The 72,089-nt window shown below is 44.4% G+C and overlaps 1 protein-coding gene and 1 pseudogene across 2 annotated transcripts; both read right to left on the minus strand.

Annotated features, from left to right (window-relative positions):
* Positions 1-11,446: 11,446 nt before the first annotated feature.
* PBDC1 (polysaccharide biosynthesis domain containing 1) lies at positions 11,447-48,291 on the minus strand. Of its 2 annotated transcripts, XM_059678588.1 has the most exons (7): positions 48,155-48,197; positions 47,999-48,064; positions 38,635-38,671; positions 38,100-38,159; positions 37,458-37,598; positions 13,260-13,371; positions 11,447-11,921 (listed from the first exon to the last, which is right to left on the minus strand). In XM_059678588.1, exons 4-7 carry the CDS (start codon positions 38,145-38,147, stop codon positions 11,737-11,739), a joined length of 486 nt encoding a protein of 161 aa, XP_059534571.1. In that variant the 5' UTR covers positions 38,148-38,159; positions 38,635-38,671; positions 47,999-48,064; positions 48,155-48,197; the 3' UTR covers positions 11,447-11,736. The 2 variants fall into 2 exon arrangements, with proteins under 2 accessions (XP_059534571.1, XP_059534570.1); XM_059678587.1 differs by lacking the exon at positions 38,635-38,671 and having other exon boundaries at positions 48,155-48,291.
* An 8,716-nt stretch (positions 48,292-57,007) lies between these two features.
* On the minus strand, positions 57,008-60,003 carry LOC132224351 (low molecular weight phosphotyrosine protein phosphatase-like; annotated as a pseudogene).
* Positions 60,004-72,089: the final 12,086 nt, after the last annotated feature.

Consider the following 72,089-nt stretch of genomic DNA (forward strand, 5'->3'; position numbering starts at 1 on the left):
TTAACTCCTAAGAGAAGTCTATGGAGTGGTGTGCCTCGGAGACCTGTGCACTGGAGACGCACGAATGCGGATGTGTGCCGATGGGGAGGGGGAGGCTGCACTTACTGCTGCAGGCGCAATACACCTTCGGAGGTAGAGATCTCAGGGTCTGCGAGTCTGCGGGTGTGGCAGGAGGATTTTGGCTGGAGTGGCTGCCGGGTCACGGGCAGTGTCCCAGGCCTGTCTGGGTGGTGGTGTTGATGAGTTCCTAGAAGAGGCCACTCTCCCCTTTAAGATGGCGTGGGCTCTGTGCCCAAGTCCTGCAGACCAGGGAGTGCCCACCGCGGTGGTAGTCTCTCCCTGTCCCAGAGAGCCTGGTCTGCCAGCATCTGCTGTTCCTGCTGGATTTAACTGTCTCTTACTCACTCACACACACAACACACACATCCACTCATTCTTTCATCCCCTCACTCACTCACTTCCTATCCCTCGCCTCCGTCCTGCCAGCCACCAATTTTTTTCCTGAATTTTTGTTGGCATTTTTATAGAGCAATAAAAAATTCTTAGAAAGAGAAATTAGAAAAATAACAGAGGCAGAGCTGCCTCAAACTGATTGTCAAACTGCAGCGGGAAGGCCAGGGAGGGTTGGGGGGCAGGAGGGAGGGGGTAAGAGATCAACCGAAGGACTTGTATGCATGCATATAAGCATAACCAATGGACATAAGACACTGGAGGGTAGGGGAGGCCAGGGGATTGTCAAGGGCGGGGGGAAAAAAAGGCCACATATGTAATACCCTTTATAATACTTTAAGCAATAAAACAATAAAGAAAAAGAAAAAAGAAAAATAATGCCATTTACCACATCAAAAAATTAAGATACTCAGGAACAAACTTAACCAAAAAGGTAAAAGACCTGTACTCGGAAAACTATAGAACATTGAAAAATTGAGCTAGAAGAAGATATAAACATGTGGAAAAATATACCCTGTTCATGGATTGGTAGAATCTACATCATTAGAATGTCCATACTATGCAAACAATATATAGATTCAATACAATCTCTATTAAAATGCCAGTGGCATTCTTCATACACCTAGAACAAACACTCCAAAAATTCATATGCAACCAAAAAAAGACCCCATATAGCTGTAGCAACCTGAGAAAGAAGAACTAAATTGGATGGATCACAAGACCAGATATCAAAACATACTACAAAGCCACTATAAGCAAAACAGCCTGGTACTGGCACAATAACAGACAAATAGATCAATGGAACACAGCAGGGAACCCAGAAATCAACTCAAGCCATTATGCTCAATTAATCTTTAATAAAGGAGGCAGAGCATACAATGGAGTGAAGACAGTCTCTTCAATAAATGGTGTTGGAATAATTGGACAGCTGCATGTAAAAAAAAAAAAAAACTAAAACTAATTCCGACGTTCTCCCAGGACCAAACTAGAGTAACAGCTAAAATACAAAAAAAACTATCCTGAATAATCAACGGAAGACTAGCTGGAGAGAACCCTGATAACCAAGGACTGAAAGAACATCCGCATAGAGACTGGTAGGAGGGATGGAGGCATGAAAGGGCTGACCAGGCTTCCACAGACAGCAACTAAAGTTCCAGAGAGATAGCTCAGCTGTGGGCGGATGCCACTGAGAACTCTGAGGTCTAATCCCCAAGCTGGGCTGCCCCACAGAGGGCACCAAAACTGAGAAGGGTACCCATATAACATCTGGCTTTGAAAAGCAGCAGGGTTGCTGTCATCCAGAGAGAAACAGTTGGAAATGCAGACCCCGTTTAAAAAGGCCAATGCACAAATTTCCTGTGGGGACACTCACCTGTGCTGCGGCAGAGGGAAGGCAGAGTGGACTGGAGCTGTGTAAGCAGAAGTCAGGATAGGGGGCTCTGAGGTTAGATCTCAGAAAGCAGACACCCCAGTTTCCTGTGCTAAGTCACTCACTCATGCTGCGGGGGTCATCTTTCTCACCCATACAATTGCTATACCAGGGGCTCGGCCTGGGGGGAAGACAGTTACTACTCATATTGGAAAACACCTTGCTCCAAAGTGCAGAGTTTCTGAGAACCATTAAGAGACTGAGAGTAACAATTAGCCTCCAGGCAGAAGCAACTGCTCCACCCTGTTGAAAACAACTCTTGCCACACTGTGGACAATTGCCTGAGGGCAATTCAGAATGAATCCTAACAGTCTATTGGCAGAGGTGCTCTCTGGAAGATTTTAGCCTTTGCCTAATCTAATTAGCCAGAAACAGCATTTGACACTGTCCTGCACCAGAGATTGAGAGGCATAGTAGATATACCTCATAGAGTCACAAACCAAAAAAGGCAGTCAAAAGGAGGAAACAAAGAAACAACCCACAAATGAAAGAACAAGAAAATTCTCCAGAAGAGATAAATAAAATGGAGGTAAGAAACTTATCTGATATAGAGTTCAGAATAATAATGGTAAAGATGCTCAACATCATGAGAAAAGGTATAGTAACTATGAAAAAAGAAGAGTCAGAAATAAAGAATGATATAGCACAAATAAAGAAAACATTGGAAGGAATACACAGCAGATTAGAGGAAGCTGAGGATCGAATCAGTGAATTAGAAGACAGAATTGAAAAAATAATTCAATCAGAGAACCAAAAAGAAAAAAAACAATTAAAAAACAGGAGGAGAGCTTAAAGGAGCTGTGGTAAGCCATGAAATGTAATAGTATTCACATTTTAAGTATCCAGAAGAGGCAGAAAGGGATAAATAGATAGAGAAATAAAATAATGGTAGAAAACTTTTCTAACTTGGTAAAGGAAAAAATTATACAAGTTCAGGAGGCACAGAGAATCCCAAGCAAGAAGAACGTAAACAGGCCCACACCCAGACACATCATCATTTAAATGCCAAGACTAAAGACAAAGAGAATCTTAAAAGCAGCAAGAGAAAAGCAAATTGTTACCTACAAAGGAGCTACATAAGGCTGACACCTGATTTATCATCAGAAATTCTATAGGCCAGAAGGAAATGGCATGAAGTACCCAAGGTAATGGAAAGCAAGGATTTGAAGGGAGAGATAGACAACAATATAGTCATTTTGGGGGAATTTAACAAGCTGCTGACTTCACTGGATAGATCTGCCAGACAAAAACTTAACAAAAGTGACTCTAAAGGACACACTGATCAGAGGGATTGAATTGACACTTATAAAACATTTGACCCCAAATCTGCAGAATATACATTCTTCTCAAGTGGACATGGGTCATTCACAAAGATAGACCACATGTTAGGACACAAAACAGGTCTCTAAAAGTTCAAGAAGACTGAAATCATATCAAGCATCATCTCAGATCACAGTGGAATGAAATTAGAAATCAACAACAGTAAAAAAAAACTAAAAACATTCAAACACATGGAGCCTAAATGGCATGTTATTGAACAATGAATGGGTTGCCAACAAGATCAAGTAAGAAATAAAAAAATTCCTGGGGAAAAAAATGAAAATAAACATACAACAACCCAAAATCTCTGGGACACAGCTAAAGTAGTCCCAAGAGGGAAATTCAGAGATCTATAAGCCTTCCTCAGAAAACAAGAAATATTAATAATAAAGTATTTAACCCTAAAACTTAAAGAACTAGAAAAAGAACAACAAGAAAAGCCCAAAGTAGAACAAAGGGGGGGGAAAAGATTAGAGCAGAAATAAATGACATGGAGGTTTTTTTAAAAAACCAATACAAATAATCAATGAAATGAAGAGCTGGTTCTTCAAAAGGATAAACAAGATTGATGAACCATTAGAAAGAATCATCAAGAAACAAATGGGGGAAAAGGAGACAAATGTAATACTTTAAACAATAAAGAATTTAAATTAAAAAAAAAAAAAAGACTCATCAAGAAACAAAGAGGACCCAAACAAATAAAATCAGACACAAAAGCAGAGAAGTAACTACTGACACCACAGAAACACAAAGGATTGTAAGAAAATTCTATAAACAACTATATGCCAACAAGCTGAACAATGTGGATGAAATGGAAAAATTCTCACAAAAATACAATCTCCTGCAATTCTCCAGAGGGTAATCTCAATCTGTTGAAAGATTCTCATTCCTACAAACAACCCAATTAAAAAATTGGCAAAGGACCTAAATAGACACTTCTCCAAAGTGGATACACAGAGGGCCAAGAGACATGAAAAAATGCTCAAAGTCACCAATCATCAGAGAGATGCAAATTAAAATGACAATGAGGTATCACCTCACACCTATCAGAATGGCTACCATCAACAAATCAACAAATGAGAAGTAATGGAGAGGATGTGGAGAAAAGGGAACCCTAGTGCAGTGGTGGTGGGACTGCAGACTGGTGCAGCTAGTATGGAGTTTTCTCAAAAAATTAAATATGGAACTGCCATTTGACCCAGTGATCCCACTTCTAGGAATATATCCTAAGAAACCCAAAACACTAATCAGAAAGAATATATGCACCTCTATGTACATAGCAGCACAATCACAATAGCTAAGATCTGGAAACAGCCCAAGTGCGCATCAGTAGATGAGTGGATAAAAAAGCTATGGTACATCGATACCGTGGAATACTATGCATCAGTAAAAAAGAAGAATTTCTTACCCTTTGAGAGCATGGAAGGACTTGTAGAAGAGCATGGTAAGTGAAATAAGTCAGTCAGAGAAAAACAAGTATCACATGATCTCACTCATAGGTGGAATCTAAGTAACAAACTGATGAATGGAAGTGGATCCAGAGATATGGAAGCATGGAACAGAGTGCAAAGTCTTGAAGGAAAGGTGGGGAAGGGTGGGTGCATCAGAGGTAACCAACCAATCACCTTGTAGGCATATATGCATTGCATATGGACACAGACAATGGGGTGGTGAGGGCCTGAGCAGGGGGCGGAGGTGGGCTGGAGGGGATCAAAGGAGGGGGGGAAGGGGAACATATGTAACACTTTCAACAATAAAGAATTATTTTAAAAATTAAAAATAAATAATTTTTTAAAATTTAAAAAAGAATTTTAAAAAGATCAAAAGAGGATAAATATATTAATAATAAAACAGCAAAATGTTCACACCTATCAGCAATTACTTTAAATGTAAATGGATTAAATGCTTCAATCAAACGATATAGGATAGTGACTGGATGCAAAACAAGACCTATATATATGCTGTCTACAAGAGACCCACTTCAGATTGAAAGTCACACACAGACTGAAAGTGGAGGAATAAAAAAGATATTTCATATAAACAGAAACAAAAAAACCTTGGGCAGCAACATTTATATGGGAGAAAATACCCTATAAAACAAAGGCTATAACAAGAGACAAGAACCCAGAAATTCCACTTCTGAGTATTTATCCAAAGAAACACAAAAGACTAAATAAAAAAAAAAAAAACATATATGTATCCGTATGTTCATTGCAGCATTATTTCCCATAGTGAAGATATGGAAGTAACCCAAGTGTCCATCAATAGATGAATGAATAGCCCTGGCTGGTGTTGCTCAGTTGTTGCACACTGAAGGGTCTCAGGTTCGATTTCCGGACAAGGGCAGGCACCTGGGTTTCAGGTACTCACATCGACATTTCTCTCTCTCTCTCGCTCCTTCTTTCTCTCCCTCCCTCCCTCCCTTCCACTCTCTATGAAAAGTAATAGACAAACCATCCTAAAGTGAATATAAACAAAATTTGTCCGCCCAGCTGGCATGGTTCAGTGATTGAGCATCGACCTATGAATCAGGAGTTCACTGTTCAATTCCCACTCAGGGCACATGCCCAGGTTGGATGATCAATCCCCAGTGTGGAGCATGCAGGAGTCAGCCAACCAATGATTCTCTCTTACCATTGATGTGTCTACCTCTCTCTCCCTCTCCCTTCCTCCCTGAAGTAAAAAAATACATATTAAAAGTAGATGAATAAAGAAGCGTCACATCTTATCTAATAAAGGAATATGCTAATTGACCCTCACACTGTCACAAAGATTGTGGTGACCACAGCCAATAAGGAGGAAATATGCTAATTATCGCCCCACCCTCAAAGATGGTGGTGCCCACAGCCACAAGATGGCTGGCAGGGGAGGGCAGTTGTGGGCAACCAGGCCAGCAGAGGGCAGTTGTGGGCAACCAGGCCAGCAGGGGAGGGCAGTTGGGGGAAACTGGGTCGGCAGAGGGCAGTTGTGGGCAACCAGGCCTGCAGGGGAGAGCAGTTGGGGGCAACAGGGCCGGCAGAGGAGGGCAGTTGGGGACAACCAGGCCGGAAGGGGAGGGCAGTGGGGGCAACCAGGCCAGCAGGGGTGGGCAATTGGGGGTTTTCAGGCCAGCAGGAGAGGACAGTTGGGGGCAATCGGGCCAGCAAGGGAGCAGTTAGGCGTTGATCAGGCTGGCAGGGGAGTAGTTAGGGGTGATCAGGCTGGCAGGCAGAAGCAGTTAGGGGCAAGCCTGTGGGATCGGGCCTAAACTGGCAGTCAGACATCACCTGAGGGGTCCCATATTGGAGAGGGCACAGGCTGGGCTGAGTGCACAAATTTCATGCACCGGGCCTCTAGTATTATATATAATGGAATATTACTCAGCCATAAAAAATTAAACATTGCTACTTACAATAAGTACGGATCTAGGGGTTATTGTGCTAACAAAATAAGTCACACAGAAAAAAACAAATACCATATGATTTCACGTATATGTGGGATCTAAAGAAAAAAATTGATGAACAGGAGAAACCAAGATGGCGGCATAGGTTAACGCCAGAGATTGCTGCCCTAGAACAACCACTTCAGAGATATAACTAAAGGACAGAACGGACATCATCCAGAACGACAGGAAGGCTGGCTGAGTGGAAATTCTACAACTAGGAGGAAAGAGAATATCATACCCAGACTCAGAGGATGCGCAGTGCTGAAGTGAAATACTCAGGTGCGGAGTGCGCGCGTGGAGCGGGCTGGCGGCGGAGGGCGCGGTTGTTGTTTTCAATCGGGAGGGAGTTTCATACTCTGAGCTCCAGATCCGGGCGAGTCTCTGGAGACCAAGACTCAAACGGGAGAAGCTGGACTGTCTGGCTTCGGTCGGAACTCGAAGGCAGCTTTCTCTCCAAGGTTTGCAGCCATTGCTGGGACTCTGAGAGGCAGAGCCCATGGGGAAGGAACTGAGAGCAGCCATAACTGCTTCCTCCGACTGCCCTTTAGATCCCCAGGGACCCGCCCCGCCCAAGCCCTGCGCAGAACCATTTGCCGGATAGCCTCAGGCAAACACTAGATTAGCACCGCCCTAGAGATCCAGCACAGAAGCCCTCCCAGTGCAGACACAGTGGACTCTCATAGCCAGTTAGCCTGGAGGTCAAATCACCCCCGGTATTGCCGACATCAATCAAGGCTTAAAGGCAACAAGACTGCGCACAAAGACCACTAGGGGGTGTACCAAAAAGCATAAAAAATGTGGAGACAAAGAAACAGGACAAAACTGTCAATGGAGGATATTGAGTTCAGAACCACACTTTTAAGGTCTCTTAAGAACTGTCTAGAAGCTGCCGATAAACTTAGTAAGGCCCTCGAAAAGACTGGTGAGACCGCCGATAAATGTAGTGAGATCCTCAAGAAATCTAATGAGACCCTCGATGTTGTGATAAAGAACCAACTAGAAATTAAGCATACACTGACTGAAATAAAGAATATTATACAGACACCCAACAGCAGACCAGAGGAGCGCAAGAATCAAGTCAAAGATTCGAAATGCGAAGAAGCAAAAAACACCCAACCAGAAAAGCAAAATGAAAAAAGAATCCGAAAATATGAAGATAGTGTAAGGAGCCTCTGGGACAGCTTCAAACGCACCAACATCAGAATTATAGGGGTGCCAGAAGATGAGAGAGAGCAAGATATTGAAAACCTATTTGAAGAAATAATGACAGAAAACTTCCCCCACCTGGTGAAAGAAATAAACCTACAGGTCCAGGAAGCGCAGAGAACCCCAAACAAAAGGAATCCAAAGAGGACCACACCAAGACACATCATCATTAAAATGCCAAGAGCAAAAGACAAAGAGAGAATCTTAAAAGCAGCAAGAGAAAGAAACTCAGTTACCTACAAGGGAATACCCATACGACTGTCAGCTGATTTCTCAACAGAAACTTTGCAGGCCAGAAGGGAATGGCAAGAAATATTCAAAGTGATGACTACCAAGAACCTATAACCAAGATTGCTTTATCCAGCAAAGCTATCATTCAGAACTGAAGGTCAGATAAAGAGCTTCACAGATAAGGAAAAGCTAAAGGAGTTCATCACCACCAAACCAGTATTATATGAAATGCTGAAAGGTATCCTTTAAGAAGAGGAAGAAGAAGAAAAAGGTAAAGATACAAATTATGAACAACAAATATGCATCTATCAACAAGTGAATCTAAGAATCAAGTGAATAAATAATCTGGTGATCATAATAGAATCAGGGACATAGAAAGGGAATGGACTGACTATTCTTGGGGGGGAAAGGGGTGTGGGAGATGCGGGAAGAGACTGGATAAAAATCGTGTACCTATGGATGAGGACAGTGGGTGGGGAGTGAGGGCAGAGGGTGGGGCGGGAGCTGGGAGGAGGGGAGTTATGGGGGGGAAAAAAAAGAGGAACAAATGTAATAATCTGAACAATAAAGATTTAATTAAAAAAAATAAAAACAGCATATTCCCATAACAAAACAAAAAAAATTAATGAACAAACAAAACATACACAAACTCAGGTACAGAGAACATTTTGATGGTTGCTAGATGGCAGCGGGGCTAGGAGAATGGGTGAAAAAGTGGAAGAGATTAAGAAGTACAAATTGGTAGCTACAAAAATCATGGGGATGTGGGATACAGCACATGGAATCTATCCTATCTAATAAAAAAGAAACATGGAAACTAGCGTATACCCGCTACCCTTCCCATTGGCTAATCAGCGAGATATGCAAATTAACTGCCAGCCAAGATGGCGGCCAGCACCCAGGCAGCTTGAAACTAACATGAGGCTTGCTTGCTTCAGTGACGAGGACTCCAACGTTCCCCGCCTGCCGCTGCTGGGCTCTGAGCTGCTAAGAAACATTGTTATAAATACAGAAGCTAAACAAAACCCCAGAAACCTCTTTTCAGTCAGCTGGGATCTCAGAGCTGGAGTCGCAACAAAGTTTCAAATACAGAAAGTAAACAAAGCCAGAAGCCTGCTTTCAGCAGCGAGGTCCCACAGCTAAAGCCGGCTCTCAGCTCCAGTGACAGCCATAAATCCAAGAATAAAAAAAAAAAAAAAAGGAAAAAAGGAGCGGTTGGGAGCTTCAGTCACCTGCCAGCCTGAAAACGGCCCTCAGCCCCTCACACAGAATGGCCAGGCACCCCAGTGGGGACCCCCACCCTGAAGGGGGTGTGACCAGATGCAAACAGCCATCATCCCCTCATCCAGGCTGGCCAGGCACCCAAGCGGGACCCCCACCCTGATCCAGGACACCCTTCAGAGATAACCAGCCAGCCCCTACCCGTGCACAAGGCCTCTATCCTATATAGTAAAAGGGTAATATGCCTCCCAGCACTGGGATCAGCAGAGCCGCGAGGCCTCCGGGCACCGGGATCAGTGTGACAGGGGGCGGCGCCCAAACCCCCTGATTGCCCTGTGGCTCTGTGTATTACAGGGGGCAGGGCCACAACCTCCCTATCTGCCCTGCTCTGTTCGTGACAGGGTGTGGCGCCCCAACCCCCTGATCGGCCCTGCTCTGTGCCTGATAGGGGGGAGCTCCCCAACCCCCTGATCGCCCTGCGGCTCTGTGTGTGACAGGGTACGGTGCCCAAACCCCCTGATCAGCCCTGCTCTGTGTGTGACAGGGTGCGGCACCCCAACCCCCCCCACCCCCAACGGGCCCTGCTCTGCATGTGACAGGGTAGGGCCATAACCTCCCCATCGGCCCTGCACTGAGTGTGACAGGGTACGGCGCCCCAACCCCCTGATCCGCCCTGCTCTGTGTGTGACATGGTACAGAGCCCCAACCCCCCGATGGGCCCTGCTTTGTTAGTGACAAGGGGCAGTGCCCCAACCCCCTGATTGGCCCTGCTCTGTGCGTGACAGGGGGTGGTGCCACAACCTCCCCATCAACCCTGCCTTGAGTGTGACAGGGGGCAGTGCCCCAACCCTCACATCAGCCCTACCCTGAGCGTGACTGAGGGTGCCATCGCAACCTCCCGATCCCCCCTGCTCTGTGCATGACAGGGGGCGGCGCTCCAAATCCCCAATCAGCCCTGCTCTGAGCCCGACCAGGGACTGCACCTAGGGATTGGGCCTGCCCTCTGCCACCCAGGAGCAGGCCTAAGCCAGCAGGTTGTTATCTCCCAAGGGGTCCCAGACTGCAAGAGGGCACAAGCCAGGCTGAGGGACCCCCCTGCCCCCGAGTGCACAAATTTTTGTGCACTGGGCCTCTAGTATATATAAAAGCCTAAGCGACCATCAAAACCAAAACAACTGAAAGGACGACCAAACAGGCTATGTGGGGCAACCAGGCCTGCAGGGGGGTTAGTGAGGACCGATCAAATGACTGAGCAGCAGACAGCATGGGGCGACCAGGTCGGCAGGAGGGTTAGTGAGGGATGACCAAACGACCGAGCAGCAGGCTGCGTGGGGCGACCAGGCCAGCAGGGGGGGTTAGTGAGGGACGACCAAACGACTGAGCAGTAAGCTGTGTGGGGCGAACAGGCTGGTGGGGGGGAGGGGACAGTGAGGGGCGACCAGGCCAGCAGAGGGGGGCAGAGAAGGGCAACCAAGCTGACAGGGGGGCAGTTTGGGGGCAACCAGGCTGGCATGGGGGCCAGTAAGAGGCAACCAGGCCAGCAGCAGAGGCAGTTAAGGGAGACCAGACTGGCGAGGGGGGAGGCAGTTGGGGGCGACCAGGCTGGCAGGGGGGGCATTTGGGGGTGACCAGGCCAGCAACGGGGGCAGTTAGGGACAATCAGATAGGCAGGCAGGTGAGCAGTTAGGAGCCAGTAGTCCCAGATTGTGAGAGGGATATCTGACTGCCAGTTTAGGGCCAATCTCCAGGATCAGGCCTAAGCCGGCAGTCGGACCAGTCAATCCCCAGAATCAGGCCTAAACTGGCATTCAGACATCCCCCAAGGTGTCCTGGATTGGAGAGGGTGCAGGCTGGGCTGAGGGGACCACCCCCCCCCACACACGAATTTCATGCACTGGGCCTCTAGTATAGTCAATAATAATGTAATGGTTATGTATGGTAACAGATGAGTGCTGGACTTGTCTGAGTGATTGCTACGTAAATTATATGACTGTCTGATCATTGTGTTGTGCACCTGAAACTAATATGGTATTGTATGTTGACTGTAATTAAAAAAAATTTAAATAGAAACAAGCATAGATCATTTTATATATGCTATGGCATAGAGATTAAGATGTCAAAAATTTTTAAATACCTTTTAAAATTTAATCAGCTATAGACAGTCATAAGAACCAAAATAAATTTATTTACAAAATTTCGTACTTGACCAGTGAAGAATCAAGAAAAAATATACCAAGAAACAATGAACCATGACCCCACAAATAGTCTTTAAGCCAGTTCATACAACACAACAACCAGAGCAGCTCCTGATAATTAGGCTTAAAAAAAATATCCTTCTGCATGTCCTTGAATTGAACAAGAACATACATTTGACCACAGGATCTGTTTAAGTAACATAGAATCAGTTGAGTCACAGTCTCTAGAGTATTATTCCCTTTCTACCTTACATAGATGTTTAATCATGTTTGTTGATGCCTTTGTTGGCTTCTTTTTCTTTTTCTCCTCCTTTGTTGGTTTTCTCTTTTTCTCCTCTGTTGGCTCCTTTCTCTTCTTCTTTGTCTTGAACACCGGTGTAAACTACTTTGTTATGGCCTTCCCGGTTCCGAGCAATTTCAATGGCAAAAAATTGTATCCTGGGGGCTGGGAAGTAAATAGAATTTATTATTGTCCTGGTCACAGTTTCTCTAAACATACTAGAAATCGATTGAGAAAACTGAACTAACATGCAAAGTATTCAAATATAATCATAATTTTCAGAGATGTGAAATTCTAATCCTATAAAAAATAAGGCTAAAAATACTTAACTATCTTATCTCACAGTTATACAAGAATTAACCACATGATCTTTTTAAAAAATATGTTTTATTGATTTCACAGAGGAAAGGAGAAGAGATAGAAACATCGATGATGAAAGAGAATCATTGATTGGCTGCCTGCTGCACGCCCACCCCTCACCCCTACCAAGGATCGAGCCTGAAACTTGGCCATGTACCCTAACCAGGAATCAAACCATTATCTCCTGGTTCATAGGTCATTGCTCAACACCTGAGTCACAGCAGCCAGAGAGTAACATAATCTTTAAAGATATCTATACATATAAAAACCTACCATGCTAAGTGTCCTTCCCTACATCTGGGCAATGACGTCACATAGCAATGCCGGCTTCCTCTCCCTAGCTACGACTAGCCTCCTTACAGTTTCTTCAGCCCAGGAACATGACTTGCTTTATAACCAGGTGAAAACACTTTACACTGTAACCAAATGTCTGTGAAGCATTTTCCTGTGCCTCATCTCATTTGATCCACACAGAAGTCCTGGAGTAGGCAGATAGGAGATTCAGCGGAGTCCTATTTTCCTTTCATTAGCCGCAAAATGGAGATTTAGAAAGCTTAGAAACTTAACCCGACTGAAAAGAAGAAATGGTGAACCTTGAAAATGACTTCAGGTTTTCTCACTGTGCAGAATATAGTCAAACACTGCTGCAGTAAAATATTTTACCCTTTGTTCTCCCTGAGTGATCTACAATGATAATCTGCTTCATGTTGATACTTACTGCTGTGTTGCTGACAATGACCTGAAAGAGAAGTTGGGGTGCTTCACTGGGCTGGAAAAAGTTTAGCTAAATCAGAAAGCAGGTCTAATTTAGCAAGTTTGTTCTACATCTATAAAAGGCTAAGTTGACTTGCGCATGCATGACACATATAAAGCTCTCACTGGCACCAATCCACCACGTGTGATTCCATCTGTCATTGTCAATCGTAAATTTGGTTGACACTTCTATTAAAGAGAAAGGGTGAATAGCGATAATAAAATACTTATTCTCATTAATTTCCATTCCATGTGCACGAATTTGTGCACTGGGCCACTAGTAACAAATAAGATGACCCCCAAATTAACCATCTCTATAAACTATTCATCAGTAAAATCAGATCTTCTATTCACCTTATACAGAAACAATTCCAGAGGCAATAAACTCACCAAAGATAGTGTTTTCCTCAGTGTAGCCTTGAGAACAATCCAGTCGCAGCAAAGTACCATAGTTGAAGTCTTCTATAACCCCATCAAACTTCAAACAAAATGGCCTCCACTTCTAAAAAAGGCAAAAAAGATGCCTCACCTGAATAATCCACCACAGACAGGCTGGACAGGTCCCTGATAAACAAGGAAGGACAGTGGAAACTGCAAGAGCGGAGGCAAGAATGGGCTCTCCAAGCTCCCACAAACAGTAATTGAAGTGACAGAGAGATATCTCATCTATTTGGAGTTGCCACTAAAAACTCTGAGGTCTAGAATGTGCTGTGTGGAGAGAAACCAAGATGGCAGCATAGGTAAAAACCTGAAATTGCTGCCTCACACAACCACTTCAAAAATACAAATAAAAGACAAAACGAACATCATCCAAAACTACAGGAAGGCTGGCTGAGTGAAAATTCTACAACTAGAAGGAAAGAGAAAAGCACACTGAGACTCAGAGGAGGTGCAGAAGTAAAGTGCAGAGGTATGGAGGCACACGTGGAAAGGGCTGCCAACTGAGGAGGCGGTTGTCTTTTTCAATTGGGGGGGAGTCACAAGCTCCTGACTGCTCTAAACTCCAGTTCCGGGCGAGTCAATGAAGACCCAGACTCATACGGGGAGAAACTGATTTGTCTGGCAGCGGGCAGAACTCGAGGGTGGCTTTCTCTCAAAGGTGCTTGCAGCGATTACCACAGAACACTGAGACCCGGGGTCTCTTAGGGCAGGGCTGAGGATCAGCCATAGCTGTTTGCTCCACCCTGTTGATTCCCTAAGACCCCGCCCCACCCAAGTTGTGCACAGAGGCTTTTGCTTATGAATGCCCTGGCCATTTGCAATCTGAAAATTACCTAACAAACTGCAGCTGGGTCAGAGAGACCTAGAACATCCAAAAGAAGGCCCAAGGCCCCACAGAAGCTTGTATTGCTTCACAACTGGGCCTCATCTGGGCACCTCCAAACCCCAAACAAGAAAGGGGAATCTGCAGATCTCTTCGTAGCTCCTGCTGGGTAGCCTCAGGCAGAGGCTAAATTAGCACCTCCTTAGATCCAAGAGCCAGTGTACCCAGTGGTCAGAGTGAGACCATCCAGATTACAACTCCTCAGATCCATAAGGGACACACTCAGGGGGCAGACTCAGTGACCACCAAAGCCCCACTGAAGCAAGTCTTGCCCCATAATGCTGTCTCCAGCACAGAAGCTCTCCCACAGCCAATTGGACTGGAGGTCAATTCCTCCCAGTGATACCTACAACAACAAAGGCTTAACTACAACAAGACTGTGCACACAGCCCACAAGGGGGTGCACCAAGAGTGTCCACCTCAGGCAATTGCGGAGGCTGAGCAGCTGGGCCCTATAGGACACCTAGCACACAAAGCCACTCTATCAACACAGGGAAGCATAAAAAATGCAGAGACAAAGAAACAGGTCACAAATGACAGAAATGGAGGAAAGAAAACTACTGGGTATAGAGTTCAAAACCACACATAAGGTTTTTCAAGAATTTTCTAGAAACCACCAATAAATTTAGTGAGACCTTCAATAAATCTAGTGAGACACTCAAGGATATGAAAAAGGACTAGAAATTAAGCATACACTGACTGAAATAAAGAATATTATACAGAGATCCAACAGCAGACCAGAGGATTGCAAGAATCAAGTCAAAGATTTGAAATATGAAGAAGCAAAAAACACCCAACTGGAAAAACAAAAAGAAAAAATAATCCATAAATATGAAGATAGTGTAAGATGCCTCTGGGACAACTTCAAGTGTACCAACATCCGAATTATGGGGGTGCCAGAAGAAGAGAGAGAGCAAGATATTGAAAACCTACTTGAAGAAATAGTGACAGAAAACTTCCCCTACCTGGTGAAAGAAATAGACTTACAAGTCCAAGAAGCGCAGAGAAGCCCAAACAAAAGGAATCCAAAGAGGACCACACCAAGACACATCATAATTAAAATGCCAAGAGCAAAAGACAAAGAGAGAATCTTAAAAGCAGCAAGAGAAAAACAGTCAGTTACCTACAAGGGAGTACCCATAAGATTGTCAGATGATTTCTCAAATAGAAACTATGCAGGCCAGAAGGGAGTGGCAAGAAATATTCAAAGTGATGAATAGCAAGAACCTACAACCAAGATTACTTCACCCAGCAAAGCTATCATTTAGAATTAAAGGTCAGATAAAGAGCTTCACAGATAAGGCAGAGGGTGGAGTGGGAAGTGGGTGGAAGGGAACTATAGGGGGGAAAAAAGAGGAACAACTGTAATAATCTGAACAATAAAGATTTAATTTAAAAAAAATTCTGAGGTCTAAAACCCAAGCTGCATCCCCCAGCAGAGAGCACCAGCACTGAGAAAAGTGCCCACATAACATTAGGCTGTGAAAAACAGTAGGGTTGCTGTCTGCCAAGGAGAGTCAGGCACCCTCTTAAAGGGCCAAAGCCCAAAATTTTGTGTGCAGCCAATACAGCAGTGGTTCTCAACCTGTGGGTCGCGACCCCTTTGGCGGTTGAACGACCCTTTCACAGGGGTCGCCTAAGACCATCCTGCATATCATATATTTACATTACAATTCATAACAGTAGCAACATTACAGTTATGAAGTAGCAACGAAAAGAATTTTATGGTTGGGTCACAACATGAGGAACTGTATTTAAAGGGCCAGAAAGTTGAGAACCACTGCAGTAGAGGGAGGACAGAGTGGACAGGAGCTGTGTGATCAGAAGCCAGGGATGGGGCACACATCTCAGTTTCCTATGCTGATTCATTTTCTCACACTGTGGAGGACATCTTTCTCAGGCAGACCTTTGCCATCCAGGAAGTTTTTGCCTTGGGGGGGGAATACAGTTACTGCACCCTATTGAAAAACCTCTTGCTCCACACTGTGGAGTTTATGAGGACCATTAAGAGACTAAGAATAACAATTAGCTCCTGGCAGAAGCAATTAACACATCCTGTTGGAAAACTTCTCACCCCACTTGTGGACCATTGCCTGAGGCTACTTGACTGAATCCCATCAGTCTGCAGGCAGAGGCAGGTCTCTGGAGGCTTTGAGTCTTTTGCCTAATCTAATGAGTCATAAACAGTTTGACACTGTCCTGCACTAGAGATTGGGAGGCGTAGCATATCTACCTAATACACAGTCACAAATCCAAACAGAGAGCCAAAATAGGGAGATAAAAAAAACAACCCCCAAAAAGAAAGAATTCTTCAGAAGAGCTAAATGAAATGGAGATAAGAAATTTATTAGACATAGAGCTCAGAATAATGATGGCAAAGATGATCAATGGCATAATAAAAGATATAATAACTGTGCGGAATGATATAGCACTAGTAAAGAACATAATGGAATGGAAACACAGCAGAATAGGGGAAGCCGAGGATCAGGTAAATGAAATGGAAGATAGGGTAGAAAAAAATCATGCAGAGAACTAAAAAGAAAAAACAATTAAACAAGAGTACATCTTAAGGGAGCAGTGGTTAACCATGAAACTTAACAGTACTTGGATAATAACTTGCCAGAAGGAATGAAAGTGAGCAAGGAATAGAGAACATATTAGATGAAATAAAGGCAGAAAACTTCATTAATCTGGTGAAGGAAAAAGAAACACAAGTTCAGAAGGCAGAGAGAGTCCCAAGTAAGACAAATTCTAACCCACCCATGCCCAGGCACATCATCAATTAAATGCCAAAAATTAAAGACAAAGAGAGAATCTTAGAGACAGCGAGAGAAAAGCAATAGGATACCTATAAAGGAGCTCCCATAAGACTGACACCTGATTTCTCATAAGAAACTCTACAGGCCGCTCTCAGCCAGTTGGCCTGGAGGTCAAATCTCCCCCAGTATTACCTACAACAATCAAGGCTTAAATACAACAAGACTGCGCACAAAGACCACAAGGGGGTGCACCAAGAAAGCATAAAAAATGCGGAGATGCCGAAACCGGTTTGGCTCAGTGGATAGAGCATCGGCCTGCAGACTGAAAGGTCCCAGGTTCGATTCCGGTCGAGGGCATGTACCTGGGTTGCAGGCACATCCCCAGTGGGAGTGTGCAGGAGGCAGCTGATCGATGTTTCTCTCTCATCGATGTTTCTAACTCTCTATCTCTCTCCCTTCTTCTCTGTGAAAAATCAATAAAATATATTTTTAAAAAAAATGCGGAGACAAAGAAACAGGACACAAATGACAGAAATGGAGGATATAGAGTTCAAAACCACACTTATAAGGTCTCTCAAGAACTGTCTAGAAGTCGCCGATAAACTTAGTAAGGCCCTCGAAAAGACTGGTGAGACCGCCGATAAATATAGTGAGATCCTCAAGAAATCTAATGAGACCTTCAATGCTGCGATAAAGAACCAACCAGAAATTAAGCATACATTGACTGAAATAAAGAATATTATACAGACTCCCAACAGCAGACCAGAGGAGTGCAAGAATCAAGTCAAAGATTTGAAATGCGAAGAAGCAAAAAACACCCAACCAGAAAAGCAAAATGAAAAAAGAATCCGAAAATACGAAGATAGTGTAAGGAGCCTCTGGGACAGCCTCAAGCGTACCAACATCAGAATTATAGGGGTGCCAGAAGAAGAGAGAGAGCAAGATATTGAAAACCTATTTGAAGAAATAATGACAGAAAACTTCCCCTACCTGGTGAAAGAAATAGACTTACAAGTCCAGGAAGCACAGAGAACCCCAAACAAAAGGAATCCAAAGAGGACCACACTAAGATACATCATAATTAAAATTCCAAGAGCAAAAGACAAAGAGAATCTTAAAAGCAGCAAGAGAAAGAAACTCAGTTACCTACAAGGGAATAACCATACAACTGTCAGCTGATTTCTCAACAGAAACTTTGAAAGCCAGAAGGGAGTGGCAAGAAATATTCAAAGTGATGACTACCAAGAAACTACAACCAAGATTACTTTATGCAGCAAAGCTATCATTCAGAATTGAAGGTCAGATAAAGAGCTTCACAGATAAGGAAAAGCTAAAGGAGTTCATCACCACCAAACCAGGATTATATGAAATGCTGAAAGGTTTCCTTTAAGAGGAAGAAGAAGAAAAAGGTAAAGATACAAATTATGAACAACAAATCCATATCTATCAACAAGTGAATCTAAGAATCAAGTGAATAAATAATCTGATGAACAGAATGAACTGGTGATTAAAATAGAATCAGGGACATAGAAAGGGAATGGACTGACTATTCTTGCGGGGGGAAGGGGTGTGGGAGATGCGGGAAGAGACTGGACAAAAATCGTGCACCTATGGATAAGGACAGTGGGTGGGGAGTGAGGGCGGAGGGTGGGGTGGGAACTGGGAGGAGGGGAGTTATGGGGGGAAAAAAGAGGAACAAATGTAATAATCTGAACAATAAAGATTTAATTAAAAAAAGAAAAAACAAGCACCAAAAAAAAAGAGAAAAAAGAAACTCTACAAGCCAGAAGGGAATGGCATAACGTACTCAAGGTAATGGAAAGCAAGGATCTGAAACAAAGATTACTATGTCCAGGAAGGCTATCATTCAAAATAGATGGTGACATAAAAAGCTTCCCAGACAAAAAAGGCTAAACGAGTTCATCACCATCAAGTCAGCATTAAAAGAATTGCTAACGGGACTCCTATATTGAGAAGAAATAGAGAGAGAAACCTAGGTATACAGAGTTAAAATGGCAATAAATCAGTACCTACCAATAATAACTTTAAATGTAAATGGATCAAATGCTCCAATCAAAACACATAGGGTAGCTGAATGGTTAAAAAATATAACCCAATATATGCAGTCTACAAGAGACCCACCTCAAAAGAAGACACATAAAGGATGAAAGTGAAGGGATAGAAAAATTTTTTCCATTCAAATGGAAAATAAAAAATAGCTGGGATAGCAATACACTTACGTGACAAAATAGACTTCAAAACAAAGGCCATCACAAGAGACAACAAAGGTCACTATATAAAACTGAAAGGATTGATCCAACAAGAGGATATAATCCTGTTAAACATATACGCACCCAATGTAGAATCACCCAAATATATAAAACTAGAGGCCCGGTGCACAAAAATTTGTGCACTCAGGGTTGGGAGAGGAGGTCCCTCAGCCTGGCCTGTGCCCTCTCACAGTCTGGGACCCATCAGGAGATAATGACCTGCTGGCTTAGGCCTGCTCCCGGGTGGCAGAGGGCAAGCCCAATCCCTAGGTGCAGCCCCTGGTCGGGCTCAGAGCAGGGCCAATTGGGGAGTTGGGGCACCGCCCCCTGTCATGCACAGAGCAGGGCGGATTGGGAGGTTGGGATGCCACCCTCAGTCACGCTCAGGGTAGGGCCGATTGGGGGGTTGGGGCACCGCCCCCTGTCACACTCAAGGCAGGGTCCATAGGGAGGTTGCAGCGCCACTCCTGTCATGCACAGAGCAGGGCCCATCAGGGGGGATGGGGCTCTGTACCCTGTCACACACAGAGCAGGGCCGATCAGAGAGTTGGGGCTCTGCACCCTGTCACACTGATCCCAGTGCTGGGAGGCCTCGCTGCTCTGCTGATCCCAGGGCCAGGACGCCTCTCGGCTCCCCTGATCCCTGGCCTGGAGGCCTCTCGGCTGCTGAGAACCATGGCCTGTAGGCCTCTCGGCTCCGCTGATAACTGGGGCCTGGAGGCCTCTCGGCTCCGCTGATCTCTAGCCAGGAAGACTCTCGGCTGCTGATAACCTGGCTGGGAGGCCTCTCGGCTCTGCTGATCATGGGTCCGGGATGCCTCTGGGCTCCGCTGATCACCGGGGCTGGGAGGCCTCTCGGCTTCGCTGATCGCGGGGCCTCCAACTCCGCTGATCACCGGGGCTGGGAGGCCTCTCGGCTCCGCTGATCACCGGGGCTGGGAGGCCTCTTGGCTCCGCTGATCGCAGGGCCTCCGACTCCGCTGATCGCGGGGCCTCCAACTCCGCCGATCGCGGGGCGGGGAGGCCTCTTGGCTCCGCTGATCGCGGGGCCTCCGACTCCGCTGATCACGGGGCCAGGAGCGGGCCGGGAGGCCTCTCGGCTGATCACCAGGGCCGGGAGGCCTCTGGACTCCGCTGATCACCGGGGCTGGGAGTCCTCTTGACTCCGCTGATCACCGGGGCTGGGAGGCCTCTCGGCTCCGCTGATCACCTGGACTCCGCTGATCACCTGGGCTGGGAGGCCTCTTGACTCTGCTGATCATCTGGGCTGGGAGGCCTCTCGGCTCCGCTGATCACCTGGACTCCGCTGATCACCTGGGCTGGGAGGCCTCTCGACTCTGCTGATCACCTGGGCTGGGAGGCCTCTCGGCTCCGCTGATCACTGGGGCCGGGAGGCCTCTCGGCTCCGCTGATCGCGGGGCCTCCGACTCTGCTGATCACGGGCCTGGAGCGGGCCGGGAGGCCTCTTGGCTGATCACCGGGGCCGGGAGGCCTCTGGACTCCGCTGATCACCTGGGTTGGGAGGCCTCTCGGCTCCGCTGATCACCTGGGCTGGGAGGCCTCTCGGCTCCGCTGATCACCGGGGCCGGGAGGCCTCTCGGCTCCGCTGATCGCGGGGCCTCCGACTCTGCTGATCACGGGCCTGGAGCGGGCTGGGAGGCCTCTTGGCTGATCACCGGGGCCGGGAGGTCTCTGGACTCCGCTGATCACCTGGGCTGGGAGGCCTCTCGGCTCCACTGATCACCTGGGCTGGGAGGCCTCTCGGCTCCGCTGATCACCTGGGCTGGGAGGCCTCTCGGCTCCGCTATCACTGGGGCCGGGAGGCCTCTCGGCTCCGCTGATCGCGGGGCCTCCGACTCTGCTGATCACGGGCCTGGAGCGGGCCGGGAGGCCTCTTGGCTGATCACCGGGGCCGGGAGGCCTCTCGGCTCCGCTGATCACCTGGGCCAGGAGGCCTCTCGGCTCCGCTGATCACCGGGGCCGGGAGGCCTCTGGACTCCGCTGATCACCTGGGCTGGGAGGCCTCTCGGCTCCGCTGATCACCGGGGCCGGGAGGCCTCTCGGCTCCGCTGATCACCTGGGCCAGGAGGCCTCTCGGCTCCGCTGATCACCGGGGCCGGGAGGCCTCTGGACTCCGCTGATCACCTGGGCTGGGAGGCCTCTGGACTCCACTGATCACCTGGGCTGGGAGGCCTCTCGGCTCCGCTGATCACCTGGGCCGGGAGGCCTCTCGGCTCCGCTGATCACTGGGGCCGGGAGGCCTCTCGACAGCTGCGGGGATCCTTGACTTTCTCCATCGCTGGGGCAACCAAGCCTCCTATTCTCAGCTGCCTGGCTGCCAGCCGCCATCTTGGCTAACAGTTAATTTGCATATCTCACTGATTAGCCAATGAAAAAGGTATCGGTCGTATGCCAATTACCATTTTTCTCTTTTATTAGTATAGGATAACTTCTACAGAACTTTAATGGAGAAATTGACAACAATAAGGTCATAATAGGGGACTTTTAAACCCCGTTGACTTTACTGGATAGACCTTCCAGACAAAAAATTAACAAGAAACAGTGACTCTAAAGGACACACTGGATAAGATGGATTTAATTGACATTTATAGAACATTTCACCCCAAAGCTGCAGAATACACATTCTTCTCAAGTGCACATGGATCATTCACAAAGATAGACCATATGTCAGGACTCAAAACAAGTTTCTGCAAGTTAAAGAAGATTGAAATCATATCAAGCATCTTCTCAGATCACAGTGGAATGAAATGAGAATTTAACTAGAGTAAAAAAATACCCAGAAACATTCATACACAAGGTGGCTAAATAGTATGTTATTAAACAATGAGTGGTTTACCAATGAGATCAAGAAAGAAATCAAAAACTTCCTGGAAACAAATGAAAATGAACATACAACAACCCAAAATCTCTGGAACACAGCAAAAACAGTATTAAGAGGGAAATTCATAGCACTACAGGCCTGCATCAAAAAAAAAAAAAGGAGAGAAATTAATATTAAAGTATTTAACCCTATAACTTAAATAACTAGAAAGAGGACAACAAGAAAAGCCCAGAGTAAGTAGCAGGAAGAAAATTATAAAGATTAGAGCAGAACCCTGCCCGTGTGGCTCAGCAGTTGAGCTTCGAGCCAGGAACCAAGAAGTTGCCAGTTTGATTCCCGGTCAGGGAAGATGCCTGGGTAGCGGGCTTGATCCCCAGTGGGGGACATACAGGAAGCAGCCGATTGATGATGTTTCTCTCTCATCGATGTTTCTATCTCTCTACCCCTCTCCCTTCTCATCTCTCTATCTCTCTGTCTCTCTCTGTCTCTCTCTGTCTCTCTCTCTCTCTCAAAATCAATTTAAAAATTTTTAAATATGTATTTAAAAAAGATTAGAGCACAGATAAATGACATAGAGACTAAAAAAAACAATGCCCCCAAAAAATCAATGAAACCAAGAACTGGTTCTTTGAAAGGATAAGCAAGATTGATAAACTGTTAGCCAGACTGATCAAGAAACAAAGAGAGCCATAGCTAATCTAGCTCAGTGAATAGAGCATTGGCCTGTGAACTGAAGGGTCCCAGGTTCGATTCTTGTCAAGGGCACATGCCTGGGTTGGGGTTTGATCCCCATTAGTGGGCATGCAGGTGACAACCAATCGATGATTTTCTTTCATCATTGATGTTTCTATATCTCTCCTTCCCTCCTCTCTCTGAAATCAATAAAAATATTTTTTAAATAGCCAAAACCGGTTTGGCTCAGTGGATAGAGCATCGGCCTGCGGACTGAGGGGTCCCGGGTTCGGTTCCGGTCAAGGGCATGTGTCTGAGTTGCGGGCACATCTCCAGTGGGAGATGTGCAGGAGGTGGCTGATCGATGTTTCTCTCTCATCAATGTTTCTAACTCTCTATCTCTCTCCCTTCCTCTCTGTAAAAAATCAATAAAAATATATTTTAAAAAATATATTTTTTTAAACAATTTTTTTAAAGATACAAAGAGAGAGGACCCAAATAAGTAAAATCAGAAATGAAAGTTGTGAAATAACAACTGACATCACAGAAATACAAAGGACTGTAAGAAAATACTATGAACAACTATATGCCAACAAGCTGGACAATGTGGATGAGATGGACAAATTCCTAGAAAAATACAATCTCCCAAAACTGAATCAGGAAGAATCAGAAAACCTGAATGGGCCAGTAACAACTGATGAAATAGAAGCAGTAATCAAAAAACTCCCAGCAAGCAAAAGCTCTGGTCCTGATGGCTTCACAGGGCAGTTTTACCAAACATTCAAAGAAGAACTAACACCTGTACTCCTCAAACTATTCCAAAAAATTCAAGAGGAAGGAACACTTTGAAGCTCTTTTTATGAGGGAGGCCAGCATTATCCTAATTCCAGAACCAGATAAAGACACTACAAAGAGAATTACAGGCTAACATCCCTGATGAACATAGATGCTAAAATCCTCAACAAGCCTGGCCGGCGTGGCTCACTGGTTGAGCACTGACCTATGAACCAGGAGGTCATGGTTCGATTCTGGGGCAGGGCACATGCAAGAGTTGTGGGTTTGATCCCCGGAGTGTGCAGAAGGAAGCTGAACAATGATTCTCATTTTGTTGTTGCTGTTGTTGTTGTTAATCTTCACCCAAGGATATTTTTCCTTTAATTTTTAGGGAGATTAGAAGAGAGACAAACCAATCAATGTGTCAAGAGCATGAGCCCTTCACAAGAGAGAAAATCAATGTGAGAGAAACACATCGACTGACTGTCTCCTGCAAGAGCCTCGACCAGGGCCTGGACCAGGGAGGAGCCTGCAACCAAGATACATTCCCTTGACCAGAATCGAACCCAGGACCCTTTGGTCTGCAGTCTGACACTCTATCCACTGAGTGAAACAGGCTGGTGCCAATAATTCTCTTTCACCATTGATGGTCCTATCATTCTCTCCTCCCCCGCTTCCTCTCTGAAATCAATAAAAATATTTAAATAATAAAAAAATAAAATCCTCAACAAACTATTAGCAAATCAAATCCATCAATATATTAAAAAGATCATATACCATGACCAAGTGGGGTTTAGTCCATAGATGTAGGCTCGTATAATATTTACAAATCAATAAACATGATACATCATATAAACAAAGATGCCTTACCTAACTAATGCAGGAGGCTGGTGAAGTCAGACCCAGAGAGGGTCTTCTACTTTCTCAGTAAGGAAAATAACCATAGTAAAAAAAACTAGGTTTGTTTTTCTTTTTTAATATATTTTTATTGATTTCAGATAAGAAAAGAGAAGGAGAGATAGAAACATCAATGATGAGAGAGAATCATTGATCGGCTGCCTCCTGCATGCCCCCTCCTGGGGATCAAGCCCACAACCCAGGCATGTGCCCTTCACTGGAATCAAACCCTCAGTCTGCAGGCTGATGCTCTATCCACTGAACCAAACCAGCTAGGACTGATTGCTTGTTTCATTAGCAATAAGTTTGCATTCTACCTATTGTGTCTTTGGACTGATATTTCCCAACATGAACAATACTTTTACGTGACAAAGTACTTAAAACCTTTACTACAGAACCAAACTTGATTTCTTATCCTATCTAATAAAAGAGAAACATGGTAGCCATACCTCTGCTACCCTTCCCATTGGCTAATCAGGGCTATATACAAATTAACTGCCAGCCAAGATGGTGGCCGGCAGCCAGGCAGCAGGAAGCAAACATGAGACTTGCTTGCTTCAGTGACGGAAGACTCCAACGTTCCCCGACAGCCTTGCCAGCCTCTGAGCTTGCAGTTTGAAACATTGTAACAAATATAGAAGCTAAACAAAACCCCAGAAACCTGCTTTCAGCTGGCTGGGATCTCAGAGCTAGAGTTGATACTGTGTTTCGATTATAGAACCCAAACAAACCAGATACCTGCTTTCAGCAGCTGAGGCCTCAGAGCTGGAGCCAGAGCTAAAGCTGGCCCAGAATAAAAAAAGTAAAAAGAAAAAAAGGAGCGGTTGGGAGCTTCAGTCACCCACCAGCCTAAAAACAGCCCTCAGCCCCCCACCCAGACTGGCCAGGCACCCCAGTGGGGACCCCCACCCTGCAGGGGGTGTGACCAGCTGCAAACAGCCATCATCCCCTCATCCAGGCTGGCCAGGCACCCCAGTGGGAACCCCCACCCTGATCCAGGACACCCTTCAGGGCAAACCAGCCAGCCCCCACCCATGCACCAGGCCTCTATCCTATATAGTAAAAGGGTAAAATGCCTCCCAGCACCAGGATCAGCGGAGCCGCGAGGCCTCCCGGCACCGGGATCAGCGTGACAGGGGGCAGCGCCCAAACCCCCTGATCGCCCTGCGGCTCTGTGTGTGACAGGGTGTGGCGCTCCAACCCCCTGATCGGCCCTGCTCTGTGTGTGACAGGGTGTGGCGCCCCAAACCCACCCCCCACGGGCCCTGATCTGTGTGTGACGGGGTAGAGCTATAACCTCCCCATCGGCTCTGCCCTGAGTGTGAGAGTGGTGGCGCCCCAACCCCCTGATCGGCCCTGCTCTGTGGGTGACAGGGGGCAGTGCCCCAATTCCCCGATCAGCCCTACTCTGCGAGTGACAGGGGGGAGCTCCTCAACCCCCTGAGGGGCCCTGCTCTGTGTGTGACAGGAGGGAGCTCCCCAACCCCCTGATGGGCCCTGCTCTGTGCGAGACAGGGGGGAGCTCCCCAACCCCCTGATCGACCCTGCTCTGTGCATGACAGGGTACGGAGCCCCAACCCCCCTGATGGGCCCTGCTCTGTGCGTACCAGGGGCAGCGCCCCAACCCCGGTTGGCCCTGCTTTGAGTGTGACAGGGGGCAGTGCCCCAACCCCCCAATCAGCCCTACCCTGAGCGTGACTGACTGTGGCATCGCAACCTCCCAATCAGCCCTGCTCTGTGAATGACAGGGGGCGGCGCCCCAACTCTCCAATCGGCTCTGCTCTGAGCCCGACCAGGGGTGCACCTAGGGATTGGGCATGCCCTCTGCCACCCGGGAGCAGGCCTAAGCCAGCAGGTCGTTATCTCCCGAGGGGTCCCAGACCACGAGAGGGCACAGGCCAGGCTGAGGGACTCCCCTTTCCCCCCCCCCCCCCGAGTGCACAAATTTTTGTGCACCGGGCCTCTAGTTTTTAATAAACCTCAACTTAGGATATTTTTTCCATTGATTTTTTTTTTTTTTTTTTTTTTTTTTAGAGCGTGAAATGAAGGGGGAGAGAGACAGAGAAAAACATCGACATGAGAGAGACATATTGATTGGTTGCCTCCCGCATGAGCCTCAACTAGGAACCAGGGATTGAACCTGCAACCGAGATACGTGTGCTTGACTGGAATCGAACCTGGGACCCTTTAGTCTGCAGGCCATCCACTGAGCCAAACCAGTAAAATGGAGTTTTTGTTTTGTTTTCAGTTATTGGCTAAATGACTATTCATCCCCACTGAAGCACAAATAAGACAAAGAAGTCAAGAATTTGGCTGAGGGAGACATCCAAAATGGCGACCAGCAGGAAGGTAGGGAGGGAGAGAGTGTGAGAGCGCAAGGAAGTGATAGAGGAGTGTGTGGATGTGTGTGGTGTGTGTGTATGAGCTAGGGACAGTTAGATTCTGCAGGTTTTCTAAGGGGCTGCTAAACCGGGCAGTCTTAAGCGGCGGAGTCCCGCTCCCTGTGCGGACACTCCTGGGCAGGCAGCACAGGCACGGCGACCACGCCATCTTGGGAAACAGAGCTGCTTGAGACTAGGATCCTGGCCTCAGCACCACCCAGTCTGATCTCAGACGCATACCAGGACCCTGCAGCCACTAGGGACAGAGACCTGTGACCATAGCTACAGACCTGCGGACACCAAAAGTTCAGAAATCCCCACGGCAGATCTGTGAGTAACAGAGCCCATCCCCCCTTCCCGCAGGCTTGCAGGCAGCGCCAGAGTAACTAACTGATAGACCCACCCCTTGCCAAGGCCTCAGCGCTCCAGGAATTTTAGCCTGGAAGTGCGCGAGCACCTTGGACCTGATCCTACGCGCACTGCCAGATTCTGAGCCCTGGGCTGGGAGCAAATGCACGAACCCCAGGAAGTGAGCCTATGCCCACTGCCAGCTTCTGAGCCCTGGGCTGGGAGCAAACGCGCGAACCCCAGGAACTGAGCCTACGCGCACTGCAGGCTTCGGAACCCTGGGCTGGGAGCAATTGCGCGAATTCCGGGAATTTGTCCTGCGTATTACAGGCCAGGGACCACGATTCTCTGGGCAGGAGGCAGCACCAAGCACCAGTGACTTGACTGTGTTTCTTTTCACCTGTGCCTGAGATCCTGATTTCCTGTGCATTCATACTAAGAGCCAGTGACTCCAATTCCTGGTGCAAGGGCACACAGGGACCCTGATTCTCAAGGCAAGGTTGCGCGAAGCAACAGAGTCTCTGATACTGGATTCTGGAGAACTCTGACTCTTGGCACACGCTAGGGGGCTCTGGTTTTCAACACGCTTCGGGGGGGGGGGGGGGTCTCTGTTTCAGCATAGTGCAGGCAGGGTCCCTCTAAGGGCGCGTAGGAGGCCACATTGAGTGCTGACAACACTGACTCTGAGCAAGCTTGGTTCCCACCAACCCACAACAACCACACATCTTAGTGTCAGAGCTCTTCAGTGACACTAGGGTGGTGGGAGGCTCCCACTTCACAAGGCCCAGGCCCATGCAACTCGACGTTTGAACCACCGGGAGATAATCAGAATGAAGACACGAAACAACACCCAGAGGAAAGACAAGGAGGAGTCACCAAGAAAGGACATTAATGAAGTTGAAGCATGCAACATGACAGAAAAAGAATTCAGAATAATGGTTGTACAATTCATTCACCGGATGGATGAGAAAATCAAGAACCTATGCAAGAATCAGGAAGAAATGAAAAGTGATATAGCTACAATCAAAAACACCATGGAGGAGAAACTAAGATGGCGGCATAGATAAACACCGAGAAATTGCTGCTTCCCACAACAATTGATAAATGCATCAAAAACACAAGCCGGACTCATCCAGAACTACAGGAGAGCTGGCTGAGTGTAAATTCTACAACTAGAAGGAAAGAAAAGCACACTGAGAGCCAGAGGAGCTGCAGAGGTGGAGTGCAGAGGTACGGGGGCTCGCGCACGCGGAAAGGGTCTGGCACCTGAGGATGCGGCTGTCTTTTTGAATCCGGAGGGAGACACAAGCTCCCCACGGCTCTGAAATCCGGTTCCGGGAAGTCTCTGGGGATCCAGGACTCATACCGGGAGAAACTGTTCTCTCTGGCAGCGGGCGAGCTTGAGGGCAGCTTTCCCTCAGAGGTGCTTGCAGCCATTGCCAGGACACTGGGACTCGCGACTCCTTAGGGCGGGGCTGAGGCTCCGCCATAGCTGCTTCCTCCGCCCTTTGATTCCTTGAGACCCCGCCCCGCCCAGGCTGCAGCAGAGGCTTTTGCATATGAATGCCCCGGCCATTTGCAACCTGTAACTACCTAACCCCAGCCAGGCCAGATAGACCCAGAGCTTCCAAGAGAAGGCCCAAGGCCCCACAGCAGCTTGCATTGCTACACAGCTGAGCCTCATCAGGGCGCTTCCAAACTCCAAAAAAAGGAAGGGGAATCTGCAGTTCTCTTCATAGTTCCTGCTGTGTAACCTCAGGCAGAGGCTAAATTAGCACATCCTTAGATCCAAGAGCCACTGTACCCAGTGGTCAGAGGGGGACCATCCAGATCACAACTCCTCAGATCCATAAGGGACACACTCAGGGTGCAGTCTCAGTGAGCACCAAAGCCCCACTGAAGCAAGTCTTGCCCCAGAAGGGTGTCTTCAGCACAGAAGTTCTCCCACCATAGACACAGCTGATTCTCACTGCCAAGTGGCCTGGAGGTCAATTCCTCCCAGTGAGCCTACAACAACCAAGGCATAGCTACAACAAGACTGTGCACAAAGCCCACAAGAGGGTGCACCAAGAGTGTCCACCTCAGGTAACTGGGGAGGCTGAGCCACTGGGCCCTACAGGACACCTAGCACACAAAGCCATTCTATCAACACAGGGAAGCAGCCAAAATGGGGAGACAAAGAAACAGGTCACAAATGGCAGAAACGGAGGAAAGCAAACGACTGGATATAGAGTTCCAGGCCACGTTTATAAGGTTTTTCAAGAATTTTATGGAAACCGCGGATAAATTTAATGAGTCCCTCAATAAGTATAGTGAGACCATGGAGGACATGAAAAAGGACCAACTAGAAATTAAGCATACACTGACTGAAATAAAGAATAATTTACAGAGATCCAACAGCAGACAAGAGGATCCCAAGAATCAAATCAAAGATTTGAAATACAAAGAAACAAAAAATACCCAACTGAAAAAGAAAAAAGAAAAGAGATTCCAAAAATATGAAGATAGTGTAAGGAGCCTCTGGGACAACTTCAAGCAAACCAACATCAGAATTATAGGGGTACAAGAAGAAGAGAGAGGGCAAGAGATTGAAAACCTATTTCAAGAAATAATGACAGAAAATTTCACCCACCTGGTGAAAGAAATAGACTTACAAGTCCAGGAAGCGCAGAGAACCCCAAACAAAAGGAATCCAAAGAGGACCACACCAAGACACATCATAATTAAAATGCCAAGGGCAAAAGACAAAGAGAGAATCTTAAAAGCAGCAAGAGAAAGACAGTCAGTTACCTACAAGGGAGTACCCATACGACTGTCAGCTGATTTCTCAACAGGAACCATGCAGGCCAGAAGAGAGTGGCAAGATATATTCAAAGTGATGAATAGCAAGAACCTGCAACCAAGATTACTTTATCCAGCAAAGTTATCATTCAGAATAGAAGGTCAGATAAAGAGCTTCACGGATAAGAAAAAGCTAAAGGAGTTCATCACCACCAAACCAGCATTATATGAAATGCTGAAAGGTATTCTTTAAGAAGAGGAAGAAGAAAAAGGAACTCTTACCATTTGCCACAGCATGGATGGAACTGGAGAGCGGATAAATACCACATGATCTCACTCACTTGTGGAATATAATGAACAACATAAACTGATGAACCAGGACTGATCCAGAGACGGAGAGGCATTGATTGGACTGTCGGGCTTTGGAGGGAGGGTAGGGGAGGGTGGTGGAAAGGGGGAAAGATCAACCAAAGGACTTACATGCAGGCATATAGGCCTAACCAATGGACATGGACAACGGGGGGGGGGGGGTGAGGGCACGAGCGGGGGGGGGGTGTAGAGGGTAACGTGGGGACAAGGACACATATGTAATATCTTAATCAATAAAAATATATTTTAAAAAAAGTAAAAAAAAAAAAAAAACACCATGGAAAGTTTCAACAGCAGACTAGAAGAAGCAGAGGACCGAATTAGTGAATTAGAAGATAAGGCAGAGAAACAAGCTCAATCTGAACAGCAACTGGAGAAAAGAATTAAAAAGCAGGAGGAGAGCCTAAGGGAGCTTCGGGAAAACATGAAACGAAGTAACATACGCATAATAGGGCTGCAAGAAGGACAAGAAGAGCAGCAAGGATTAGAAAATCTATTTGAAGAAATAATGTCAGAAAACTTCCCAGATATGGGGAAGAAAAAAGTTACACAAGTACAAAGAGTCCCAGGCAAGATGAACACCAAAAGACCCACACCAAGACACATCATAATAACGATGGCAAATGTACAAGACAAAGACGGAATCTTAAAGGCTGCAAGAGAGAAACAGAGAGTTACCTACAAATGATCCCCCATAAGATTATCAAATGATTTCTCAACAGAAACACATCAGGCCAGAAAAGAATGGACAGAAATTTACAAAGTGATGCAAAGCAAAGGACTGAATCCAAGAATACTCTATCCAGCAAGGCTATCATTCAAAATTGAAGGGGAAATAAGAAGCTTCACAGACAAAAAAAGGCTAAGGGAGTTTATCACCACCAAGCCAGCAATGCAAGAAATGCTAAAGGGACTGGTGTAAAAAGAAGAACTAAAAAGCCAAGAAAGAAAACAGCCACACACAAAAAATAGAAATGGCTACAAACAAGTACCTTTCAATAATAACTTTAAACATAAATGGACTAAATGTTCCAATCAAAAGACATCGAGTGGCTGAATGGATAAAAAGACATGACCCATATATTTGCTGTCTACAAGAGACCCACCTCATTAGAAGGGACTCACACAGACTGAAAGTGAAGGGATGGAAAAATATCTTTCAGGCAAATGGAAAGGAAAAAAAAGCTGGGGTAGCAATACTTATATCGGACAAAATAGACCTCAAAGTGAAGGCCATAAGAAAAGATAAGGAAGGCCACTTCATAATACTAAAGGGATCAATACAACAAGAAGATATAACCCTGATAAACATATATGCACCCAATGCAGGAGCACCCATATACATAAGAAAACTACTGGCAAATATCAGGGGAGAGATCGACAACAATACAATCATAGTAGGGGACTTTAATACACCACTGACATCACTGGATAAATCCGCTAGACAAAAACTCAGCAAAGAAACAGCAATCCTAAATGACTCACTAGACCAGATGGACTTAATTGACATCTTCAGAACACTTCACCCCAAAAACACAAAATATACGTTCTTCTCAAGTGCTCATGGGAAAGATTCAAAAATAGACCACATATTGGGTCACAAACAAAGTCTCCCCAAATTCAAGAAGACTGAAATCATACAAAGCATCTTCTCAGACCACGATGGCATAATATGAGAAATAAACTACAATAAAAACAACTCAAAATAGTCAAACACTTGGAAGCTGAATAGCACGTTATTAAATATTGATTGGATTACCAATGAGATCAAAGAAGAAATTAAAAACATCCTGAAAACTAATGACAATGAAAACACAAAAATCCAAAACTTTTGGGACACAATGAAAGCAGTCTTGAGAGGGAAGTTTATAGCTCTACAGGCCTATCCCAACAAACAAGAAAAAATGGTAGTAAATCGTCTAAATCTACAGCTCAAAGAATTAGAAAGAGGGCAACAGGAAAAGCCCAGAGTGAGCAGAAGGAAGGAGGTAATAAAGATTAGAGCAGAAATAAATGAAATAGAGACCAAAAAAACAATACAGAAAATAAATGAAACCAAGAGCTGGTTCTTTGAAAGGATAAATAAGATTGACAAACCTCTAGCCAGGCTCACCAAGAAGCAAAGAGAAAGGACCCAAATCAACAAAATCAGAAATGATAGAGGCGAAATAACAACAGATCCCACAGAAATACAAATGATTGTTAAAAAATACTATGGACAACTCTACTCCAACAAACTACACAACCTGGAGGAAATGGACATATTCCTAGAAAAATACAACATTCCAAAGCTTAATCAGGAAGAATCTAAAAATCTCAATAGGCCAATAACTATGGAAGAAATTGAAGCAGTCATCAAAAAGCTTCCAGCAAACAAAAGCCCAGGACCAGATGGCTTCACAGGGGAGTTTTACCAAACATTCAAGGAAGAACCAAAACCTATCCTCCTCAGACTACTACAAAAAATCCAACAGGAAGGAACACTTCCAAGCTCATCCTATGAAGCCAGCATCACCCTAATACCAAAACCAGGTAAAGACAACACAATGAAAGAGAATTACAGGCCAATATCCCTCATGAATATAGATGCCAAAATCCTCAACAAAATCTTAGCAAATCGGATCCAGCAGTACATCAGGAAGATCATACACCACGACCAAGTAGGATTTATCTCAGGGATGCAAGGATGGTACAATATCCGCAAATCAATAAACGTGATACATCACATAAACAAATTGAAAGAAAAAAACCACATAGTCATATCAATTGATGCAGAAAAAGCGTTTGACAAAATTCAACACCCATTTTTGATAAAAACTCTCAGCAAGGTGGGAAGTGAAGGATCATACCTCAACATAATAAAAGCCATATATGACAAACCCACAGCCAACATCATACTCAATTGACAAAAACTAACACCATTTCCCCTAAGAACAGGAACAAGACAGGGATGCCCACCCTCACGACTCCTGTTCAACATAGTACTGGAAGTATTAGCCATTGCAATTACACAAGAAGAAGAAATAAAAGGCATCCAAATTGGAAAAGAAGAAGTAAAACTGTCCTTATTTGCAGATGACATGATATTATACTTAAAAAACCCTAAAGACTCCATCAATAAACTATTAGACTTAATAAAAGAATTCGGCAATGTAGCAGGATACAAAATTAATGCCAAGAAATCTATGGCATTTCTATACGCCAATAGTGAATGTGCAGAAAGAGAGACTAAAAAAGCAATCCCAATTACCATCGCACCAAAAAAATTAAGGTACCTAGGAATAAACTTAACTAAAGAGGTAAAAGACCTCTTCTCAGAAAACTACAGGACGTTGAAAACAGAGATAGAGGAAGTCATAAAGAGATGGAAGAACATACCATGTTCTTGGATTGGTATAATCAACATCATTAAAATGTCCATACTGCCCAAAGCAATCTATAAATTCAACGCACTTCCCATTAAAATACCAATGGCATATTTCACAGACCTAGAACGTACTCTCCAAAAATTCATCTGGAATAAAAAACGACCCCGAATAGCTGCAGTGATCCTGAGAAAGAACAAAGTAGGTGGGATCTCAATACCAGATATCAAGCTGTATTACAAAGCCACTGTTTTCAAAACTGCCTGGTACTGGCACAAGAACAGGCATTTAGATCAATGGAATAGAATAGAGAGCCCAGAAATCAGCCCCAACCAATACACTCAGTTAATATTTGACAAAGGAGGCAAGAACATACAATGGAGTCAAGATAGTCTCTTCAAATTTCAGACATATGCAGAAGCAATTTCTTCACTGATACAGCTCCTAGGGCACTTGAAACTAAAGAAAAAATGAACAAATGGGACTACATCAAAATAAAAAGCTTCTGCACAGCAAAAGAAACCATCAACAAAACAACGAGAAAACCCACTGTGTGGGAAAACATATTTGCCAATGACATATCTGATAAGGGCCTAATCTCCAAAATTTATAGGGAACTCATACAACTTAACAAAAGGAAGATAAACAATCCAATCAAAAAATGGGCAAAGGACCTAAATAGACACCTTTCAAAAGAGGACATTCAGAAAGCCAAGAGACATATGAAAACATGCTCAAAGTCACTAATCATCCGAGAGATGCAAATCAAAACAGCAATGAGGTACCATCTCACACCTGTCAGACTGGCTATCATCAACAAATCAACACACGACAAGTGCTGGAGAGGTTGTGGAGAAAAAGGAACACTTGTGCACTGCTAGTGGGAATGCAGACTGGTGCAGCCACTATGGAAGACAGTATAGAGTTTCCTTAAAAAACTGAAAATGGAACTCCCATTTGACCCTGTGATCCCACTTCTAGGAATATATCCCAAGAAACCAGAAACACCAATCAGAAAGGATATATGCACCCCTATGTTCATAGCAGCACAATTCACCATAGCTAAGATCTGGAAACAGCCTAAGTGCCCATCAGTAGATGAATGGATTAGAAAACTGTGGTACATCTACAGGATGGAATACTATGCTGCTGTAAAAAGGAAGGAACTCTTACCATTTGCAACGTCATGGATGGAACTGGAGAGCATTATGCTAAGTGAAATAAGCCAGTCAATAAAGGAAAAATACCACATGATCTCACTCATTCATGGACAATAGAGACCATTATAAACTTTTGAACAATAATAGATACAGAGGCAGAGCTGCCTCAAACAGATTGTCGAGCTGCAGCGGGAAGGCCGGGGAGGGTTGGGGGGCAGGAGGTAGGGGGGTAAGAGATCAACTAAAGGACTTGTATGCATGCATATAAGCATAACCAATGGACATAAGACACTGGGTGATAGGGGAGGCTAGGGGACTGTCTAGGGCGGGGGGATAAAATGGATTCATATGTAAAAAAAAAAAAAAAAAAAAAGATAGTCTCTTCAATAAATGGGGTTGGGAAAATTGGAAAGATATATGCAAGAAAATGAAACTAGATCACCAACTTACTCCATACACAAAAATAAACTCAAAATGGATAAAGGACTTAAATATACGACGGGAAACCATACAAATACTAGAAGAATCCAAAGGCAACAAAATCTCAGACATATGCCGAAGCAATTTCTTCACTGATACAGCTCCTAGGGTGTTGGAAACTAAAGAGAAAATAAACAAATGGGACTACATCAAAATAAAAAGCTTCTGCACAGCAAAAGAAACCATCAACAAAACAACAAGAAAACTCACTGTGTGGGAAAACATATTTGCCAATGTCATATCTGATAAGGGCTTAATCTCCAAAATTTATAGGGAACTCATTCAACTTAACAAAAGGAAGATAAACAACCCAATCAAAAAATGGGCAAAGGACCTAAATAGACACCTTTCAAAAGAGGACATTCAGAAAGCCAAGAGACATATGAAAACATGCTGAAAGTCACTAATCATCTGAGAGATGCAAATCAAAACAACAATGAGGTACCATCTCACACCTGTCAGACTGGCTATCATCAACAAATCAAGAAATGACAAGTGCTGGAGAGGATGTGGAGAAAAAGGAACACTTGTGCACTGCTGGTGGGAATGCAGACTGGTGCAGCCACTATGGAAGACAGTATGGAGTTTCCTCAGAAAACTACAAATGGAACTCCTATTTGACCCAGTGATCCCACTTCTAGGAATATATCCCAGGAAACCAGAAACACCAATCAGAAAGGATATATGCACCTATATGTTCATAGCAGCACAATTCACCATAGCTAAGATCTGGAAACAGCCTAAGTGCCCATCAGTAGATGAATGGATTAGAAAACTGTGGTACATCTACACGATGGAATACTATGCTGCTATAAAAAAGAAGGAACTCTTACCATTTGCAACGTCATGGATGGAACTGGAGAGCATTATGCTAAGTGAAATAAGCCAGTCAATGAAGGAAAAATACCACATGATGTCACTCATTTCTGGATAATAAAGACCATTATAAACTTATGAACAAAAATAGATACAGAGGCAGAGCTGCCTCGAACAGACTGTCAAACTACAGCAGGAAGGCAGGGGAGGGTGGGAGGGCAGGAGGATGGTGGGTAAGAGATCAACCAAAGGACTTGTATGCATGCATATAAGCATAACCAATGGACATAAGACACTGGGGGGTAGGGGAGGCCAGGGGATTGTCAAGGGCGGGGGGGGGGGGGGGGGAAGGAGACATATGTAATACTCTTTGTAATACCTTAAGCAATAAAAAAATAAAATAAAATAAAATCTTGTTGACCAAGAAAAAAAATAATTAAAAAACATAAAAAAATAAAAAAAAGAATTTGGCCCAAAGTCACAAAGTTAAATTGTAAGAAAGAAATCTATTCAGTAGAGGCAATTTTCCAAAGATCAGTTAACATCCTGATAAGAGTTAAAAGTTTACATTCTTCATCAGCCAAGGGCCTACTCTCAGGGAAATTTTTTTTTTCACAATTATAAAAGTTCTATAAAAGTACAATCTAATCAAGTAAACAATGGGAAACACAAGTTTTAGCATGACCTGTGATAATGTCAACTTAAATCCAGAGAATCCAAACACCTCCCTGTACCCTATTTGCCAATCTTCCTTCCAAGTGTTCCAGTTAAACTACTCACATAGGTAAATTTATTCCTCCACTCTTGAAAGGGCTGGGTGGTTAGGAATGAAATAACCAAGTCAAAAAGGTAGAAAAACAGATTCAATGAACATATAAAAAAAACATAAACCAGGAAAACAGTCATTTCATAATTTACTTATTGGTTGATCTATCTATATAAACAGGGAATATGCTAATTAGCCGAGCATCGCAACCACTCAGGATGAGCTGCATTTGCAGATGGGCAGGAGGGGACTTTGTGCCACCCCCACCCCAGCGGCCACGGGGAGGCTGGGCTGGGGGCAGGACAGAGTGGAGACACAGCACACAGGAGCACCTGCCCCCACCCCAGCTGACACAACGTGGTGGCCCGTGCTACTCAGGTCAGGCACAGGTCATGGCCCCTGGCGGGGTGCCTCCTCATGCGATTTCAATCGCGCACTGGGCCTCTAGTAACTACATAAGAGCCCTGGTTCTTTATTTGTTTTCCTCAAAACACTCCCCTCCAGTTTTAAATGCATAAAAATGTATTTATCATCAGTAATTGATGGTCAGATGCTAGGCAATATTTAAGAGAGAAAATTCTTACCTCTTTAGCTGATACTGATTTAAGTTCTTCTGGATCCAATATATCTATCCTGAGTTTCTCAAAATTTTTCCGAAATTCAGAATAGATTTGGTCATCCACTTTGGTGAGTTTCAGGAACTGTGGGTCAACTGATGAAATCAGCTGTCAGACAATAAAACAACATACATATGCTAGTCTCTAATTTACTACACTTCTATCCCCCCTTCCTCGAAAAACTTTTCAGGGCAAAAGAGTTCATTAGGAAATATATAAACAGCTTAGGTTCAAGATGAAATCATGACATAGTTTTAAAGGTTCATAATATTCTACAGTCCATTTCACCAACTCAGATGCTTTTGGCCTTGGCACTGCCTGGATATTGCCCTCTATGGTTCATTCATTCAGTCAACAAACATTTATTAATCGCCTACTATGGGCCCAGCACCCTTTTCTCAGTTAGCAACAGAAATATGGAAAAAGAGGCTCAACTCGTCATTGTCAAGACAAAATTCACTTCCACACCCCTGTTCTCTGTGGGTAAGATTTTACAGTAATAAAAATCATCTCCAAAACACAATTGTTTAAATTGCTGAGAATAGTGATTAGCAGAAAAGGAAACAGTACATGTTTAATTATGCTTAATAATGACAACAGACAACTCACTTTGTAATAGACTTCAGCATGCTGCATTGCTCTCATGGCCCATGCCATCTCAATATCAGGCTGCAAAGGAGTAAAAAATGCCAGGTCAGAGACATTAAAAATGGTGTCAAAGTAAGTAGATGCTGCACGAACATGCTCCCAGGGCCATATGAAAATTACAACTAAAATACAGAAAAACTTCTTGAATAATCACTGGAAGATTCACTAGAGAGAACCCTGATAACCAAAGATGGAAAGTAGAGACTGCATACAGACTGGGAGGAGGGGCAGAGGCACAAAAGGGCTGGCCAGGCTTCCACAGAGAGCAGCTGAAGTTCTGGAGACATATCTCAGCTGTGGGGGGATGCCACTGAGAACACTGAGGTCTAATCCCCAAGCTGGGCCCCCGAGCAGAAAGCACCAGAACTGAGAAGGGTACCCACATAACATCTGGCTTTGAAAAACAGCAGGGTTGCTGTCAGCTAGGGAGAGACAACTGGAAATGCAGGTCCTCTCTAAAAGGGCCAATGCACAAATTTCTTGTGGAGATACTCACCTATGCTGTGGCAGAGGGAAGGCAGAATGGACTGGAGCTGTGTAAGCAGAAGTCAGGATAGGGGGCTCTGAGGTTAGAGCTCAGAAAGCAGACACCCTGTTTCCTGTGATGAGTCATTCCCTCATGCTGCAGAGGTCATCTTTCTCACGCATACATTTGCTACACAGGCAACTTTGTTGATCCACCCTACTTCAAAATACCTTGCCCCCCCTCCCCCCGCCACAATGCAGAGTTGCTCAGGCCTATTAAGAGACTGAGAATAACAACCTCCAGATAGAAGCAACTGCTCTACCCTGTTGAAAACAAATTCTTGCCATGCCTGTGGATGACTGCCTGAGGGCAATTTGAGACAAAATCCTATCAATCTGTAGACAGAGGCAGTCTCTGGAGGCTGTGAGTCTCTGCCTGATCTAATTAGTCAGAAACAGCATTTGACACTGTCCTACACCAGATATTGAGAGACTTAGCAAATCTACTTAATACAGAGTCACATACCCTTACAAGCAGCAAAAAATGAGGATACAAAGAAACAACCCTCAAATGAAAGAACAAGAGAATTTTCAAGAATAAGAGCAAAATGCAAACAGAACCTGGCTAGAGAACCTATCGAGAGAACATGGCTACAGAACCTGGCTAGAGAACCTCGCTATGCTGACCAACTAAACGCTGCCTCCGTATCCTTCATTCTTCACCGACTCCATCCACACTTTTGGGAACCCCTAGACCTTCTGGGGTTGGACCCTAACATATGGCACCCAAACAGGGACCCTTAGGTAAGCCCCCCCCCCTGCACTCGGGACAGATAGGACCCCACCATAGGAAGAGGGTGGATAGTCTTCACCGACTCCGTCCACACCTTTGGGAACCCCTGGAACAGGATTCCCCTAGGTAAGGCCCCCTATTGAGAACCCCCACACTTGGGACAGATAGGACTCCACCAGGGTGCTGCAGACCCCCCTATAGAGGATAAGTAGGGTAAGAAGGTGGATAGTACAGAACTTAGATTGAGAAGATGTGCTATACTGAGTCCAAAGAAAGAAGACTCTGTATTGATCTTTAGACTAAGAAGATGTGCCTTACTGAGTCTAAAGAAAAAAGACTCTGTATTGATCTTTTAACATATATGCAAGAAAATGAAACTAGACTACCAACTTACACCATACACAAAAATAAACTCAAAATGGATAAAGGACTTAAATCTAAGTTGTGAAACCATAAAAATCCTAGAAGAAACCATAGGCAGCAAAATCTCAGACATCTCTCATAGCAATATGTTTATGGATACATCTCCTAGGGCAGGAGTGGGCAACCCCTGGCACGCGAGCCAAACATGGCACGCCAGTAACTTTTGCTGGCACACGAAACCCTCTCTTATAATCTTCTATTTACAATTTTTTTCTTAATATCGACTTTTTTATGTTTCAGATAAACTCAGTGTAGGAGAATCTTAGATAAATAAATAATTTTACATAACAAGTTATCTTAAAGACCATAAACATGGATTGACAAGAGAGGAGAAGAGCAATTTCAATAGTGTCGAAAACGAACTATTGAGGACTTGGAATGCCATTCCAGAAAATTTTTTCTGTCTAAAAAACTTTGCAACAGCGTTACTCTCCATGTTTTCATCCACATACGCTTGTGAATCTTTGTTCTCAGTGATGAATTTTGTTAAGTCTCATAATAGGAGAAAGAGAACAGCAAGAGAACAGTAAGTAGATGGATGAAAGTAGTAGCTCGTGCATATCTCTGAAGGTCACAAAATATAAACCTGATGTAAAATCTCTGTCATCAGTGATGCAGCAGCAAAGTCCCACTGATAATATCAAACGGAGTCATAAAGTTTTCTGTCAGACTATCAGTGTACATGTATACATTAAAAAATAAATGTATTTTTCATCATCATATACTGTGTGTTTGTCGCTCGAATGAATTTTATTATTTCTTCAAGGTTCTTCACATACGTACACCTTAAGAGATATCAAGTAGGTGTAACATGTTCTCAAAAAATTAGGGTTGGCATGCAGAAGAATTTTGAGTTACAGATTTTGCTGGTTTTGGCACGCACTCACAAAAAGGTTGCCCACCCCTGTCCTAGGGCAAAGAACTCAGGAAAAAATTAACAAATGGTACTACCTGAAAATAAAAAGCTTCTGCACCTCAAAAGAAACCATCAACAAAACAAAAATGGAGTCTGCTCTATTGGAGAATATATTTGGTACTGATACATCTGATAAGGGGTTAATATCCAAAATATATAAGGAACTCATAAAAGCTAACAGAAGGAAGACAAACAATCCAATTTAAAAAATGGGCAAAGGACTTAAATAGGCACTTCTCCAAAGAGGACATACAGATGGCCAAGAGACATGAAAAAATGCTCAAAGTCACTGATAATCCGAGAGATGCAAATTAAAAGGACAATGAGGTACCTGTCAGAATGGCTACCATCAACAAATCAACAAATGACAAGTGCTGGCGAAGATGTGGAGACTAGGGAACACTAATACACTGCTGGTGGGAGTGTAACCATTATGGAAAAAAGTACAGTGTTTCCTCAAAAAATTAAGGACTTGTATGCATGCATATAAGCATAACCAATGGACATAAGACACTGGGGGGTAGGGGAGGCCGGGGGAATATCAAGGGGGGGATAAAAGGAGACATATGTAATACTCTTTGTAATACTTTAAGCAATAAAAGAAAATTTAAAAAAAATTAAATTTGGATCTGCCATTTGACCCAGTGATCCCACTTCTTGGAATATATCCTAAGAAATCTGAAACACTGAATGAAAAAGAATGTATACATGGCCTATGTTCATAGTAGCACAATTTACAATAGCTAAGATCTGGAAACAGCCTAAGGGCCCATAGTAAATGAGTGGATAAAAACCTGTAATACATCTGTACCTTGGAATACTATGCAGCAGTAAAAAAGGAGAAATCTCGCCCCAGCTGGTTTTGCTCAGTGGATAGCGTGTCAGCCTGCAGACTGAAGGATTCCAGGTTTGATTCCAGTCAAGAGCACATGCCCAGGTTGCAGGCTCCATCCCCAGTAGAGGGCATGCAGGAGGCAGCCAATCAATGATTCTCTCTCATCATTGATGTTTTCTATCTCTCCCTCCCTCTCCCTTCCTCTCGGAAATCAATAAAAAAAAAATATTTTAAAAAAAGAAACTAGAAAACAGCCACAAGGGAGATGCTACTTAAAAATAAATCTTGAAGAACCAAGATGGCGGCATAGGTTAACGCCGGAGTTTGCTGCTTTGAACAACTACTTCAAAAGTAAAACTAAAAGACGGAAGGGACATCACCCAGAACCGCAGGAACGCTGGCTGAGTTGAAGTCCTACAACGAGGAGGAAAGAGAAACGCATACTGTCACTCAGAGGAGGCGCAGTGCTGAAGTCAAATTCTGAGGTGCGGAGTGCGCGGAGCGGGCTGGCGGCGGAGGGCGCGGTTGTTGTTTTCAATCGGGAGGGAGTTGCAGACTCTGAGCTCCAGATACAGACGAGTCTTTAGGGACCCAGATTCAAACGGGACTGTCTGGCTTCGGTCAGAGCAAGTGCAGCTTTCTCTCCCAGCTTTGCAGCGGGTGCTGGGACTCAGAGAGGCAGAGCCCCTGGGGACAGGACTGAGAGCCGCCATAACTGCTCTCTCCGGCCCACCCTGTTGATCCTGTGCGACCCGCCCTGCCCAAGCCCTGCACAGAGGCATTTGCTGGATAGCCTCAGGCAAAGGCTAAATTAGCACCTCCCTAGAGGACAGAAGTTCTCTCACTGCTGACACAGCTGATTCTCATAGCCACTTGGCCTGGAGGTCAAACCCTCCCTGGTATTAGCTACAACAATCAAGGTTTAACTATAAGAGTGCGAACAAAGACCACTAGGGGGTGCACCAAGGAAGCATAACAAAATGCGGAGACAAAGAAACAGGACAAAATTGTCAAAGGAAGATATAGAGTTCAGAACCACACTTTTAAGGTCTCTCAAGAACTGTTTAGAAGCCGCCGATAAACTTAATGAGATCTACACGAAAACTAATAAGACCCTCGATCTTATATTGGGGAACCAACTAGAAATTAAGCATACACGGACTGATATAACGAATATTATACAGACGCCCGACAGCAGACCAGAGGAGCGCAAGAATCAAGGCAATGATTTGAAATGCGAGGAAGCAAAAAACATCCAACCGGAAAAGCAAAATGAAAAAAGAATCCAAAAATGCGAGGATAGTGTAAGGAGCCTCTGGGACAGCTTCAAGCGTACCAACATCAGAATTATAGGGGTGCCAGAAGATGAGAGAGAGCAAGATATTGAAAACCTATTTGAAGAAATAATGACAGAAAACTTCCCCCACCTGGTGAAAGAAATGGACTTACAGGTCCAAGAAGCGCGGAGAACCCCAAACAAAAGGAATCCAAAGAGGACCACACCAAGACACATCATAATTAAAATGCCGAGAGCAAAAGATAAAGAGAGAATCTTAAAAACAGCAAGAGAAAGAAACTCAGTTACCTACAAGGGAATACCCATACGACTGTCAGCTGATTTCTCAACAGAAACTTTGCAGGCCAGAAGGGAGTGGCAAGAAATATTCAAAGCGATGAATACCAAGAACCTACAACCAAGATTACTTTATCCAGCAAAGCTATCATTCAGAATTGAAGGTCAGATAAAGAGCTTCACAGATAAGGAAAAGCTAAAGGAGTTCATCACCACCAAACCAGCATTATATGAAATGCTGAAAGGTATCCTTTAAGAAGAGGAAGAGGAAGAAAAAGGTAAAGATACAAATTATGAACAACAAATATGCATCTATCAACAAGTGAATCTAAGAATCAAGTGAATAAATAATCTGATGAACAGAATGAACTGGTGATTATAATAGAATCAGGGACATAGAAAGGGAATGGACTGACTATTCTTGGGGGGGAAAGGGGTGTGGGAGATGTGGGAAGAGACTGGACAAAAATCGTGCACCTATGGATGAGGACAGTGGGAGGGGAGTGAGGGCGGAGGGTGGGGCGGGAACTGGGAGGAGGGGAGTTATGGGGGGAAAAAAAAAAGGAACAAATGTAATAATCTGAACAATAAAGATTTAATTAAAAAAATAAAAATAAAAATAAATGTAATTTCTAATCAGAAGAAGAATTCAAAAAAAAAAAAAAAGAACTGTTTAGAAGCCGCCGATAAACTTAATGAGATCTACAACAAAACTAATAAGACCCTCAATGTTATGTTGGGGAACCAACTAGAAATTAAGCATACACGGACTGAAACAACAAATATTATACAGACTCCCGACAGCAGACCAGAGGAGCGCAAGAATCAAGTCAATGATTTGAAATGCGAGGAAGCAAAAAACACACAACCAGAAAAGCAAAATGAAAAAAGAATCCAAAAATGCGAGGATAGTGTAAGGAGCCTCTGGGACAGCTTCAAGCGTACCAACATCAGAATTATAGGGGTGCCAGAAGATGAGAGAGAGAAAGATATTGAAAACCTATTTGAAGAAATAATGACAGAAAACTTCCCCCACCTGGTGAAAGAAATGGACTTACAGGTCCAAGAAGCACAGAGAACCCCAAACAAAAGGAATCCAAAGAGGACCACACCAAGACACATCATAATTAAAATGCCAAGAGCAAAAGACAAAGAGAGAATCTTAAAAGCAGCAAGAGAAAGAAACCCAGTTACCTACAAGGGAATACCCATACGACTGTCAGCTGATTTCTCAACAGAAACTTTGCAGGCCAGAAGGGAATGGCAAGAAATATTCAAAGTGATGAATACCAAGAACCTACAACCAAGATTACTTTATCCAGCAAAAGCTAAAGGAGTCCATCACCACCAAACCAGGATTATATGAAATGCTGAAAGGTATCCTTTAAGAAGAGGAAGAGGAAGAAAAAGGTAAAGATACAAATTATGAACAACAAATATGCATCTATCAAGAAGTGAATCTAAGAATCAAGTGAATAAATAATCTGATGAACAGAATGAACTGGTGATTATAATAGAATCAGGGACATAGAAAGGGAATGGACTGACTATCCTTGGGGGGGGAAGGGGTGTGGGAGATTCGGGAAGAGACTGGACAAAAATCGTGCACCTATGGATGAGGACAGTGGGTGGGCAGTGAGGGCGGAGGGTGGGGCGGGAACTGGGAGGAGGGGAGACATGGGGGGGGGGAAAAGAGGAACAAATGTAATAATCTGAACAATAAAGATTTAATTAAAATAAATAAAATAAAATAAAATCCTAGAAAAGGAAAAAAAAAAAAGAAAAAGCTAAAGGAGTTCATCACCACCAAACCAGTATTATATGAAATGCTGAAAGGTATCCTTTAAGAAGAGGAAGAAGAAGAAAAAGGTAAAGATACAAATTATGAACAACAAATATGCATCTATCAACAAGTGAATCTAAGAATCAAGTGAATAAATAATCTGATGAACAGAATGAACTGGTGATTATAATAGAATCAGGGACATAGAAAGGGAATGGACTGACTATCCTTGGGGGGGGAAGGGGTGTGGGAGATTCGGGAAGAGACTGGACAAAAATCGTGCACCTATGGATGAGGACAGTGGGTGGGGAGTGAGGGCGGAGGGTGGGGTGGGAACTGGGAGGAGGGGAGTTATGGGGGCGGAAAAAGAGGAACAAATGTAATAATCTGAATAATAAAGATTTAATTAAAAAAAAAATCTTAAAAAAAAGAATCTCTTACCCTTTGATTCAGCATGGAGGGACCTGGAGAGAATCATGCTACATGAAATAAATTAGTCCGAGAAAGACAAGAATCACATGATCACACTCATATGTGGAATCTAAGGGATAATAAACTGATGAAGAGAATGCATCCAGAGACATGGAAGCATGGAACAGAATGTGGAATCAAGGGAAGGTGGGGAGGATAGGTGGGTGGGTGGGAAGTAATGAACCACGGACCTTATATACATATATGCTTGGCCCATGGACACAGACAATGGGGCCCTGAGGGCCTGGGGGCGGGTGGGGGGGAGGCTACAAGGAGTCAATGTGGGGAAAAGGGCGACATATGTAATACTTTCAACAATAAACAATTGCCCTAACTGATATGGCTCAGTGGATAGAGCATCAGCCTGCGGACTCAAGGGTCCCAGGCTCAATTCCAGTCAAGGGCATGTATCTTGGTTGCGGGCACATCCCCAGTGCGGGGTATGCAGGAGGCAGCTGATCGATGTTTCTCTCTCATCGATGTTTCTACCTCTTTATCTCTCTCCCTTCCTCTCTGTAAAAAATCAATAAAATATATTTTTTAAAAAACAATAATTATTTTTAAAAAAATAAAAATAAAAATAAACTACCCAGGCCTGGACACCCCTTGAAATGCAAAAAAAAAGAAAGAAAGGGGGGGAAAAAAGCCACGTCAGAAATCTCCCAATCCTGCCACTAGAGAAAAAATTAAGGAAGCCTTTGTATGCTCAGGAGATCTACCAAACCTGGTGTTATTGTCAAAGGATAAAAACTGGACTAATGGGTTTGGGCAATAAAATAATTCTCCTGTCCTTATGACAAACAAAAAGCTACCTACACAGTCTAATAAATAGAATGAGCCAGGGACTATCTTTTCCTGGAAGCTAATGAAAGTGTTAGAAACTAAATAAAACAGTAGATAACATTCTCAAGACAGAGTTAGGCCCTATTTAGAGTGTTGTCTCCAATAGCCAAGGTTGTGGCTTAGATCTCTGGTTAGGGCATATATAAGAATCAACCAATGAATGCAAAAATAAGTGAAGCAACAAATTGGATGCTCTCTAAAACCAATCAGTAAATTAAAAACATTTTTAAAAGATTGAATTGAATCATTGCAAAAGTGAAATAATAAATACACATATACAACTGAACTCTTGAAACAACAAAATAAAATAATATAAGTGAAATTACTCTTCACTTTTAAGAGTGTGGCATTTCCTAATCATCACTTGTTTATCTGATAGCCAATTTCCCACCCTATAACACTTAGAAATGAAACAGTATCATGAAGCAGGTTAATTTATAAATACCCTTTATCAAGCACCCACCACCTGGTCCATTAGAACAGCGGTTCTCAACCTGTGGGTCGCGACCCCTTTGGGGGTCAAACGACCCTTTCACAGGGGTCGCCTAAGACCATCGGAAAACACATATATAATTACATATTGTTTTTGTGATTAATCATTATGCTTTAATTATGTTCAATTTGTAACAATGAAAATACATCCTGCATATCAGATATTTAATTACGATTCGTAACAGTAGCAAAATTACAGTTATAAAGTAGCACGAAAATAATTTTATGGTTGGGGGTCACCACAACATGAGGAACTGTATTAAAGGGTCACGGCATTAGGAAGGTTGCAAACCACTGCATTAGAATCTCCCACTCAAACTGGAGGGATCTATTTCACTGACCCCAGAAGAAGCCCTTTGCAGTTTTACCTCCAGGCTCTTTGACTAATTCATGTCCTTTGTCCACCTACACTTTGAGGATTCAATTTGAGATCCACTATCACAGTGAAGTCTTCATCTACTGTCTAGGTTCTGTATGTTTATTCTTAAACTAAACTGTTTTGTATCCTATGCCCTGATCCATCACCTAGCCTACATTACATTCTTATTTGAGTGTTACTACTGTTCTCATATCCTTGTGTTTTGTATCTCAAATATATCATGGGCCCTAGCCAATTTGTCTCAGTGGCTAGAGCCTCCGCCTGTGAACTGAAGGGTCTGAGGTTCGATTCCAGTCAAGGGCACATACCTCAGTTGCAGACTTGATCCCCGCCCTGGTCTGGATGCATGCCGGAGGCAACCAATGGATGTGTCTCTCTCATATAGATGTTTCTGTCTCTCCCTCCTTTCCACTCTTGGGTGAGGATTAACAACAACAACAAAACAAAAATATCCTTGGGTGAGGATTAACAACAACAAAACAAAATAAAACAAAACCTCACATACATCATGTGCTTCCTCCTTAAGAATCTAAACAAGACACACCATAAGCCATTGCAACTTTACTGCACAATGGAATCACTCGAGGGCCTTTAAAAATATGGATACCAGGCTCTCAGCCCCAGATAGTCTGATTTAATTGATATGGATTGCGCTCTGGACATCGGGATATTTAAATGCTTCACGCGGGATTCTAATTTGCAGGGAACTACTTCCATTGGTATTAGTCCTCCGTTTGTGGACCAAAAGGATTAGAATGAGCTGAAAGGCGCGATTTTGTAGCAGACATGGTCTACATAAGATATCAGGGCAGGGGGTTACAATTTCGTGGAGGCCCTGCAGCCATCACAGACTAGGTGAATTGGAGCTGTGTCTGAGTCATACTCACGTCGTTGCCGTAAGACTCAGCTGGGAGAGAAAGTGCATGTGCCACTGATACCAGTTCCCCGGAAACCTGGGAAGAAAAAAGGAGGAGGAGAGGAGGAGTTCAAAGCTAAAGCCAGCTCGACTTCCCCATTCACCCGACCCCAGACCAGTGCCTCACCGGCTTTTCAGTTTCACCAGTCGCCTCCATGTTGCAGCTAACAAAGCGCTGCTCCACTTCCTGGAAATGACTTTACGTGAGCTCTTTCCGTTATCGTTGGGAAGGGAGGGCCGGGCTAGAAAGGCTTTCACTTGCCTGCGCCTGCGCTTGCGCCTGCGCGTACTCTCCCTCGCCTGGAGGCGGTAGTCCCTGGCCCCTCCTCAAAAGTGCTGCATTGTTGCTTGTCTGGGCTGCTAGAGGGATCTGAGGTGCTTAAATGCTCGGTAATATCTGTGATCATGGGGAAAACCTGAGTTAAAATAATGCAGCTTTCGGTCCCATTGCACTGAATATTGGCAGAGAATCGAACTCACACTCTCTATTTGTGAATGCAGGCACAAACAGTCTGCCGCACCGCTGGCTAAAGAGTGTAGTGAGCCTGCCAGTGTGTTTCAGTGGTAGAGCATTAACCTATGAACCAGGAAGTCACCGTTGGATTCCCAGTCAGGTCACTTGCCCAAGTTGCAGGCCGATCCCCTCTCTCTCATCATTGATATTGATCTTTCTATCTCCCTCTCCTTCTCCCTTCCTCTCTGAAATATTTATATATAATTTTTTAAGAGTGTAGTAATATATGAGCAGAGGTGATTTGTATGCTAAATATTAAGAAGTTAAGACTTCACCCTGCCCTAGCTGGATTGGCTCAGTGGATAGAGCTCCAGCCTTCAGACTGAAGGGTCCCAGGTTCAATTCCCTAAGGGTACACACCCAGTGCGAGATCAATCCCCAGTGGGGGCGTGCAGGAGGCAGCCAATCAATAATTCTCTCTCATCATTGAATCATTGATCTCTCTCCCTCTTTCTCTCTCTCCCCCTTCCTCTCTGAAATCAATGAAAATATATTTTTAAAAAAGACTTACCCTGAAAGCAATAGCAAGCTACTGAAGGCCTTTTAAGTAGACAAACCTCACAATCAAACAAGTTCTAAGAAGATCACTGTGCATGACAAAATTGCGGAAGGCAAAATTGGAGGCAGAAAGACCAACTTAAAGGCACTGGGTAATGCAAACCTAAGCCAAGGTGCTGGCAGTTAAGGTGAATTTTGAGAATTAATAAGGGAAGTGCAATCAATAGGACTTTTTGATTTATTGGATATGGAGGATAATAAAGAATTAGGATTCCAGAATTACTTCCAGGTTTCAGAATAGAATTCAGGGATGGATGTCATTGAGCTAGAAAACACAACAGGAATGATGAGTTTAGTTTGAGGAGGTGTGTTTGAAAAATCTGGGATACTTACATAGAGTTGACTAGTCAGAGGGAGATCTGATCAGAAATATAAATCTGACAGCTGATACTTCAGGTTTAATTCAGCTATCTAAAGGAAACTGCAGAACTCTAAAGACACAAAGATCCTCAGGCCAGGGACAGAACTATTTATGAAGAAAAAAAGGCAGGAAAAAAAATAAAGAAAAGGCTGCAAAAAGAGTTGTCAGTCAGCAAAGAGTCTCACAGAAGCCAAAGAATAAGAGAACTTCCAGGAAGAAGTGGTGAACAGTCTCTAATACTCTGGGTTGAGTACACTAAGTCCAGAAATATTAAGAGGTCATTGACAACTTTAACAAGAACAGTTTTGGGCCCTGGGCAGTATGGTTCATTGGTTAGAGCAGGGGTCCTCAAACTACGGCCACATGCAAATACAAATATTGTATTTGTTCCCGTTTTGTTTTTTTACTTGAAAATACGATATGTGCAGTGTGCATAGGAATTTGTTCATAGTTTTTTTAAAAAACTATAGTTCGGCCCTCCAACGGTCTGAGGGACAGTGAACTGGCCCCCTGTTTAAAAAGTTTGAGGACCCCTGCGTTAGAGTGTCGGCCTGTGCTTGGAAAGGTCTATGGTTTGATTCTAGGTCAAGTGTGGTACCTGGGTTGCAGGTTTGATCCCCATCCTGGTGGAGCACGAGCGAGATGTGTTTCTCTCACATCACATTTCTCTCTCTCTCTCTCTCTCTCTCTCTCTCTCTCTCTCTCTCTCTCTCTCTCTCCCCCCACACACACACACACACACACACACACACCTACTTTTCACTTTCTCTAAAAAAACTCTAATGGAAAAAATATCCTCATATAAGGATTAACAAACAAAAAAAGATCAGTTTTGGTGGAACAGTGAGGACAGAAGTCAGAGGACAGTGGTTTCAAAAGAAAGTGAAAGTCGCCCTAACAGGTTTGGCTCAGTGGATAGAGCATCGGCCGGCAGACTGAAGGGTCCCAGGTTCAATTCTGGTCAAGGGCATGTACCTTGGTTGCAGACAAATCCCCAGTAGGGAGTGTGCAGGAGGCAGCTGGATCAATGTTTCTCTCTCATCGATGTTTCTAACTCTCTATCCCTCTCCTTTCCTCTCTGTAAAAAATCAATAAATATATTTTTTTAAAAAAAGGAAGTGAGAGTTAAAGGACAGATGACAATGACCATAGAATGTTCTTGCAAACTAAAAAGAAACATGAGATCCAGGTACTTTTTTCAATTGTGGTAAAACACACATTAACATAAAAATTTACCATCTTAACCATTTTAAGTGTACAGTTCAATAGTGTTAAGTACCTCCATATTGCTGTGCAATAGACATCCAGAACTTTTTTATCTTAAAAACTGAAACTCTCCAGAACCGGTTTGGCTCAGTGGATAGAGCGTTGGCCTGCGGACTCAAGGGTCCCGGGTTCGATTCCGGTCAAGGGCATGTACCTTGGTTGCGGGCACATCCCCAGTGGGGGGTGTGCAGGAGGCAGCTGATCAATGTTTCCCTCTCATTGATGTTTCTGGCTCTCTATCTCTCTCCCTTCCTCTCTGTAAAAAATCAATAAAACATATATAAAAAAATTAAAAACTGAAACTCTACACCCAATAAACAATTCCCCATTTTCCCCTTCCCCCAGCCCCTGGCAACCTCCATACTACTTTTTCCTATGATTTAACTACTTTAAATACCTCAAATAAGTGGTATTTGTCTTTCTGTGACTGGCTTATTTCAGTTAATATAATGTCCTCAAGGATATATACACACACTTTGAATAATTATAATGGCACTGTTTATTAAAATACATTTTATTTTCAAAATTGAGCTATCAGCTGTTAAAGTGTATATAAATTTTTTGAGAGATAGATACCCATGTTGCTGCCAGGACACAGTATTTCCTTTCTTTTTTTTTTAAGACTGAATAATATTCCACTGTATGGCTATGCTACATTTTGCTTATCCATTCATCTATCGATGAACTTTTGGTTTGTTTCCATGTGATGACCCACATCCTGCATGGTTCAGGGTTCAGGATCTGGAGAAGGGCCGTGCGCAAATGACAGAGACGAGACAAAAAATAATAATTTGGAAATATCGGGGTCCAGGTAGGAATCCCAATGCAAGGAGAAGGACTTCTACTTCTGCCCAGGCCTTGCCAACCTTATATTCAATTTTGGATACACATTTATTAGTCAGACAGGCAATTGTGGTAACAGACGGACTATCTTAAAAGGTCAGTAAATATTAGAAAGATTTACTCTGAGACTATTTGGTCATGAAATTGCTTGAGCCCCCATTGTCTGGACTAAACAATTGGTGCATAACTCTGACCATTGCCAGGGCTCAAGGTTCACCAGCATTCTGGCCTCCTTGCTTACACTTCTCTGATAATGAAGACAATGGGTGGTTTCCACCTTTTGACAGTTTTGAACATGGGCATTCAAATATCAATTTGAGACCCTGCTTTCAATTCTTTTGTATTTATATCCAGAAATTAATTTTTTAAAGAACTTCAGGACTTCTTAAATTATTATTTTAAGTTTAGAGAAATTTAAGTGTACTGGGGAATTGGCCTTATACAAAAAGACTGTTCTGGAAGGTGAGCAAGGTGTGTATCAGAGAAACTGAGGTGTTCCCTCCAGATGTTTTTTGTTTTCTCTATAAAGCCTTGAAAGGGCTGAAACCAGTTTGGCTCAGTGGATAGAGCGTCAGCCTGCGGACTAAAGGGTCCCAGGTTTGATTCCGGTCAAGGGCATGTACCTGGGTTGCGGGCACGTCCCCAGTAGGAGATGTGCAGGAGGCAGCTGATCGATGTTTCTCTCTCATCGATGTTTCTAACTATCCCTCTTCCTTCCTCTCTGTAAAAAAATCAATAAAATATATTTTAAAAAATAAAAATAAAAATAAAAAAATAAAGCCTTGAAAGGGCAACTAAGAGCAAGAAGGAATGTTAGTCTTGTCTTGAGAAGTTCTGCATAGAAGGTTGGAGAAGATGGGAGAACAATTTAACAAGGAGTTAAGGGGATATTTGCAGAGACCAGGAACTGTGTCCTCACAAGATTGAAAAAGCCAACTGCTTTTGTACCACCAAACAGCAGGAGATAAAACTGTCGCCCACAGCCTTTCACTTTGCCATACAAGGGGACCAGCTCAGGCACAGGTATTAGAATGAGTATTGGCCTTCACACCCACACCTCTTATTTCAGATGGACTCAAAGTAGAAGTTTTAAGCAACATATGAAAAATGACTTAATGAATAAATCTTGAACCCTGAATCCAAATACACATTATTGTCCAGCATCCATTCAACATGTACAATAAATATAATCTGTGATAAGCTAGAAGCCAAACTTGGAATAAAATAGGATGTCTTTGGGCAATGAGGTCACTGAGATATATATTAAACACGTATTGAGTAGCAAAATAGGCAGAGAGTGTTCGGGGATGTGATTCGTATCAACTGTTTGGCTATTGGATTATAGACATGAAAACACACTTGGTTGTCCTTGAAACTTGAAACCAAAAGTTGAGAGAGAAAAAATAAAATTGGCACTCTCATCAGAAATCATGTGAGAAAGTAATCTGTGAAAGCAAAGTACCTGATTCACAAAGTGTAACAGGTAAAAGAGATGGCCTGTGCCATCTTGCTGGAGTTGCTGGTAATCATATACCAGGACTGTTTTTGCAGTCAGAAGGAACTGCAATAGTCCATGGATGCCATCCTGGCCAACCTGACACAGTGGTTATAGGAATTGACACAATGTGCTCCCTTTTGACACAGGAACTTGTAAATACCCCAAAATTTTGTTCTGTCTTGGGGTGCAGTGGCCAGGAGGGGGTGACATCATGACCTATACCTCTACTTCACTGAAAGATACAGCCATTCACTAATCTCCGTAAGTCCTTCACAGCTTTGTGCCATCTCCATAGTCCTACCTCCATCGAGGTTTAGTGTTCCAAAGGGTGCTCTGTTAAGAACTATCTTCCCTGCCAGGCTGGCCATGAACTCTAGCTACTGCTCTTTTGTAGCTGATGAACAGATTTGCTTCTCAGGTAGGAAATATCAAGGAACACCATTTAGGCCGAAACCGGTTTGGCTCAGTGGATAGAGCGTCGGCCTGCGGACTGAAAGGTCCCAGGTTCGATTCCGGTCAAGGGCATGTACCTGGGTTGCGGGCACATCCCCTGTGGAGGATGTGCAGGAGGCGGCTGGTCGATGTTTCTCTCTCATCAATGTTTCTGACTCTCTATCTCTCTCCCTTCCTCTCTGTAAAAAATCAATAAAATATATTAAAAAAAAAAAAAAGGAACACCATTTAGTATCCATAATACCAGGTAGTGATAAATTTAGATCTTAAATTCAAGTCTTAATTCCTTCTTCTTTCCACAGGGTCTCTCTCTCTCTCTCTCTCTCTCTCTCTCTCTCTCTCTCTCTAAATGGGAGGGAAAATACCTAACTTGTAGAGTTATTCTGAAATTAATTATGTAGGGTGAAACATAACCTAACTTAGGAGAGCTGCTCAATTTATGGAAACTATGCTTTTATATACTACTAGAGGCCCAGTGCACAGATTCGTGCGCCAGTGGGGTCCCTTGGCCTGGCCTGTGCCCTCTCACAATCCAGGACCCCTTGGGGGATGTCAGTCTCCTGGTTTTGGCCCAGTCTGAGGGACCCCACTGGTATACAAATTTGTGCACCAGGCCTCTAGTATACATATAAGATATGTTGTTAATCTCTTCCCATCCCCCCCCCCACCCTTCCCTCTGAGATCCATCAGTCTGTTCCATGTTTCCATGCCTGTGCATTGAGCATGTGCCCCCTGGTGATCAGTGTGCATCATAGCTACAGGTCAAACAGTCGAATGGTTGAACACTCGGTCACTTAGGCTTTTATATATATAGACTAGAGGCCCAGTGCACAAAAATTTATGCACTGGCGGGGGGCGGGGGTATCCCTCAGCCCCACTTGTGCCCTCTCACAGTCTGGGACCCCTTGGAGGATAACAACCTGCTGGTTTAGGCCTGCTCCCGGGTGGCAGAGGGCAGGCCCAATCCCTAAGTGCCTGCCCCGCAGCCCCTGGTCGGGCTCAGAGCAGGACCAATTGGGGAGTTGGGGCTCTGCCCCCTGTCATACACAGAGCAGGGCGGATCGGGAGGTTGCGATGCCACCCCCAGTCACGCTCAGGGTAGGGCCAATTGGGGGGTTGGGGCACTGCCCCCATCACACACAAGGCAGGGCCGATGGAGAGGTTGTGGCGCAGCCCCCTGTCACACACAGAGCAGGGCAGATCACGGGGTTGGGGAGCTACCCCCGTCATGCACAGAGGAGGGCCGATCAAGGGGTTGGGGTGCCGCCCCCTGTCACGCACAGAGCAGGACCAATCGGAGGGTTGGGGCACTGCACCGTGTCACACACAGAGCAGGGCCAACCAGGGGGTTGGGGAGCTCCCCCCGTCATGCACAGAGTAGGGCCGATCTGAGAGTTGGGGCGCCGTCCCCTGACACGCACAGAGCGGGGCGATCAGGGGGTTGGGGCACTGCCCCCGTCATGCACAGAGCAGGGCCAATCAGGGGGTTGGGGCACCGCTTCCTGTCACTCACAGAGCAGGACCAATTGGAGGGCACTGCCCCCTATCACACACAGAGCAGGGCCCATGGGGGGTTGGGGCGCCACACCCTGTCACACACAGAGCAGGGCCGATCAGGGGGTTGGGGAGCTCCCCCCTGTCATGCACAGAGCAGGGCCGATCATGGGGTTGGGGTGCCGTCCCCTGTCACGCACAGAGCAGGGCCGATCAGGGTGTTGGGGCGCTGCCCCCTGTCATGCACAGAGAAGGGCTGATCAGGAGGTTGGGGTGCTGCCCCCTGTCACCCACAGAGCAGGGCCAATCTGGGGGTTGCGGTGCCACCCCCATCATGCTGAACCCAGGGCCAGGAGGCCTCTCTGCTCCGCTGAGCCCAGGACGGGGAGGCCTCAGGGCTCCGCTGATCCTGGTGCCGGGAGCCCTCGCTCCTCCGCTTATCCCCGGGGGTGAGGCCTCGCTGCTCGGCCACTTCTGGGCTGTTTGGCTTCGCTCCACCACTTGGAGCCTGCGTATGCAAATTAACCACCATCTTTGTTGGGGGGATGTGCGGGAGGCAGCTGATCGATGTTTCTAACTCTCTATCTCTCTCCCTTCCTCTCTGTAAAAAATCAATAAAATATATTTAAAAAAAAAATAATAGAGTTGCTGACATATGTTAGAGAAGTTCCATGATTACTTGTTGGATGAATGGATAAATGACAATACAACCAGCCCATTAAAAGACTGAAGAGGGTTCTAAGCTATCCTTGGCACATAATACTAGTATACTCTGCACAACTTCTGAAGTGAACACACCTTGGGTTAAGGTTGGAAGCTTCTGACGCCTTAAGTTCCTAGGAAAACCCTAATAATTTTTATTTAATATTGTTCTCAAATATAAGTGTAGGGAAATACTCTGCTAACTTGTGGATCTTTTTTAACTAACTGGTGTATCTTGATCACATGGGACTTGGACTATCTCATACCAATCTGTGTGTGTGTGTGTGTGTGTGTGTGTGTGTATGCCCACACACCTGCCTGTGAGTGAATATAAGTTTAAGAGAGAAAATGCCTCCCAGACACACAAGGGTTGGTTGAAGTTATCTGAAATTTGGCCAGATTTCAAATCACCTCCTCCTTGGAAATTGCCAACCTTATGATCCTGTTCAGTCTCAGAGTCATGACAATATACAAGTAAGGTTAAAGTATGTCATGTTTTATTTCAGATCAGGCAGGTTTCTGAAGCACACTCAGCTGAGCCTTGGTTGCAGCACATCAAAAGTGGAGGTTACAGTCACACTTGCCTTGCTTAGTTGTTTTAATGTTGGAATTGTATAGTAAGTGAATGTATGAGCTCTTAGCTCAGGGTCTGGTACCTAGTAAATGCTCAGTATATTCTAAATAATCTAGAATGCCATGAACTTTTCAGGCATAGCTCAGAGTGAGGTTCTGAGATTATTTTCTGCAAAAGGTTCCCTTGTTCCACATTTGCTAAGGGAGATGGAGACCTAAAATGAACAAAGGGAAGAAATAGGCATCAATTAACCCTGGTACTTGTGGGCTCAGCTGCAACGTACTGGTTCTGTAGTGAGCCAAGGCTATCATATTGGTTGGGCATAGATCTGAGTCATACCTGTCTTACTGTGCCATAGCTTTTCATCAAGGGAAGCTCTGATAGCTCCACGAAGAAAGCACAAATCCAGAAGTTATTATATGTATGCATTTGGGACTTTGGGTTTTACAAGCAAAAGTCCTGGGTTTCTAGAAAAAAAGAATGAACTGAGCATGTGCTTGCATAGTCACTCTTCTCTCCTTCCCTTATCTTTTTTTTTTAACTGTCTGAGTCAAAGATATTTATTTATTCTTTTGCCAAACATAACCACTGATTTCCATCTACAATCATTTTTAAGGTAAGAAACAACAGGTGCACGGAAGTACGAGCACTGGCCTAAAGCCACGGATGTGACCCTCAGCTGGGATGCGGGGCTGGGCACCAGCAGACTCAGGGACAGAAGCTCTAGTGGGCCTTTTCCAGGAAGGCCCTGCAGCACCTCAAACACTGCTGGTACATGGTCTCAAAGTTGGACTCATTCATGTAATAGGGGTCTTCAATAATGGGCTATTTCTGGGGATCATAGCTCCCAAGTAGTTCAATTTTAGCTTTGCTATTATTGACATGATGACTTTTTCTAGTCAATCTCAGATTGCTCTCATCTATACACAGCATATAATCAAATGTGACAAAGTCTTCCTTAGTAACCTGCCAGGCAACGTGATTCATGGGAACACCATGTTTCTTCATGCAATTCTGCCCTCAATAATCTGGAGGTTTTCCTACTTTGTATGTGGAGGCTGCTGCACTTTCTTTCCTCCACTTATCTGAAATGTTTTGATCAGTTACAAGTTTTCTTTATTTTTCATTTTTTGGGTTGCAAAGAGGACTTTTTTATTATTAATTAAATCTTTATTGTTCAGATTAATACATTTGTTCCTCTTTTTTCCCCATAACTCCCCTCCACCCAGTTCCCACCCCACCCTCCTCCCTCACTCCCCATCCACTGTCCTCATCCATAGGTGCCCCGGCCCGCGGGACAACAACGGGGGGAACGAAGAGACACCCTAGGAGAATGAAACAAACAAGGGACACGAAAGAATGGAGGCAAGACAAGTCCTGATCAAGCCTCCTCCTTTATTCTCACCTCGGCAGAATATATACTGTTTTAGGGAAGGGGGGTGAGTAAAGGGGCCTATGGGCAGTAACCTATTACTAGAGATTTATTAGGCTCCTGATGGCTGTGCTTATCAGCGGAGATGTGTCTTTAGCAGGCTCCGGGATGGCTGTGTGTTTATCAGTGGAGATGTGTGATTTAGCGGCTGTGTGAGGGTAGTTTATCTTTAACTGCTGGCCAATTTGCAAGACACAGGTGGTTTCTGGTAATTAGGAGTTTCTGGAGGAACCAGAAACTTATAGTTTTTAAGATGGCTTTGTCTAAGCCAATATTTCTAATGGCTCCCAACACATAGGTGCACGATTTTTGTCCAGTCTCTTCCCGCATCCCCCTCACCCCTTTCCCCCCAAAGAATAGCCAGTCCACTCCCTTTCTATGCCCCTGATTCTATTATAATAACCAGTTCATTCTCTTCATCAGATTATTCACTTGATTTTCAGATTCACTTGTTGATAGATGTGTATTTGTTGTTCATAATTTGTATCTTTACCTTTTTCTTCTTCTTCCTCTTCTTAAAGGATACCTTTCAGCATTTCATATAATTCTGGTTTGATGGTAATGAATTCCTTTAGCTTTTTCTTATCTGTGAAGCTCTTTATCTGACCTTCAATTCTGAATGATAGCTTTGCTGGATAAAGTAATCTTGGTTGTAGGTTCTTGGCATTCATCACTTTGAATATTTCTTGCCACTCCCTTCTGGCCTACAAAGTTTCTGTTGAGATATCAGCTGACAGTCTTATGGGTACTCCCTTGTAGGTAACTGAATTTCTTTCTCTTGCTGCTTTTAAGATTCTCTCTTTGTCTTTTGCTCTTGTCATTTTAATTATGATGTGTCTTGGTGTGGTCCTCCTTGGATTCCTTTTGTTTGGGGTTCTCTGGGCTTCCTGGACTTGTAAGTCTATTTCTTTCACCAGGTAGGGGAAGTTTTCTGTCATTATTTCTTCAAATAGATTTCCAATATATTGCTCTCTCTCTTCTTCTGGCACCCCTATAATTCTGATGTTGGTACGCTTGAGGCTGTCCCAGAGGCTCCTTACACTATCTTCGTATTTTTGGATTCTTTTTTCATTTTACTTTTCTGGTTGGGTGTTTTTTGCTTCTTCATATTTCAAATCGTTGACTTGATTCTTGCAATCCTCTAGTCTGCTGTTGGGAGTCTGTATAATATTCTTTATTTCAGTCAGTGTATGCTTAATTTCTAGTTGGTCCTTTATCACCACCTCGAGGGTCTCATTAGATTTCTTGTAGATCTCATTAAGTTTATCAGCAGTTTCTAGGAAATTCTTGAAAAACCTTAAAAGTGTGGTTTTGAACTCTATATCCAGTAGTTTGCTTCCCTCCATTTCTGTCATTTGTGTCCTTTTTCTTTGTCTCTGCATTTTTTATGCTTCCCTATGTTGATAAAGTGCTTTTCTGTGCTGAGTGTCCTCTAGGGCCCAGTGGTTCATCCTCCCCAATTACATGAGGAGGACACTCTTGGTGAACCCCACTGTGGTCTTTGTGCACAGTCTTGTTGTAGTTAAGCCTTGATTGTTGTAGTTATCACTGGGAGAAATTGACCTCCAGGCCAATTGGCTGTGAGAATCAGCTGTGTCTGCAGCAGGAGAACTTCTGTGCTGGAGACACCCCTCTGTGGCAAGACTTGCTTCACTGGGGCTTTGGTGCTCACTGAGTCTGCCCCCTGAGTGTGTCCTTTATGGTTTCACGGAGCTGCAAACTGGATGATCCCACTCTGACCTCTGGGTTTCCTGGCTCCTGGATCTCTAGGGAGGTGCTAATCTAGCCTTTGCTTGAGGCTATACAGCAAAAGCCTCCCTGCAGGGCTTGGGTGGGGCGGGTCCCACAGGGTCAACAGGGCAGGGCTAGCAGTTATGGCTGCTCTCAGTCTTGCCCTCAGAGGCTCTACTTCTCAGTGTCCCAGTAATCGCTGTAAGCCCCTTGGAGAGAAAGCTGCCCTAGGGTTCTGAGCCATGCCAGACAGTCCCGTTTCTCCCGTATGAGTCTGGGTCCCTAGAGACTCGCCCAGAACTGGATCTCAGAGCCTGAGACTCCCTCCTGATTGAAAACGACAACCGCGCCCTCAGCCGCCAGCCTGCTCCGTCTTTTAGTTGTATTTTTGGAGGGGCTGTTCAAGGCAGGAAACTCCGGTGTTTACCTATACCGCCATCTTGGTTTCTCTCCCAGTTACAAGTTTTCTGAAAACTGCCTCAGCAATGGGTGATCAGCAGATGTTACCCACACACATGAACAGCACCGACTTCAGTGCCTGCTCAGCCATCTTCACGCACAAACACGGAGGTGTTCACACACTCTCCTTCCCTTATTTTTATTCTCAGTCTATCTATCTATCTATCTATCTATCTATCTATCTATCTATCTATGAGGCAGCCCTGTGGTGTAGGACTGAAACTCAAAACCCGAAGTCTTCGATTTCAACCAGCTGACCCCAACTTATTTGGACATACCATTCTGAAGACAACAGTTTCCAAAGCTCAAAAGGGTTGAGCTTGGTTAATACTTGCTTAAAAAATTGCCTGAGACTTGTATGCATGCATACAAGCATAACCAATGGACATAATACACTGGGGGATAGGGGAGGCTAGGGGATTGTCTAGGGCGGGGGGAAAAAATGGACACATATGTAATACCCTTTATAATACTTTAAGCAATAAAAAAAATAACTAAAAGCTTAAAGGATTATCAAAAAAAAAAAAAAGAAAGAAAGAAAATCACCTGAGAATGCCAGGTACTGAAGGTTTTGCCTCCTACCAAACACTTCCAGCTCATTTTCCCTTTTCTGTGGACCTGAAACAAAAGGTGAAAAAATACAAAAATACCAGTGCAAGGCTGCCCATGCCATAAAACTCCAGGGAAAAAAAACTACAAAGAGAACTTTACAAATATAAACATACACTGAGTAGCCAGATTATTACCGGCCAGATTATTTTTTTGTTTGTTTGTTTGTTTTTGTTTTGTTTTTTTGTTTTTCTTTTGGTTTTTTTTATTGCTTAAAGTATTACAAAAGGTATTACATATGTGTCCTTTTCCCCCCGCCCTTGACAATCCCCTGGCCTCACCTACCCCCCAGTGTCTTATGTCCATTGGTTATGCTTATATGCATGCATACAAGTCCTTTAGTTGATCTCTTACCCCCCTACCTCCTGCCGCCCAACCCTACCCGGCCTTCCCGCTGCAGTTTGACAATCTGTTTGAGGCAGCTCTGCCTCTGTGTCTATTATTGTTAAAAAGTTTATAATGGTCTCTATTATCCATGCATGAGTGAGATCGTGTGGTATTTTTCCTTCATTGACTGGCTTATTTCACTTAGCATAATGCTCTCAGGCTCCATCCATGCCGTTGCAAATGGTAAGAGTGCCTTCCTTTTTAGAGCAGCATAGTATTCCATCCTGTAGATGTACCACAGTTTTCTAATCCATTCATCTACAGATGGGCACTTAGGCTTTTTCCAGATCTTAGCTATGGTGAATTGTGCCACTATGAACATAGGGGTGCATATATCCTTTCTGATTGGTGTTTCTGGTTTCCTGGGATATATTCCTAGAAGTGGGATCATAGGGTCAAATGGGAGTTCCATTTTTAGTTTTTTGAGGAAATTCCATACTATCTTCCATAGTGGCTGCACCAGTCTGCATTCCCACCAGCAGTGCACAAGTGTTCCTTTTTCTCCACATCCTCTCCAGCACTTGTCATTTGTTGATTTGTTGATGATAGCCAGTCTGACAGGTGTGAGATGGTACCTCATTGTTGTTTTGATTTGCATCTCTCAGATGATTAGTGACTTTAAGCATGTTTTCATATGTCTCTTGGCTTTCTGAATGTCCTCTTTTGAAAGGTGTCTATTTAGATTCTTTGCCCATTTTTTGATTGGATTATTTATTCTTTCTGTTAAGTTGAATGAGTTCCCTATAAATTTTGGAGATTAGGCCCTTATCAGATATGGCATTGGCAAATATGTTTTCCCACACAGTGGGTTTTCTCGTTGTTTTGTTGATGGTTTCTTTTGCTGTGCAGAAGCTTTTTATTTTGATGTAGTCCCATTTGTTCATTTTCTCTTTAGTTTCAAGTGCCCTAGGAGCTGTATCAGTGAAGAAATTGCTTCAGCATATGTCTGAGATTTTGTTGCCTTTGGATTCTTCTAGAATTTTTATGGTTTCCTGTCATACATTTAAGTCCTTTATCCATTTTGAGTTTATTTTTGTGTATGGTGTCAGTTGGTGATCTAGTTTCATTTTCTTGCATATATCTTTCCAATTTTCCCAACCCCATTTATTGAAGAGACTATCTTGGCTCCATTGTATGTTGTTGCCTCCTTTGTCAAATATTAATTGAGCATATTGGTTTGGGCCGATTTCTGGGCTCTCTATTCTATTCCATTGATCTATATGCCTATTCATGTGACAGTATCAGGCAGTTTTGAGAACAGTGGCTTTGTAGTACATCTTGATATCTGGTATTGAGATCCCACCTACTTTGTTCTTTCTCAGGATTGCTGCAGCTATTCGGGGTCTTTTTTTATTCCAGATGAATTTTTGAAGAGTTCGTTCTAGATCTGTCAAGTATGCCATTGGTATTTTAATGGGAAGTGCGTTGAATTTATAGATTGCTTTGGGTAGTATGGACATGTTAATGATGTTGATTCTACCAATCCATGAACATGGTATGTTCTTCCATCTGTTGATGTCTTCCTCTATCTCTTTTTTCAACGTCCTGTATTTTTCTGAGTAGAGGTCTTTTACCTCTTTAGTTAAGTTTATTCCTAGGTAGCTTAATTTTTTTGGTGCGATGGTAAATGGGATTGTTTTTATAATCTCTCTTTCTGAAAGTTCACTATTGGTGTATAGAAATGCCTCAGATTTCCTGGGGTTAATTTTGTATCCTGCTACATTGCCAAATTCAAGTATTAAATCTAGTAGTTTTTTGATGGAGTCTCGAGGGTTTGTATGTATAATATCATGTCGTCTGCAAATAAGGACAGTTTTACTTCCTCTTTTCCAATTTGGATGCCTTTTATTTCTTCTTCTTGCCTAATAGTAATGGCTAATACTTCCAGTACTATGTTGAACAGGAGTGGTGAGAGGGGGCATCCCTGTCTTGTTCCATTTCTTAGGGGAAATGGTGTTAGTTTGTGTCCATTGAGTATGATGTTGGCTGTGGGCCTGTCATATATGGCTTTTATTATGTTGAGGTATGATCGTTCTCCTCTGACCTTGCTGAGAGTTTTTATCAAAAATGGGTGTTGGATTTTGTCAAATGCTTTTTCTATATCAGTTGATATGACCATGTGGTTTTTTTCCTTCAATTTGTTTATGTGATGTATCACGTTTATTGATTTTCGGATATTATACCATCCTTGCATCCCTGGGGTAAATCGTACTTGGTTATGGTGTATGATCTTTCTGATGTACTGCTGGATCCGATTTGCTAAGATATTGTTGAGGATTTTGGCATCTATGTTCATGAGGGATATTGGCCTGTAATTCACTTTCATTGTATTGTCTTTACCAGGTTTTAGTATTAGGATGATGCTGGCTTCATAGAATGAGCTTGGACGTGTTCCTTCCTGTTGGATTGTTTGTAGTAGTCTTAGGAGGATAGATTTTAGTTCTTCCTTGAATGCTTGGTAGAACTCCCCTGTGGAGCCGTCTGGTCCTGGACTTTTGTTTGCTGGAAGCTTTTTGATGACTGCTTCAATTTCTTCCATAGTTATTGTCCTATTGAGATTTTTAGATTCTTCCTGATTGAGTTTTGGAATGTTGTATTTTTCTAGGAATTTGTCCATTTCCTCCAAGTTGTCTAGTTTGTTGTAGTAGAGCTGTCCATAGTATTTTTTAACAATCATTTGTTTTTCTGTGGGGTCTGTTGTTATTTCGCCACTATCGTTTCTGATTTTGTTCATTTGGGTCCTTTCTCTTTGCTTCTTGGTGAGCCTGGCTAGAGGTTTGTCAATTTTGTTTATCCTTTCAAAGAACCAGCTCTTGGTTTCATTGATTTTCTGTATTGTTTTTATCGTCTCTATGTCATTTATTTCTCCCCTAATCTTTATTATCTCCTTTTTTCTGCTCACTCTGGGGTTTTCTTGTTGCTCTCTTTCTAATTCTTTGAGTTGTAGAGTTAGACGATTTACTACCATTTTTTCTTGTTTTTTGAGATAGGCCCGTAGAGCTATAAACTTCCCTCTCAGGACTGCTTTCATTGCGTCCCATAGGTTTTGAATTGTTGTGTTTTCATTGTCATTAGTTTCCAGGATGTTTTTAATTTCTTCTTTGATCTCATTGGTAACCCAATCAATATTTAATGCATGCTATTCAGCTCCCAAGTGTTTGAGTATTTTGGGTTGCTTTTATTGTAGTTTATTTCTAATATTATGCCATCGTGGTCTGAGAAGATGCTTTTTATGATTTCAATCTTCTTTAAATTGAGGAGACTTTGCTTGTGACCCAATATGTGGTCTATTTTTGAATCTGTCCCATGAGTACTTGAATAGAATGTATATTCCGCTTCTTTGGGGTGAAGTATTCTGAAGATGTGTATTAAGTCCATCTGATCTAGTGTGTCATTTAGGATTGCTGTTTCCTTGCTGATTGTTTGTCTAGAGGACTTATCCAGTGCTGTCAATGGTGTATTAAAGTCCCCTACTCTGATTGTATTGTTGTCGATCTCTCCTTTGATATCTTCCATGAGTTTTTCAATGAATTTGGATGCTCCTGCATTGGGTGCATATATGTTTACCAGGGTTATATCTTCTTGTTGTATTGATCCCTTTAGTATTATGAAGTGGTCTTCCTTATCTCTTGTTATGGCCTTCACATTGAGGTCTATGTTGTCCAATATAAGTATTGCTACCCCAGCTTTCTTTTCCTTTCCATTTGCCTGAAAAATATTTTTTCATCCCTTCACTTTCAGTCGGTGTGAGTCCCTTCTAATGAGGTGGGTCTCTTATAGACAGCAAATGTATAGGTCGTGTTTTTTTATCCATTCAGCCACTCGATGTCTTTTGGTTGGAGCATTTAGTCCATTTACATTTAAAGTTATTATTGAAAGGTACTTGTTTGTAGCCATTTCTTTTTTTGTGTGGCTGTTTTCTTTCTGAGCTTTTTATTTCTTCTTTTTACACCAGTCCCCTTAGCATTCCTTGCATTGCTGGTTTGGTGGTGATAAACTCCCTTAGCCTTTTTTTTCTGTGAATATTCTTATTTCCCCTTCAATTTTAAATGATAGCCTTGCTGGATAGAGTATTCTTGGATTCAGTACTTTGCTTTGCATCACTTTGTCAATTTCGGCCCATTCTTTTCTGGCTTGATATGTTTCTGTTGAGAAATCATTTGATAATCTAATGGGTGATCCCTTGTATGTGACTTTCCGTCTCTCTCTTGCGACCTGTAAGATTTTCTCTTTGTCCTGAACATTAGCCATGGTAATTATGATGTGTCTTGTTGTGGGTCGTTTTGGGTTCACCTTGTTTGGGACTCTCTGTGCTTTTGCATCTTTTTTCTTCCCCACCTCAGGGAAGTTTTCTGATATTATTTCTTCGAATAGGTTTTCTAATCCTTGTTCCTCTTTCTGTTGTTCTGGCACCCCTATTATTCGTATGTTGTTTGTTTTCATGTTGTCCCAAAGCTCCCTTAGGTTCTCCTCCTGTCTTTTAATGTTTTTCTCCAATTGCAGTACAGTTTGGGTGTGTTTTGCTTCCTTGTCTTCTAATTCACTAATTCGGTCCTCCGCTTCTCCTAGTCTACTGTTGATACTTTCAATGGTGTTTTTTATTGCAGCTATATCGCTCTTCATTTCTTCTTGGTTCTTACATAATTTATTGATTTTTTTCATCTGTTTCTTCTTGCTTCTTGCATAGGTAGTTGATTTTTTCATCTGTTTCTTCTTGCTTCTTGCATATGTTGTTGATTTTTTCATCTGTTTCTTCTTGCTTCTTGCATATGTTGTTGATTTTTTCCTCCATCAGGTTTATTCACTCTAGGACCCTTATTCTCAATTCATTTTCTGTCATGTTGCATGCCTCTGTATCACTTTGCTGCTTTTCTGGAGAGTCCTCCTTCTCTTTCCTTTGGGGGTTTCTTTGTCTACCCATGTTTGATCTCACTGACATATCTAGACGTCAAGTCGTTCAGTGGCTGCTCCTTGGGTGGCAGTGGCTCCTTGGGCTGTGGTTGTTCCTCGGGCGGTTGTGGTAGCAGCTGCTCCTCAGTTGGCTGCAGCTTCTCTGGAGGGTGCTCTTCACAGCTGCGGTGGCTCTTCTGGCTGGTGTGGGGAGGCTTCACGTACAGCTGCTGTTCCTCAGACAGAGAGTGTGGTGCTCAGGAAGCTGCTGTTGCTTGGATCTGCTGCATTGATTTAAAGGCACAAAATACAACACAACAAGGCACCATGTAACAGACACTGAACACAAATATATTCATGATATTAATAACCCCAAAGGAAGGTGACCACCTGAATTAAGAGAATTAGGGGATAAGGAAGAAAGAAGAAAAAAGATAAAAGAGAAAAAGAAAAGAAAAGTAGGGTGGGGAAAGGAGTGCAAAAATGAAATTGGGAAAAAGGAGGGGGGGAAAAAGCGAAAAGAGAGAATAAATTAGAAGAGGTGAAGAGACTATTTATATGAGGAGAAAACTCTGATGGAACCGCCACTAATCCCAACAAATTCCAGCAACAGCTCCCTGGAGTTGAATTCAAACTAGAAACAACCAATAATATCAAAAGAGGCAAGGGAAAACAGGAGCACAAAAATAACCGGGGGGTAGGGGTGGAAGGAGGGGAAAACCCAGCAGAAAAAAAAAGAAAAAGAAAAACAACCTCATAACCAGTCCTAAAACACAGACACACACACAGAGAGAGACAAAAACAATATACTCAACAATCAAGCAAACAGCAACAAAACAATCTACACTAATAAAAGAGAAAAATGGTAATTGGCGTACGACGATACCCTTTTCATTGGCTAATCAGGGCTATATGCAAATTTACTGCCAACCATGATTGGCAGTTAACTGCCAACAAGATGGCGGTTAATTTGCATATGTAGGCACAATGCAGGGAGGTGAAAGGGAAAGCAGGAAGAAGCCCCCTGCCACTGACAGTAATCGGAAACCCAGGGGGGAGCTAAGAGCTGGGAGAGGCCTGGGCAAGGGGCCAATCAGGTGATCAGAGGGTGATGGGGGTCTACGCCTCTGGCTGAGGCATCAGGCCTAGGCAAGGGGCAGAGCCAGCAATCGGAAGGGTGTGGGGGTCCCCTGCCCAGGCCTGATGCCTGGGCCAGAGGCATCAGGCCTGGGCTGGGGGCAGAACCAGTGATGGGGGGAAATGAGGGTCCCCTGCCCAGGCCTGACACTTCTGTCAGAGGCGTCAGGCCTGGGCAAGGGGCCGATCCTGCGATTGGAGGGTGATGAGGGTCAACGCCTGAGGGCTTCCAGTATGTGAGAGGGGGCAGGCTGGGCTGAGGGACACTCCCCCCACACACACCCAGTGCATGAATTTCGTGCACCGGGCCCCTAGTAGAAAGATAAAAGAAGAGAAAAAATATTTTTGGATAGTGAAGAAAGATAAGAGATATGTGTATAAGGATTTAGAGCAGTGGATTGGAAATAGGATATATAAGTAGGGTGAAATTTTTGACAAGAGGTAAACAGAAGGAATACGGAAAATCTAAAGCAGGAATAGGGCAAGAGAAACAGGACAACAAAAGGGGAAAAGTGAGGGAGAGGGTTTTAGCATAGAGGTAAAATTGAGGTAGGGAAAATTGATGCTAAAGGAACGATGAAAATAGAATGGAGAACACTAATCCCAAAATAAAATAAAGAGAAAATAAAATGGCACTTTAAAAAGTGGTAAAATGGTAGCAGTAATAATACTGGTTAAAAATGAAAATGTAGTAATTAAAAGGGTAAAATCAGGTGGTTGAAAAAGAAGAAGAAAAAATTGGCTTCTTAGTTAAAAGGGGAAAAAAGAAAAAAAAAATTGCAGTAATAAAGGTCCTTCAGTTCTTCTACTCCTCAGTCTGACTCGCCTTAGTCCTGCCAGGTATTCAAGACAGTGTTGCATTTCCCTGCAATACACTGTTCCTTCCTCCAGATTATTTTTTTAAAATATATTTTATTGACTTTTTACAGAGAGGAAGGGAGAGGGATGGAGTAGACACATCAAAGAGAGAGAAACATTGATCAGCTGCCTCCTGCACACCCCCTACTGGGGATATGCCAGCAACCAAGGTACATGCCCTTGATCAGAATCAAACCTGGGACCCTTCAGTCCACAGGCCGACACTCTATCCACTGAGCCAAAGTGGTTAGGGCTGGCCAGATTATTATGACCCCATCATAGGGATCCCATCAGTACTTCGTTGGGCCACCTTTTGCCTTCAATACTGCAGCGATTCTTCTTGGCATTGACTCCACGAGATGTTGAAAGGTGATGTGAGGAATCTGACACCATGCCTGATGAATAGCACTGTCTAGTTCTGAGAGATTTGATGGTTGTGGACCCAGCTGCCTGATGGTTCTTTTAAGTTGGTCCCACAAATGCTCAATTGGATAGAGATCTGGTGATTGTGGGGGCCACCTAAGCAAGGTAAAGTCTCCCTCATATTCTGGAAACCACTCCTGCATAATATGAGCACTGTGGCATTGCGTATTGTCTTGTTGGAAGAAGCCAGCGCCATGGGATACGCCATCAACATGATAGGATGAACTTATTTAGATATGTTATGCTATTCAGATGTTTATAATGGTCTGGCCCTCTAGCAACTTCAGCATGAAATTATAGCTAATTTGCCTACAAACGTTAGGTGTTCATAAAAACTGGCCACTCAGTGTGTATGATTCCCTTTTATTAAACAACCACCTAAACATTTTGTATGTGTTTTCATGTACCTTAAATCAGACATCAAATTTCAAAGTAAATAATGAAAAACAGTTGACTTGAGATTTTATATCCTATGCTAATAGACCATCAATCCAACAGACAAGGTGGCCACCCCCATGTGGTCAAAGATAGCCACCACAAGATGGCCGGCAGGGGAGGGCAGTTGGGAGGGACCAGACCTGCAAGGGAGGGCAGTTGTGGGTAATCAGACAAGCAGGGGAGGGCAGTTAGGAGGGACCAGACCTGCAGGAGAGGGCAGTTGGGGGTGACCAGGCCTGCAGGAGAGGGGAGTTGAGGTGACCAGGCCTGCAAAGGAGGGCAGTTAGGGAGAACCAGGCCTGCAGAGGAGGGCAGTTGGGGAGAACCAGGCCTGCAGGGGAGGGCAGTTTGGGGTGATCAGGCCAGCAGGAGAGAGCAGTTGCGGTGACCAGGCCTGTAGGGGAGGACAGTTCGGGGCGACCAGGCTGGCAAGGGAGGACAGTTAGGGGTGACCAGGCTGGCAACGGAGTGCAGTTAAGGGCAATCGGGCTGGCCAGGGAGCAGTTAGGCGTCGATTGGGCTGGCAGGGGAGTGGTTACAGGGTAATCAGGCTGGCAGGCAGAAGCAGTTAGGGGCACTCAGGCAGGCAGGCAGGCAAGCGGTTGGGAGCCAGCAGTCCTGGATTGTGAGAGGGATGTCATGGTGGGATCGGGCCTAAAAGGGCAGTCAGACATCCCTCGAGGGATCCCAGATTGGAGAGGGTGCAGGCTAGGCTGAGTGACACACACCCATTCCCCCCGCCCCCCACGAATTTCATGCACCAGGCCTCTAGTTTAAAAAAAAAAGCATGACATGAAATTTTGATGTATCTAACAGCAGAGTTCTGCTTACCTTTAATACTCTGCACTAATACATTTTATTTTCACACACTTTTTATTAATAAATACAATTTATTTGGCTCTGATTATGTACATCAGCAATGGGCCAAGCCAGCCTACCAGGCTTTCAGGTCTTTGAATGAACCCTGTTGGTTGTTCTTTTTTCATATATAATAAGACATTTTTTATCCAGCAAAAACAAAGCAAAAAGCAGTAGTGAACTGTCTGTCACACCGGTACTCATTCATTCTTCCTTTCTATCTAATTTATTGGGCTGTCTCTGGTTACTAACATTGCCCAAGTTTTGAGAGTACAATTCTATTACCGCATCATCTGTATTTGGGGTGTGCACTCAGCACCCCAAAATCTAGTCTCCCTCTGACAGCACATACTTGACCCACTTGACCCTCTTCATTCCCTCCTCCCTGCTTTGTCTCTGGTAACCAGCCTCTGTAGTCTGTGTCTCCACCTCCGGGATTTAAGAAACTGTCCACAGGATAAACTGAGGCCCTGGGGACTCTGGAGGGGGCCCAATTCCTCTCAGCCTGAGACAAATGGCCACACTTCCCATCAGCCCGGGCGGTGGCCTCCCTGAAGGGCCTAGCTGGAATGGCGGGAACTTCCTGCTGCTCTTGCTGTGGCTTCCAGGGGCACTGGCCCTCCGGAGTAGGCCCCTTGGAGTCTCAATTGCAAACTGAAATCCCGGGCACCCCTCCACCAGCTCCCTTCCCGGCCCTTGCGCCACTATCCACTGCGTGGGCCTCCAGCTCCATCACCAAAGCTTCCTGTTTCCACTGTCTCGCTCAGGCCCCCGCGTGGACTAGCCGGGCCGCAAGTACAGGCCCTCCCGGATGTCCCCCCCCCCCCCCCCCCCCCCGCTCGGCTCTGCACGGCTCCGTGAAGTTCTGGCCACTGGATGGCAGTAAGACTCCGTAAATGGCCGAACTCCTTCTCTCCCGCCCTCCTTGTTTAGAAAAAACGTGGCCCTCAGAATCAAAGCGCAGATTACCCATAGGCTCCGGCAGGTCTGTGTTAGGAGCTGCCATTTATTTAAACTTCCTTGTTTTGTTCAAGATGCCAAGTGTTTAAGTGTTGCCAACTCAGAAAACATAGGTAAGAAGATAAATATTGAAAGGGCGAGTCGTCTCGGGGTCTGACCACGCTGCTGGCGGCCTCGGGCACCGACTCCCCAGCCCACGGCGGGAGCCTGGCGCAGGCTGCCACCCACCCGCCGCCCCCGGACCGGACCCACGCGGCAGCAGCAGCGGCCGGGCGGGGCGCGTGCCCTCGCCCGAGGAGATGGCGGAGGAGGCGATCGCCGACGCCCCCGGGAACGAGATGGAGGACGTGGACTTCCTGCCTGGGCTGGAACTGGTCGATCTACTGGACCCCCAGCAACCGGACTGGCCCCTGGAGCCCGGGCTCAGCTCGCCCTGGGGGGGGCTAGGACTGCGCCCTCCATCTTGCCCTGGGTCCTCCATTTTTGGGGCAGCCGCCATGTGCTCAGGAGAGTGCCCTCTTCCCGGAAGCCCAGGCCCCTGCTGGCCACGCCCAGGATTTCTTTAAACTAACCAATGACAATGAAAGGACGTGCGCGCCATAGAGATGACCCGACTCGCGGCTGGCCAATCGGCAGGGCCCACAGTCCCCTCTCCTGCCCTCACTCCACCCCCCTTTAAAACCCCCTGTCCCATCAGGCCTCTCTCTCTCGGCCACTGGAGCTTACCGTTGCATCGGTGAGTGTGGCAGGGGAGCCAAACCCGGGTTTGAAATAGATGACTCTTTGCTTTTGCATCGGACTGACTGGCTCCCTGGGGGTCTTGGGAACTTTGAAATCTGGGCACAACAAATATCACCCCCCAACTCCACTAGCCAGACAAGATATGACCCCAAGTATATATGCCTCTGGCCTTCTATAACAGGCAGCATTTTTTTTTTATTGTTTTATTGCTGAAAGTATTACAAAGGGTATTACATATCTGTCCTCCCCCGCCCCCGCCCTTGACAATCCCCTGGCCTCCCCTACCCCCCAGTGTCTTATGTCTATTGGTTATGCTTATATGCATGCATACAAGTCCTTTGGTTGATCTCTTACCCCCTCCCTCCTGCCCGCCAACCCTCCCTGGCCTTCCCGCTGCAGTTTGACAATCAGTTTGAGGCAGCTCTGAACAGGCAGCATTTTTATGTAGTGTTTTCCAAGCAGCATTTGAAAGAGCTTCATGTTGCCTGGCCAGCATGGGTCAGTGGATGAGCTTGGACCCGTGAAGCAGAAAGTCAGGGTTCCTTTGCCAGTCAGGGCACAACCCAGGGTTTCATGCTCCATCCCCAGTGGGGGGGCATGCAGGAGAAAGCCTATCCATTATTCTTTCTCTCCCAACATTGTGTACTCTCTCTCTCTCTCTCTCTCTCTCTCTCTATCTCTCTCTCTCTCTGTGTTTCTCTCTCTCTCTCTGTGTTTCTCTCTCTCTCTCTCTCTCTCTCTCTCTCTCTCTCTCTCTCTCCCTCTCTCCACCCTCCATCTCTCTCTCTTTCCTCTCTGAAATCAATTAAAAAACATATATGCCCTAGCTGGTTTGGCTTAGTGGATGGAGCAGGGGCCTCCAGACTGAAGGGTCCT

This window comes from Myotis daubentonii, chromosome X (genome assembly GCF_963259705.1).
Source record: "Myotis daubentonii chromosome X, mMyoDau2.1, whole genome shotgun sequence".
NCBI classification, from domain to species: Eukaryota; Metazoa; Chordata; class Mammalia; order Chiroptera; family Vespertilionidae; genus Myotis; species Myotis daubentonii.

Bases quoted from the DNA above. Each gene is read 5' to 3' on its own strand.
- PBDC1 (XM_059678587.1), bottom strand. From the start codon at position 48,184: ATGGAGGCGACTGGTGAAACTGAAAAGCCG. The intron at 48,065-48,154 runs GTGAGGCACTGG...TTTTCTTCCCAG, and splicing joins CTGGTGAAACTGAAAAGCCG to GTTTCCGGGGAACTGGTATC. The intron at 38,160-47,998 runs GTGAGTATGACT...ACTCCTTTGCAG, and splicing joins CTGAGTCTTACGGCAACGAC to CCTGATATTGAGATGGCATG.